Source organism: Babylonia areolata, chromosome 2 (assembly GCF_041734735.1).
Source record: "Babylonia areolata isolate BAREFJ2019XMU chromosome 2, ASM4173473v1, whole genome shotgun sequence".
In the NCBI taxonomy this organism is placed as follows: domain Eukaryota; kingdom Metazoa; phylum Mollusca; class Gastropoda; order Neogastropoda; family Buccinidae; genus Babylonia; species Babylonia areolata.
The window spans coordinates 58,005,584-58,077,672 of record NC_134877.1 but is presented as its reverse complement, the minus strand read 5'-3'; the positions used below and the strand labels follow the sequence as shown (position 1 = coordinate 58,077,672).

Sequence of the window (72,089 nt, the reverse complement as noted above, 5' to 3'; positions counted from 1 at the left end):
TGAGCTGTGGTGGGTCAGCAGCAAGGGAAAGAATGTGTGATGTAAGTTCAAGAGGCATTTAATGTGGATTTTTCAGAACTTTGTCACCAGGGCACTGTTCCCAGCTGTGTGTTTCTCAGAATTTTTTAGTTGGCAGCATTATCTTCATTCAAGTGATGCTTGAAATTGTGTTGGAGGGTGTTTGTTTCCTGTCCATGTGTTTCTAGCATTTGTTTAGGAGGGTACTGTTTCTATCTGTTTGTTTCTAGCAGTTGTTTAGGAGGGTACTGTTTCTACCCTTGTGTTTCCAGCAGTTGTTTAGGAGGGTACTGTTTCTATCCTTGTGTTTCCAGCAGTTGTTTAGGAGGGTACTGTTTCTATCCGTTTGTTTCCAGCAGTTGTTTAGGAGGGTACTGTTTCTACCCTTGTGTTTCCAGCAGTTGTTTAGGAGGGTACTGTTTCTATCCTTGTGTTTCTAGCAGTTGTTTAGGATGGTACTCTTTCCATCTGTGTGTTTCTAGCAGTTGTTTAGGAGGGTAGTGTTTCTATCCGTGTGTTTCTAGTAGTTGATTAGGAGGGTACTGTTTCCATCCGTGTGTTTCTAGCAGTTGATTAGGAGGGTACTGTTCCCATCCATGTGTTTCTGACAGTTGATTAGGAGGGTACTGTTTCCATCCGTTTGTTTCTAGCAGTTGATTAGGAGGGTACTGTTTCCATCCATGTGTTTCTGACAGTTGATTAGGAGGGTACTGTTTCTATCCATGTGTTTCTGACAGTTGTTTAGGAGGGTACTGTTTCTATCCGTGTGTTTCTGACAGTTGTTTAGAATGGTACTCTTTCCTTCCGTATGTTTCTAGCAGTTGTTTAGGAGGGTATTGAGTTTCTAGAACTTGTTCAGTGGGGTTCCGGTTCTCATTGGCTTCTTTCCAGACGTCGTTTGTTGGGGCACTTTCCTCATCAGCATGACAGTATGCCATAGCTTCTGGTGGTCTGCAGAACTGGAGCACCAGGGTAGTTTGCAGCAAGGTGTGTGGTTTGTCATTTTTCTTGTTCTCCACGTGGTTCCCAAAAGCAACAAGTACACTAATTTTTCAGGTGAGAGGGGTTGGGAGAGGGGGAGCGAGAAACTATGTCAAATTGCATCATTTGAATTGGGCTTTTTTGTTTGTTTGTTTTTTATGTTTGTTATTTTTTCATTTGTTTGATGCTGATCTAAGGCCAAAATCTGTCTTTTACATCTGAAATTGATTTGTGACTCATGTGTTATGTGTGTGTGTTGAGAGGAAGGGGATGGGGGGAGGAGAAAAGGGGGGGGGGAGCGAGGGTTGCCTTGTCAAAAAAACAAATACAGCTCCCCCCAAAAAAACAACAACAACAACCCCCCCCCCCCCCCCCCCAAAAAAAGGGGGGGTTCTCCATCGCATTGTGTTGTTTTACAATGCCCCGGCAATCACTGGAGAGTCAGTGTGGCTAATGGACATTATAGCCATATGCGGAATAAGCACTATAACACTATTTACAGTGAATTGAATAGAACACCATTTTATGTTCTCAGCTTTTGACTTTTTTTTTTTTTTTTTTCTTTGAATTCTGACAGCATCCATTGCTGTCAGCATTCGAGTTTTGATTTCAGTAAGTGCAGTGTAGTGTGAAGTACAGCTCTGAGGAACATTTTTGCATGTTCATTCACAATGAAGAATGTAGGCAGCATGAAATGCAGACTGTCTGCATGATTATTATGCTTCCTGTTCCCTACCTGTCACTGACACTGTGTCCATCAGTAAAAGGCGTGGGACCCTCCAGACAAGTGCATTCTGTCGTGCTTTGCGGCAAACCTTAGTAATAGAAACTTGCAGACTACAGTCACTATGATTTTTGTTTTGGTCTCAGCTGCTCACTCATTCTCTCTGTCTCTCTGTCTCTCTCTCTGTCTCTCTCTCTGTCTCTCTCTCTGTCTCTCTCTCTCTCTCTCTCTCTCTTTCCTCTTTCCTCTTTCTCCTCCTCCTCTTTCATCTCACTCCGTGTGTGTGAGGTGATCTGTCAGCCAGAGATTTATTTGTTCTCAAGTATGGATGTTTGTGTTTCACTTTTATAAAATATTGAGATAAGTGCATCTTTCTGTCTGTCTCTCTCTCCCCACCCTCCCCCTCTCTCTCCCCCCCTTTCTCTGTACATGTCTGTTTCTCAGACTGTTTTTCAGTGAACTTTAAGCTTATTAGTATGTAAAAATATGTCCCCTGTGTATGAAGGTGACCCTCATGGCTACAAGCCATGCCTTGAATGAAGCCATGGACTGCTGTATAATTTTGAGCAAAGTTACCACAAAAGTGTATTAACTATCACCATTGAACGAAAGAGAGAATGTGTTCAGCAGAAAAACTTCTATCATACTTTTCCCATGCAAGATATCGTCTCTTTAATCCATCTGTTCTTCAAAAAACAATCGAGAAAGCACACACACACACACACACACACACACACACACACACACACACACACAATTAAGGTTCTTTACCACTCAGATCTGTGCTGGTTACAATATTAAGTCTGTATTCAGCTATGTGTCAGTACCGACAATGTTTAAAAGTAGGAATGTTAAAAGTATGGAACAAATGTTTTTAAGTTTCCTCCTGCTTCTGTGAGGGTTTGCTTAAAGCTGTCTGTCCGTCACCGACTACAGGTAAATAAAAGATACCAAAGAGCAAATGTGAAGAAAGTTATAGGATTATTCAGTCATAATTGTGAGATGCTTCCTTTTTTCTTTTTCTTTTTTAAACTGTCCGACTTGTCAAGGGATGTGCTCATACTGTTAAGTGCTGGAGTCTTTTCTTGTGCACATACATGCAAGTAATATTTTCTTACTCTTTTTAACAATATTTTTGTCACTTCCAGATTGTCTTGTACTGCCTTCAGTATATCATTCAACCATCATTCAAAACTGTTTTTGTAGTAAACTGCAAACGTTGTCACTGATCTCAGCGTAATTCCATGGAGGCTCAGCAGTCAGACAGTGAGCGCATTTCTGACCGCTGTACACAGGCTTGACAATCGACATGCCTTAGCTGGGTACAGGTGGTTAAGCAGTCAAACTGGTGAAGTGTATATTGTTCATATCCGTGCACAAGGTACCTGCTAGCCATTCCTCAATAATTAGAACAAGACACAGAACAGGTTATTGTTATGGGTTGAAACATGTATTGTTTGACATCTTTTATGGGTACACATTTTCGCAGATTTATTAAACACCAACCGCATCATGATGACGATGATGAAAATAATTTATATTATGATAATGCTCTGTGTGTGTGTGTGTGTGTGTGTGAACTTTAAGTTTTCATTTTTCACTGCTGGTCATTGGTCTAGCTACATTTGACAGTCCTTCATCAAAAACTGTGGTAAATTATTAAAAATGAAATACCACGACGGCTGATGAAAAGGTGAAAATACAGTTTGAAATACAAAGAATAAATGCCAACACATATAGCTGACCGGAAATGAAAACTCAGTCACACTAATGTCATATCATTGAAAAGATTTTTCCACAATGAACCTCATGATTGACTTAACTGCATCATTAACAAAAAGTCAAAAGGTTACCCCTCAGCATAGAAGGAAATATCCCGTTTCCATAGGATTTTATTCTTAAAGATTGATTGGCCTATAAGTGAGATGCTGGTATGTTTAACCCCATGGATTTCAAAAGGATCTTCAAAACAAGATGTTGGCCTTGATTTTGGTTTTCCAGTTGGTATGTCAGAAGAAGCTTACAATGAAAAGGCTGTGTCGCACGTGTCTGTCTGTCCATCTGTGAGGGTGTGTGTGGGGAGGGGTTCTTTTTTTTGGGAGGGAGGGGGGGGGGGTCATGATTGAGGCAGACTGGCTGTTAATGATTTTTTCTTCTTTTTTTTTTAGGTTTTAAAAATCCAGGTAATAATTGTTTTTGCAAAAAGAGTATGGACCAGTTTTAATAAGGTTTATATTTGAATTTATCTGACGTGGGCTGAGCAAGATGTTGAATTGGTCCATTTTGATTTATTTGACATTTTTAGCATTGTTTTGGCTTTGCTTTGACTGGTTTTAAAAAAAGTAACAGGTTTACAGCCCTGAGATGGCTGTCAGCTGGACCATGAGCAACTTGATTTGATTTGATTTAGGTTTATGACGTGAGAGTAAATAGTTTGTTTTCACTCCCACCCCCCCACCCCCACCCCCAACTCCTGCGCGCCCCCTCCCTTCCCATGAACTGGGATTTATGCGTGGCTTGACCATACTGTTAATACTCTATATACAAATATGGTAATTCGGAATGTATATGTATGTGTATGTCTCTATATACAAATATGGTCATCAGGAATATTTATGTGCATGTCTCTGTCTACCTGCCCATCTGTCCGTCTGTCTGTCTCCCCCACCCACTCTGTGTGTGTGTGCATCTCTCTCTCTCTCTCTCTCTGTCTCTCTTCAAGTCTAGATGTCTTCATTTTCCCGGAAGAAGTGTTTTAAAAAACGCACACAAAACACAAGAACAGTCTTAGTTTAACTTGTATAAGGGGTGTGGGGGGGAATGGATAAAGTTTTTGAATATTTGAGTGATTTTCCACGCAGTGTGAACGATCATTGAGTTGCATCAGCATATTGAGATCAAGTTCACGGGGGGCCATAACAAACAATCGTGAGCACAATTCTAGAAACTAGCACACACACATCTCTCAACACCATCTCACCTGTCCAACTCACCAAACACAAACACGCATTTACCTGCAAGCAAAACAAGCCTGCACTCATTAGCACAACATACATATACCCAAGAGCAAAACATGCACGTACCCACAAGCAAAAACATGCACGAAACCACAAGCACGTACAACACACGCACGCTCACAGTGGTTGCTGGGTGAAGAGACAGCAATCATCCCATGGCTTATACAATCCTGTCAGTGATTTTTAGCGTCCAGTGACCAACTTGTGGAGCTGACTGCAGTTGTTGCTCTTGTCATTTTGTTACAAAGAAGACCACCACTTTCATCGGAAAGGAGAGGGGGGTGGGAGGGGGGGGGTGAAGGTTTGCACTGGTAATGTCTTAATTTATACTTCTGTAAAAAAAAGGCAGTATAACAGAACAAGAGAAAATGTTGTTAGTTTCATTTGCATTGAATGCACAAGTCAAGAAGGACAAACATGTTTTGTTTTATTTTATTTTTTGTTTGCTTGTTTGTTTTAAATTGTTCTACTTTGAATGAGTAGGCAGAGCTGGAGGGGGGGGGGATTTTTTTGCAAAAAGGTAATCAGTGATGTTGAAGAGAATGTCTTGGTCAGTGGAAAATGTCGCCATCTGGCAGTCTCCCTCCCTCATTGCTTCCTATACACTGTTTATATGTCACCTGACATCTTTCTGTTAATGGTGAACAATTATTGCTTTGTGAACTTTTTTTTTTTTTTTTTTTTACTGAATTAATTGTCATTGTTTTTTTGGGTTTTTTGTTGTTGTTGTTTTTTTACAGTTACACATTGGTTAATGCATAATAGTTACTGGTGTCTTGCTGTCTTGAAGGCTTTTTTGTTGTTGTCGTTGTTGGAGAAGGTGTGTTGGGGGGAGGTGTTTTGAAGACTCCCATTTTATCTTGATTGTAGACGTGTTGTATGTGGTATTCTTTACAAGCAGGTATTCATTCCTTGTCTATTTTTTTTTATAGCAGGCCTATCATGTGTAGTGCACTTTGATGGCAAGTATTTACTCACATTGAAAAGTGTTGTGTGTATGCTATATATATACTTTCATAAAATGTAATCTGAATATACTTATATAAACGGAAATACCAGTTTCACGAATTAAAGATAGCATGCATAATGGTATAGCATTGAACTATTGCTTGCATATATTTTTTTATAATTCATATATATATATATATTTTTTTTTAATCACAAATGATTATATAACATATTTAACATATCCACCACCTCTATGTGTGGATATGTGGCGTGAGTGTGTGTGTGTGGTTCTTTGATGTTTTTCCTCGCAAGTGTTCCACATTTTCCTAGCCATTTAATGATGAACAAAGTGGCCTGTCTTGTCTTGGGGGGTGGGGGAGTGTGTGTGGGGGGGGGGAGGGAAGGGGGTGTAGGGTGGAGGGAAATCATTGCTGTGAATGAATGAGATGTAGACTATGTGGTGCTATATTTTGATATGAATTTAGGTGGGTTTTCTTTCTAGATATGGAAAATGTTCCTTTTTTTCCCCCCGAAAACAAGAACAAAGTTTTTTGTGCATTTTGTTGTTTTTGGCAAGGTAGATGTGCAAGTTTTTTGGGTTTTTTTTTGTTGTTGTTGTTGTTGTTGAGCCAAGACAGCAATTTTCCACACGGGTGTATGTAGACAAAGAAAAAACCCTTGAGAGGCTTGATGGTTTGACTGGGGGTTTTGTTTGCAAAACGCGTATATAATGAGCCAGTGTTGTGCTTGCCACTGACCCTTCACCCTGCCACCACCCTGACTAACCCCCATCCCAGCCTTCCAGGAACGAATGTTTTATTTCATTTGTGGTTGTTTTTTTGGGTTTTTTAAATCCTATTATTCTCTTTCATTTTATTGTAAATTTTGCCAGGCTAATGTGTAGCAGACTGTGCCCTCTGTCCATGAAACCATGAGTTTCCCTTCAACTTACTTTTTAATTTAAAAATATAAATCTATGTAAAGATGAAAAGATCAGTCAGTGATTCTCCCTTCAACTTCTTTTGTTTTTCACTATACATAATAATCTAGGTAAAGGCGAAAACATCAATCAGATGTTGTAAACAAGTAAAACAGTGCAGTTTTAGAACAAATCACAGGCAGTATAGTTACCTCATCAGTCAAGAATCAGTGACATTTTGCCATGTGTGACACAAAACGAAAGGGAAATAACTACCTCTGAAACTTCATGAATTGCCATACAGATTTAAGAAGTCCTCTTAATCGTAATAATTGAAATAGAAACACATAACAGTCATCAGGTTTATCACCACTCATAGTATTATAGCATTATCATTGAACTTAACATTATTGTTATGCATCATAACTTTTAACCCTTTTTAATGGGCTGTTTTCAATGAGTTTAATATGTGAATACCACTTTCTGGGAAAGACTAACATTTCCAATTAATCCATATATCTTTCTACTAATGATTCTGAAATCATGTCCAGGGCATTGTCTTTTTTTTTTTTTTTTTGTCTTTTTTTTTAATCTGCATTTATAGGCATAATGTTCCAGACACAAAGAAAGCCATATGATCGAAAATTTCATCTTTTTAATGGTTTTTATTTATTTATTTTATTTTATTTTATTTTTTTATAGATACCATCATTTCCAAATATCATGAATTCTATGCTTACCTTTTTACTTACCTCCAGCTTTTTGCTGAGGTGTTGCATGCTTGATTATGTCTGCTTCTGAACATGAGGAAGAGGTGTTGGCACAAAAACATTCATCACTGTGTTTGATTTAAGAGCATTCATCTCTGGCCTGAAGAGCATTCACCTGTGAGTTTTAGAGCGTCCATCAGTGGGCATAAAGTAGGGCTTCTGCTGGCATGAAAAGCATTCACCTGTGGGTTTTAGAGCGTCCATCAGTGGGCATAAAGTAGGGCTTCTGCTGGCATGAAAAGCATTCACCTGTGGGTTTTAGAGCGTCCATCAGTGGGCATAAAGTAGGGCTTCTGCTGGCATGAAAAGCATTCACCCGTGGGTTTTAGAGCATCCATCAGTGGGCATAAAGTAGGCTTCTGCTGGCATGAAAAGCATTCACCTGTGGGTTTTGGAGCGTTTGTCAATGAGTCGCGAAGGCATCTGTTGGCATAAAAAAAAACCCAAAAAAAACATTCATTTGTGGGATTTAGAGTGTTTGTCAATGAGCCATAAGGGCATCTGTTGGCTTAAAAAAAAAGACATGCATCTGTAAACTGAGGGGGAATGTATTCACCTCTGGGTTTAAGAGAAGAAGAGAATCCATTCAACGCCGGGCCTCAAGTCATTGTGTCTGTGGATCTGAAGGCTTTGTGTGCGAGGGATGTTCTCAGGAGAAGGATTCCTGCACACACTGATTCCGCTTCTGCTCACCCTTCTAGCGTTTGCATTGATACATAATACTTATCTGTAAGAAGCACCGTTTTGCAGACAAGGGTAATATTTATTGGGGCTTTTATCATTTATTTATTGTTCAGTTCTTACAATTTTTGGTGGTGGCTATGTTTTGTCCCAGATGTTGAGAATACGCAGGGTTATATCTTCTTGAGAAGCGCACAGAGCTCGAAACTATATTTAGAAAAGCGCGCTGTACATGTTTCAGTATTTTAATACAAGAATTTTGACACATCATCTCTGTTAGCTGTTCTCTTTCAGAAACTATTCTGTCTGTTCTTGTGCTGTCATATTGAATTTGTGCATGATTTAGTGATCAAACTCCCTCAGTGGAAATCGAGATCACGGGCAAAGACACCAACCCTTCCAACATGGATGAGAACACCCTTGTCTGTTACCATGCATGGTATAGCAGAGTTTGCTCTGAGGTCTGATCAAGGTAGATGTATCCATGTTTGTGGTTTGCTAAGCAGACTTGCTTATGATGTGTTTCTGGACTTTGATGTTGATTATTCTTGTCATGCTTGCATTTCCTCAGTGCCTACTTTGAATAGATTGAATCATGGTGATGTTCAGCTGATGAATAGAATTCTAGCATGCATTAGTGTTGTGTGATGTAAATGAATTGAAGCTTAAGTTGTTGTGTTTGATTTTTGTTCTCTTTAGCTCAGACCATAACCTGTTGTAGAAATAACATGATCGAAGCTGGTGTTTGGTATCACATAATGAAAGCTTAACTTGGTGCTTGATGAGAGAACTAATTTGGTATACACACAGAATCAACCTTCTTGCGGTGCTTGATAGAAAAGGCTGCATATTTTCTTTTCTCCATTTCTTGACTTGTTTGTAAAGTGGGGACTCTAGCAGACCTGAAGCATTTTCTTGGTCTTTCACTGGTTGAGTATCTGGAAGGTGTACACATCAGAGTGCCTGCAAAAGTACTGCGAATATATCAATATAATTATGTGTATGTACATGAATATTTACATATCAGTGAATTCAGATGATAATATTTTGGAGAGAAAATAGGGGAGTGGTTAACATTAAAAGATGTCCCGCTATAAATAATAGACTATCACACAGAAGGGAAGTCCAGTAATTTGAAGCGGCCAGTTTGTGTGAAGTTCTCCAATAAGTGCCTCCTTGTGTATATATGTTAAAAAAAAAAATTTTTAAGCAGAAGTGGAGGAAAACAGGTGGAGGTAAACAAGTCATCCCTCATCAGAAAATGACTTTGAGAAGGTGCTGTACATTTTGATTTTTGAAGTGGAGAGGGGGGAAGGATTTAAACTCTTGGAAGGACAGCCAGTGGGTGCCATTTGAGTTATGTGTTAGTGACAGAGCTGCCTGTACGCCTGATATTAAGCAGTTTTGTCCTCAGAGGACACAACAGTATCTTGGGAGTGGCAATGGTCCGTTCCCTATTGGTGAGTGCTCCTGAGACACCATTGTACATGTTGCGGTGCTCACAATCTCAACGGGAGGAAAATCTCTCCATTGACTCTCCAAAGCTGCCCGTGGAGGATTTGATAAGAAATAGGAAGGAAATAACATTTATTACACCCAGTAAGCTCAGCTGACTCGACCTCTGGACTACATACGTTCATCAGAACCCAGTCTAAGCCAAGGAAGAAGAAGAGGAGGACAATGAAACACAACATTGTTATCAAAAAGAAATGCAGTTAGTAACTTAAAAGTAACTGGTAGGTACTTTGTCTTTGCATATTTTTGCCTGGGGGTCCAAAATGATGTGATCAAGTTTAGAATGAATGCACAGCATGACTGGTCAGCTCACCTGTGTCATGACCCAACAAGCACTGTCAGGCAAAAGAGCGCTAGCACAGAAGAAGTGTTGTATACATATACATATATATATATATACACACACACACACACACACACACACAATAGCCTGTACTTGATCTACAAGAAATTCTACCCATCACTGTTGACCAAATTGTTATATTGAAAAACACAACACTGGAGAAAAACAGTTGCAGGTTAACATAAGTAAATACACACATATATATATATAAATATATATATATATATATATATATATTGATAGAGAGAGATGTTTTTTGTCAGCAGATATAACCTTGTAAAGTGCAGCAAGCACCAAACGTAGCATAGAAGTGCAATGCAAGTTATTGATTATCATTGTTGTCATCGGCAGTAGCAGTAATGAATGCATGTTAGGTTGCAGTGTTTTTAGCCGTTGCATACGTATGGAATACTTTTGTTAATACAGAAAGCATATTTCCATTGTGGTCTGCAAGCTGCAGAGTGTTTGGTATGATGCCTCACTTCCAGAAATGACTCACTTTAATGCCAGTCTGGATAGTTTTATGCTTGACCTTTGCCCCGTTACCATACTTACTGCTATGATTACATCTGACTGCATGTTGATGGATTTTAGTGGTGTCTACGTTCCAACTCAGAAATCAACTGGGTACTATTGTTAATTTACAATTTCTTTTTTTTTTTTTTTTTAAACACACACACACACTCTCTCTCTCTCTCTCTCTCTCTCTCTCTCTCTCACACACACACACACACACACACACACTCACACACACACACTCACACACACACACACACACACACACACACACACACACACACACACACACATATATATATATATATATATATATATATATGTGTGTGTGTGTGTGTGTGTGTGGTAGTGTTGTTTTAAAATGACATAAATCAAACACAAACATCCTATCTTCCCTCTCCAAAAATTTGTTTCAATTTATGATACAATCTTCATCAGTCCTTTCCTTATCTTTCTCACCTATTTCCTAACATTTTCCCATATGTTTTCCACGATTGCTTTTCTCTTCCCTTTTTTTTTTCCAAGGTGTATTCCCCAGGGTTTCCACCAATTCTTAAGAGTTCTTATTGGCTACCCCTTTTTTTTCCAGTGTTTTCTTCCAAACTATATCCAAGAAGGTTGGGTTTTTTTCCCACAAGCTTTTTGCCTGCTTCATCACATATAACCAGGATTTTTTTCCGACACAGTTCTGATACTTGTCATGGTTCTTCAAGATTGCTTGCCAGTTTCCCATAGATGTCTCATCATGGTTTCCAATTTTTCTTTTTCATCTGTTTCCCAAGCCTCCATGTTTTTTTTGTTGTTGTTGTTTTTGTTTGTTTGTTTTTGTGTGTGTGTGTTGCTGTTGTTTTTTTCCAGATTGTGAGTGTCTTAGCTTCCTGTCTTCCCTTTCAGTTTACTTCACAGTGTCTTTGCTTTCAAGATTTTTTCCTCTCTCTCTCTCTCTCTCTCTCTCTCTCTCTCTCTCTCTCTAACTCTCCACATACTTATTTGTCCTTCATCTGTTTCCCAAGTGTTGAAATGAACTCAAGGTATTACCAAACTTCTCAACTGTTTCCCCAGGAATTCTCTACCGGAATAGAATAGAATGGAATAGAATAGAATGGAATAGAATATGTCTTTATTACCAAGTGTACTGGGGTCACAAGGAATATTGGAGGTGGGGAGGGGAGGGGGGCGGGGGGTGGGGGTAGTACATAAATGCAGATCCAAAGCAAATTCTGGCTTTCTGGCAGTGTTGATAGAATAAGATATGCCACAGAGGCACGGATAGAAATGCTGTCTCAGTCACTCTCTTGGTCTCTGGTTCCTCACTGTTCTGTCAGTGCCAACCGACCGAGCAAAAATAAACTGATATTATTTTTTATGCAGAACAACGTGATGCATTGATAGTAGAGGAAAATCTGTGCAGTTCAGCAACTGTTCTTTCGTAAAGTAGTTTTTGCATAGTTGCTTTCCGTGGGAGCCATTTGAATTGATCTCCAAGAGAGATAGCCATTTGTTGTGACATGACCTGAGTCTCATTATTTTTCTTTCTTTTTTTTTTCAAATACTGTTTATTGGATGAATGAATAAAAGAAATTCAGATAAAGTGTGTTCCCTAAACATAGATCCTGTAAATGTAGTTATATGTATTGACCAGGGAAAAAAACAGTTGTTACATGATTTCATTGTTAGTGTTATGCATTATTTCATCAACCTTTTTTTTAAGCACTTGTGCGCATTTTCCCCATTTTAGGGGTGATAGTATTGGTGTTTTACAGTTGTAGATGTAACACGTTTTTTTTTTCCTCGAGACAGCTTTTCTTGTTTGTTTTTACCCCTCATGATTGACTGAACCACTGTACTCCCGACAACGCGATTGTATCATTGCTGATCCCATCACAGAGAAACGGAGTCAACGTCTTTGTGCTGTGTGTTCAATGAAACGATGCTGTGAAGCGTTTGTATGCTGGTAATATACCCCGTTGCATATTATTTGGGTTGAATGTACTTAACTTCATTTCCTTGTTTTCAAAACGCTTCCAGTATATGTTGCAAATCAAAGATAAACTGTTTATTTGATATGTGAAAGCAAGAAATGTAGACAGATTATATTTTAAAATGTTTCAATTAATGGAGCTGTCATATTGACGGAACAAATTTACTTTATGCAGTTGATAGAATCCTGTATGGTATGTATTCCTGAAAAGCAAAAAAAAAAAAGGGGATTATTGTGACTGGGGAAAAGAGAAAAAAAATGAGACAGACAGACAAAGAGAGAGAGAGTTTTGTAGAGCGTAGTCAGTTAATAATATGAACTGAGAGAGAGAAATGACTGGTTTGTTCATTTGGGTTGTGCTCGGATGGCAAGTGTGGTGTCAGATGGAGAAACATAGGATGCTATGTTTACACAAAGTGGTACTGTTGTGAAAAACCTATGTGACATTTTCATGTTGGTATAAGGAAAAGAGAGAGAGAGAGAGAACTGCAGATTGTGAAACGGTAGTAGAGTGGAAAGAGATGGGATAACTGCATGTTAACAAACGTTTCCAGATACTTAGGTTGTAGTAAACTGTAGGTTTGCTAAATCTTGACAAAATGGGATGCTGTAAATCATTTCAGGGTGCTTGAGTTAGATTCAAATGGGACCACTAAACAAGGATATGTAGCTCATAAACATGGATATACCTGATGTACTGGTGGTGGAGGAGAGAGAAGGGGAGCGACCGAGAACTGCAAGAAGGGTGCTTTGAGAAAGTGAGGAGAGAGATTAAGCACTGCAAAATTTACACTTTGACACAGTGTGGAGAGAGACTGAGGACAGCAAAATATTCACTTTAACACAGTGGAAGAGAGAAAAGGCACTGCAAGAATTAATCTTTGACATAATGCTGAGACGGATTCAGTACTGTAAGATTGTTACTTTGACATAGTGGTGAGAGAGATTCAGCACTGTAAGATTGTTACTTTGACATAGTGGTGAGAGAGAGACTGAGGACAGCAAAATATTCACTTTAACACAGTGGAAGATAGAAAAAACACTGCAAGAATTAATTTTTGACATAATGGTGAGAGAGATTCAGCACTGTAAGATTGTTACTTTGACATAGTGGTGAGAGAGATTCAGCAGTGCAAGATTCACACTTTGACTAAAGCAGGGAGAGAGATCAAGCACTGCAAGATCGAGGACTTCATGATTTACACTTTAACGTAGCAGGGAGAGATATTGAGCACCATCTGAGATTTCTATTTTGACATGGATATATGATGATTAAACTGACATGGTGCACAGAGAGTGAGAGATGATTTAACTTTACCACAGAGGGGAGAGGGCAGGAGAAGGCTCAACACTGACAAAAGATAAAGAACAAACAAGAACAGAGAATGGTAACTTATGAACTGCAGAATGGTAATCAGGAACAAAGCAGCAAGAGACATTGAGAACTTGAGCAAGGTAGGCATGTGAAAGAGATGGAGAACAATACCATGGTACTGGACCTTACCAAAACAGAGAGCTGTGACATGCTAAACTCTTGGGTGGAGGCAGGGAGAGAACTGCACAGCTATAAGCTGGGGGAATGTGAAGAGATTGGGACATGGGGATGTGAGGAGATTGAGACATGGTGTGTGTGAAGAGATTCGGACATGGTGTGTGTGTGAGGAGATTGGGACATGGGGATGTGAGGAGATTGAGACATGGTGTGTGTGAAGAGATTCGGACATGGTGTGTGTGAGGAGATTGGGACATGGGGTGTGTGAGGAGATTGAGACATGGTGTGTGTGAGGAGATTGGGACATGGTGTGTGTGAAGAGATTTGGACATGGGGTGGATGTGAAGAGATTGGGACATGGGGTGTGTGAAGAGATTGGGACATGGGGTGGATGTGAAGAGATTGGGACATGGGGTGTGTGAAGAGATTGGGACATGGGGTGGATGTGAAGAGATTGAGACATGGTGTGTGTGAAGAGATTGGGACATGGGGTGGATGTGAAGAGATTGGGACATGGGGTGGATGTGAAGAGATTGGGACATGGGGATGTGAGGAGATTGAGACATGGTGTGTGTGAAGAGATTGGGACATGGGGTGGATGTGAAGAGATTGAGACATGGTGTGTGTGAAGAGATTGGGACATGGGGTGGATGTGAAGAGATTGGGACATGGGGATGTGAGGAGATTGAGACATGGTGTGTGTGAGGAGATTGGGACATGGGGATGTGAGGAGATTGGGACATGGGGATGTGAGGAGATTGGGACATGGGGATGTGAGGAGATTGGGACATGGGGCGTGTGTGAGGAGATTGGGACAGTTATAGAGCACTTGATTTTGGCCAAGTACAGAGTTAGAGAGACGCTGTAAGGCACACAGCTGTAGCATGATGAAGGAATGGGGGCAGGGAGAGGGGGGGGGGGGGGGGCAGTGACATGTTTAAAGTTCTAAACTTTAGCAAGGCAGGGTGGGGGACAAAGACGAAATGAAGAGGATCATTTGGACACTGGACCTTTGAAGGTAGATGTAGTGACCACCATGACAGTTGACATGTCAGTATGGAGGTGGTGGACATCACTGAGATGCCTGAGTGGGGACACACACTTTGGTATCTGCTTGGACTTCATTGGTGACAGTGTCCAATGGGCTTTTTTGCCTTCCTTTTTTTTTTATATTGTTGTATCTGTTCATTAAATTTCTTTCTCTCTTTCAGTCTGTCTCTGTCTTTCTCTCTCTGTCTCTCTCTCTCTCTCTCTCTCTCTCTCTCTCTCTCTCCCTCTGCTTCCATGTACATCTCCTTTTCTTCTATCTTCCTCTCCCTCCTCTCTCTCTCTCTCTCTCTCTCTCTCTCTCTCTCTCTCTCTTTGTGATCACTCCCATAACAGATTTGGAAAGTTAAAATGATGACTCATAATTAATAACTAGCACTTTGGAGATAGCGGCACTGCTTATTTTCTTTACAGTTTGGATGAAGAGAGGGAGGGAGGTGGAAAGGGAGGAGAGGAAAATGGATATGATGATGTAGAACATAACAGAATCTCCCCAGAAAAAAGGAATATTTATAAAAATCAATATTTGTTTCTTCATGTTTTTTTTACCTAAGCCAGGTAATGCTGTCTGGCATGTTCTTTCATTCCAGTGGATGTGTCCAAAAGAATGTTTAAACAGACAAGGAGCCAACACAAGGCCAACTCATCCATAAGTTTGAGAATTCTGTCCCATCTACATCTTATTGTTTCATAGCAGAAAGGGCAAGGTGAGAGTGAATAGACAAAAAGACAGTATTTTGCAGACTGTATATATCAGAAGAGAAGCAAGACAAAAAAACAAACAAAAAAAAAGAGTATGTAATAATGTATACTTTTATGTGGATAATAAGGCAACACATCTGATGGTTCCTAGTGCAAGTAAGATTCAGCCAAGCTTGAAGGCATGTCTTGTTGTGGTCACATGCACACATCTGTCTTGTCACACTTTCCTGTCTCTGCAGTTTGCCACGTATGATTTAATACAGTGGAATAAATCATCAGCATGCATGTTTTAATGAAAGTAGATTTTTTTTCCCACACACATTTTCTTCCGTAATGTGAAACTGCTGTTTGGCATTTTTCTTGCACTTTCCTGTTGATTTACCAATGGTGAGTACATTATAAAACAAGGTGTGTACATCATAGCATCAAAATGTGATGAAAAGCAGACTAGCCAGAGGCCAAGAATTATTGGGAATTTATATCAGACACTGTGCTTCAGCAGTGAGAAAATTGGAAATAGATTTCGAGAAGGTAAATTGACAGTTAGGTTTGTATTACTGGCTGTTATCTTACAGAATTTTCTTGACCGGGCATCCATTTCTGTTTGAACTTTAAGAGTGAACATGCCCAGTCAAATCTGAAACCATGTGTGAAACATTCTCAAAGCAATCCAGATCATTGGCTTGAGCCATTGGTTCGGGCATGCAGCTGAATGGTTTGAATCGTGTTGCTCCAGAACTGCCGATGTCATTGAGGATATTTGATAGCTGTGCGTTCCATTGTATCAATACTAGCAATGAATGGAAAGATGAGTTATCTCCAGTCTCAAGAGGAAGGAGTCAGTGATTTCCAGTGTAATGTTTGCCATTTTCTCAATTATGGTCTCTTTGCAGGATATAAAGGGGACATCCGTTTAATCTGTGAATGATTGCAAAAGCTCTATTGAACTAAAGTAAGGAATATTTTTCTCCAGTTTCATTGTTTGTATATTTCAGCTGGTTTTAGTCATACAAAGTGTGATAATCAGTGTACCTGGTAAGATCCTGGATCAGTGAGAAACCTGCAGTTGGAATCACCAAGTGCTAGCTTCACCCACCATTTAATTAAGTGCGTTGGACAGATGGTTCATTTTGTACCCAGTCCTATCTTGACAGTCATCTTTACTGGACTTGAGACATTGCATCTCAGAAGGAGATGTGTGTGTGTGTGTGTGTGTGTGTGCGCGTGTGTGTGTGTTTGCATGTTTAATATTAATCTTAAAGCTTGAAGCTGCCATAAACGGAGTTGGGATGGTTTATTCTTTTTTTTGCAAGTTATTGGCGTATGGTGTTGGTTATATCCACTTTTTTGTTTTTTTCCCCTTTCAAACCTGTATAAATCATCACAATGTTTTATGAAATTATTGTTTTTTGACCAGTTCTTTTCTCCACAAACACTGTAGCCGTACAGTGATTTGTTTATCAGACAGAAAATACAGAAACACTTATAGCCTGATTAATTGTGACTTGTGAATGTGCCCTACTGTATTCAGTGATGTGTATACCAAACTTAATTCAAACAGAGATCTCACTTTTTGTCTTTTTTTCCATTTTTTATTTATTCATTTGTTTTGGGGTTTTTGGGGGGTTGTTTTTTTTTTTTTTTGAAAGCTGAGTGATGTTTTGTGTCTTTTTTTTTCAATGTGAAACTGTGGTTGTTTCACAAATGGACAGATCAGGTTCTGTTTTTCATGCATGTGTCTTTTATTGTGTTTGTTCTTTTTTTTCTTTTTTTTTTTTTTTTCAATGCCAGATGATGTCTGAAATATTTAATAGGTAAGTCTTATATTGAGCTAGCATCTTATAAAGCTTCATTACTCGACACAGGAAATGTCATTGCCAATAAGTATTCATTTATGCCGACAACACTCCGTTCCTTTATGTGTAATTTTTTTACCCTTTTTTCAGGGGAACAGAGGTAGGGGTGGTGAGGACACACACAGCTTGATGAAGCGCCAGGGACATTTGGGGATGTTAACATGTACACAGTCTGGGGCACAGATTATTACCATTTCTTCTTCTTCTTCTTCTTCTTCATAGCCTGCTCTGTACCAACACCCAGTTAAAAAAAGGATAAAGATGAGTGAGGGTTTTTTTTGTGTTTTTTTTTGTTTTGCTTTTTGTTTGTTTTTTGGAATGTTAATTCATTTTGTTGTTTGTGCTTTTTGAAAAAAAAAAAAAGTTTCTTGTTTGTGTGTTTGTTTATTTTCGATGAGCGTAGATAATCAGAATGTATATTGTGTAGAAAACATGGCTGTCTTGACAAACAGTGATGTCTAATATACAAGTCTGGAACTTGAACTATGCACATTAGAAATAGCTTGTGGGTAAGTCTTTCACAGATGTTGCAGTCATTTTGGAAGCCTGATCACTGCGTTTTGTTTCAGTTTTTTTGTTTGTTTATTTGTTTGTTTTTTTAATGGTTTTTGTTTTTTTTCCCTGTAACATTGAAATGTTAGCATTTTGCAGCAACACATTTGAAATAACATTTGACCTACTTTCGACAGTATGCTTCTAGAAATGTTCCAGTTCTTGAAAAAATGTTTTGTTCCAGAACGCACACACACACACACACACACACACACACACACACACACACACACACACACACACGCACTCACTAATGCATATACACATCAAATTATACAAATTATGTGTGTGCATATGTGTGAATAATACTGGAGCAGCAAAATCAGGAAAAAAAAAAATGCCTGTGAATACCTTGTCTAGATATAACTAATGCAGAAGTGTGGTATGTGATTACTTGAAAATGTGATTGTGTTTGAAAGCACATAAACCCACGTTTAAAGAGTCTTACATATTTTATCCAAGCAGTCGTACATTGAGAGTCAAGGTGTCACTATCATGTAACTTTTCTTCAGCTGTTTGTTGATTTTTTTTATTATTATTATTTTTTTTTTTTTTTGTTTTCACAAACAAATCACAACATTAGTGTACAGAGCAAATGGATTTTAAAACAAAGAGAAAATACCTTTAGACTCATTTACCTAAATGCAAGACTATACGAATTATTTTTGGAAACTTTAATTAAACTTATATTGTCTTCAGTTTTTATTTCACTGCTTTCTTTTGAAATAGGTGACTTAAATGCGGTTTTTGTTTTATTCATATGTTCATGTCGGTTCCGTCAGTTGCTGTTGTTGGGTTTTTTTTTGTTGTTTTGTTAGTATTTAATGGGTAAGAAATGTTTGTTTGTAAGGAAGCTTTTAGTAGCAGGAAGAAACCAAATAGCCATCATGATACTTTGTGTCTCTTGACCATGGAGGCAGAGATTTGACAGCAGCCCTTAACGATGAACATGTTGTGTGACATGAGGAGTGAATGCATGCTTACCGACATGGAGTGGAGTGGGGTGGGTGGTAATGAGGATAATGCAGCAAATGTGGTGCAAAAAGCGCTGTGGACAACATTCTTTAAAATCTGGAGCACTTGTGAATGTTTTCCAAAGTCTCTGATGCTTGTCAATATGTTCAGTGTATTCATAGACAGATACACCCCCACTATGGCTCAAAAAATAAGATTGATTAGGAAAAAAAACCCAGGTATGTTTCAAAGTAACAGTTTGGAGAAATATTTTGCATACTTGTGTTGTTTTCTTGTTATATGCTTGTTTCCTTGACAAAGAAAAGAAACTGGCCTGTTGCATATCACTTCTTCATGTCATTTAGTTTACATGTTTCAGCCTCAGTACGTTGAGTTTCACAATATGGAGCAAACAGAAAGAGACGTTTTTTCTTTTCTTTTTCCAAATGGCACCACATTAAAGAAACGTCTGTTGAGGATCAAATCTGTCATGTCATTTTTTTTTTCAAACGACAAATATATATATTTATATAAACGGTTGCAATTTACTCTCTGACCTTTTTTTTTTTTTTTTTTGTGCCCCGCCCCCTGCCCCGCCCCCTTTCCCCTCATCCCCCACCCCCCAATAGCCCCTCCCCTCAGCCCTCCTAAAAGTTGAGCACTTGAAACGAAATGGTGGGTATCAGGAAATAACGGTGCTGTCTTGTCTTGTCTTCATCAAAGACACAGGTGTATGTCCAACTATACCGGTGTTTTATTTTTGTTGTGAAATAAGTGTTAACTGGCTTATGTTGGGGTTTTTTGGGTGTTTTTTTGTTTTGTTTTTGTTGTGTTTTTTTAGAGAAGAAAATTTCATGGCATTGCTGTGACAAGGAGGGGGGAGGTGATTCAGTGACTAGTATTTGTCATGATGGAAAAAACCCAGCACCACAGCTGTTTAATTTTTGACTCACTCGGTTGTCTGTGTGTGTGTGTGTCTGTGTGTCCGTGGTAAACTTTAACATTGACATTTTCTCTTTAACTACTTTGTCAGTTGACACCAAATTTGGCATAAAAATAGGAAAAATTCAGTTCTTTCCAGTCATCTTGTTTAAAACAATATTGCGCCTCTGGGATGGGCACAAAAAAATAAAGAATGAAGCCAAATTATATGCAAACTGCATTTACTGTTTATATTTTTTTGTATTCTCTAAACTTGGCACTTTGATCTGATATTCTGACCCAACAGCTAGAGCAGTCATTATTATCATTTTTTTGTTCAAACAGGAACTCCTTTTGCTAAGCATGGAATTTTTATTTATTTTGCAAACGTTTTGATGCAGATAGTAAAGAAGGGAAATTACTCTGTAATGCTAGGGGAGTTAATTTGCTTTAAACTGATCTTTCTCATCTTAAACATTACATTTTGAAATTATACTCAATATATAAAAAGCTTGAATTTTTTTTTTTTAAGTGTATCACAAGTGAGTCTTGAAGGCCTTGCCTCTCTTGTTCTTATTGTGCCAATGACTGTTCAAAAACTGCCTAAGTTTAAGTTTCTCAGTTAGGCATCACTGCATTCGGACATATCCATATAAGCTACACCACATCTGCTGGGCAGATGCCTGACCAGCAGCATAACCCAACACGCTTTCACAGGCCTTAAGCACATGCACATATGTTTGTGTGTGATTTTCTTCCACAGAATTTTGCCAGAAGAGAGCCCTTTTGTTGCAGTGGGTTCTTTTTGAGTGCACCAAGTGTGTGCTGCACACAGTGCCTTGGTTCGTCATCCCGTCTGAATGACTAGATGCTCAGTTTGAGTTGGCAGTCAGTTTGAGGAAAGGGGGAGGACCAGGAAGTGAAGCAGTGCCTTCACAGATCTGTATTGGCAAATAAGCGTCTTATCCATTCTGCCACCTAACATTTTTGATAATATGTTACACCTTTTCATTTCAGTCATTTTCACTTCTTTTGCCCCCCCCCCCCCCCCCCCCCCCCCCCGCCACTCCTCCCTCCCCTATTTTGCGAGACAGATAGTGAAACCGTTAAGTGAGACTGTGCTTGTGTTCAAATCTACACAGGCATTGTGTTCTTTCTTTTTTTTCTTTTTTTTTTTCTTTCTTTTTTTTTTTTTACCACTTTTACAGCAGATATGGGAAATTATAGAAATGCTATCAGTTGCATGTTCTGTTGTGTGCCCTTGGTGTGTATTCATAATTTTCATTGCTCAGTCAGTTTACTGGGTCCATTTGTGTACGCTAAATACACATGCACTGCAGAATCGAGAGAGACTAATGAAAACTGTAACTGATGTTACTGATGTTCATCCAAGTTATTTCTTAAGAGGGGAGATATTGTTTAGGCTTGTTCTTGTTTATTGTGTTAGATATTGGGTGTGCAACATATCAGTTTACCTGTGTATTGTCAGCAATCCTTTTATTGGTTCTACTTGTGCAGTCTGTTAGTTCATTGGCTCAATTTGTACAATCTGTTAGTTCATTGGTTCAGTGTGTGTAGTGGCTTTATTCATTGGTTCAGTTTTTGTTCAGTGGTGACGTATTCCAGAAATGGAACTGAAATATTTATGTCTTACAAAGTTATTTCACAAGGGAAAAAAGACATTTTTGGACAATGTATAGTATCAGGCCTTCACTCAGAACTCCAGTGTTTTTTGTTGTTGTTTTGTTATTGTTGTTTGATTATGTTGTTTTGCTTTTTCACTTTTGCTAATTTGAAATTTCAAACTGAACAGAAAATACTCTTTACACATAATTTGCCAATGCTTTGACATTTGCTGTTGTGTTTGTAGATTTTTTTGAAGATTTTGTTTCTTTTTCTCCTCTCACTGTCCTCAGTTTTCATTTTCATTTTCATTTCTTTGTTTGCTTTGTCCTTGTTTTGAATGAAGTTGTTCAGTTTGTGGTGATGAGTTCACCAATGAAGTCATTGCCTGTTGTATATAGTCAAACCAGCTGCAGCAGCTGTATCAGAGATGACAGCTCGTACCATACATACAATTTATAAGTTAACTATCAAGATTTATGAACATCCGCTGTCAACCATATAAACTTTTGTTTCAAATGTCTGATAAGAAAATAGTTTTGTCCAAAGGTTGCGACAGTTAAACGGAAAAGAAAGAAATAATCGCTTCATTAAACATAAATACTGTTGTTGCAAAGTAAAATTGAAGAAAATAGTTTTGTCCAAAGGTTGTAGCAGTTAAAAGAAAAAGACGGACTCATTCATTAAACATAAATACTGCAGTAGCTTTGTCCAAAGGTTGTAGCAGTTAAAAGAAAAAGACAGACTCATTCATTAAACATAAATACTGTTGTTGCAAAGTAAAATTGAAGAAAATAGTTTTGTCCAAAGGTTGTAGCAGTTAAAAGAAAAAGACAGACTCATTCGTTGAACATAAATACTGTTGTTGCAAAGTGAAGTTCAAATTTGTGCTCATTTCTTTTGAAAACGAGTGTAGTATATTCCCTTGTAGCAAAGTAGAGTTATATTTTTCTGGAAGTTTCAGTTTCAGTTTCACTTTCTCAAGGAGGCGTCACTGCGTTCGGACAAATCCATACACGCTACACCACATCTGTTGAGCAGATGCCTGACCAGCAGCATAACCCAACGCGCTTAGTCAGGCCTTGAGTGCATGCTTACATATTTGTGTACCTATGAAAGTGGATTTCATTTTACGTAATTTCGCCAGAGGACAACACTCTCGTTGCCATGGGTTCTTTTTCAGTGCGCCAAGTGCGTGCTGCACACGGGACCTCGGTTTATCGTCTCATCCGAAAGACTAGACGCTCAGTTTGATTTTCCAGTCAAACTTAGGAGAAAGGGCGAGAGCGGGATTCGAACCCACACCCTCACGGACTCTCTGTATTGGCAGCTGAGCGTCTTAACCATTCTGCCACCTTCCTCTTTTTTACTGGAAGACACTCTTCCAGAAACACTCTAGTGTTTCTTTCTCAAACATTTCCTTTTTCCTGTTGCTCACTTTGTTTCTGGTCTTCTCTTTAATCATCCAAACGTTTTGTTTGTTTGTTTAAATATGTTCACTGGGGGAAAAGAAAGTTTTGTTCAGGAAGTGTCAGAGTGATTTTTTATTGAAAAAAAAAAATGCATATTTACTTGTTGAAATGAAGTTCAAATCTACATTTCTTTCTTTAGAAAAAAAACAAACACACACACACACACACACACACACACACACACACACACACACACACACACACACACACACACACACACACACACTAAACAACAACAAAACAACCAACAACAACAAAAAACAACAACAAACAAACCAGGACAGAACAAATTATGTATATTCCCTTCTTCCTTGTAACAAAGCAGAAGGCCTGTTTTACTGTGAGAGACTCTGAAGGACAGTTGAATTGTTTTCTCCTTTAAGTGTTTCATCTTTTCCATCAGCCTCTTTGTTTCTGACCTTTTCCTTTTCTTACTGTCATCTCTTCCTTTCTGTTTGTTCTTTCTTTCTTTTTTCTTCTTTTTTTTCCCCTCTGATCTTGATATTTGGGCATCTTTTCTCAGTTGTATTATTTTTTTAAAATTTTTATTAGCATCAGGGCCCTGTGAGTGATGTGCTAGCTGGCATTTGTTGGGTTTTGTATGCTTGTCCTGGTCTATGATTTTGTGCATTACATTTGATTATGTTCATGTACTGGTTACTCCTTTTTCTTCTTCTTCTTCTTTTTTTTTTATTATGGGTTTTTAACTAGCTGAAAAGACTGGGAGATGGAATGGGCAACTGGCAAGAACTTGTTGTTTTTTTGGGGATTTTTTGTGGGGTTTTTTATGTGTTTTTTTTTATCTCTGTCTCTCTCTCCCTCTCTCTGTGTCTCTGCTTCCTCCCTCACCCCCCTCCTGTCTCTGTCTCTCTCTCTCTCTGTATCTCATCTGTCATCTCTGTGAGAGACCCGCTTAGGTCAAATGAAGTTGTATTTGCACACATTGATGCAGAAAATTCAGAATTCAGGCAGAAATACAAGCTAGGAACACATTTCTCTTGCTCTCTTGCTCTTGAACACATTAACACAACACCCTGCTCTTCCCCCTACCCAAATCTCCCCACCCCCACCCCCAGTTAAAGAGTGAGGAACACACACTCACACACAAAAAAGATACCGCTTCCGTAGGCTAATGGGATGGTGACCTTTGTTGACAATGGATCTCTGACTTGGTTGGTATAAATGATCTGTAACCTGAGCAGGACTGGAGCATATTCAGGCTTCATTGATCGAGAGGCTTGCTTGTCATGTCGCTAGCTAGCTGGAGCCCTTCTCTTTTCTTTGACAGTGGCTGGATTGAAGCATTGTGCAATCCTTTGTGGGAGGGGCTGGGGGGGTATCGTGTTACCAGGGGGAAAGAGTTGTATGCCACATTGTTTATTTGAAGGGTTTAAGGTCATGCCGCTGCCTGTGCACTTTGAAAGATGATACCTGGCTCAGCGTACTGACTAGAATTAGACAAAGGGCGGTTTCTGAATATCCGGGCTTGAAAGGGCCAATTGGTGATTGTAAAGCACCGCTGGCGTGCACATCCACTTGTAATAAACATTTTGCTTTATTGGAGAGGAATATCAGATTGGTGTCAGGTAGCTGAGATGAAGGCTGGTTCAGAAGTTTCTCTCTTTTTAATAAGGCATTTTTGTTGTTTGAAAGATGTGGGTGGCGCATCTGACCTTTTTGTCAGAAAAGAGAACACAGCTTCTAAGTATAGTTCTCTCTTCATTTTGACATAAACAGGGCAGATACGAACTATTCTTGACTCTGGAATTGTTGTGGAACGAGCTTGAATAACTGACTTTTTAGACATTTAATTGACAGTACTCCGCAGAAGTTTAGAGTATTTTTCATTTGCAGGTAAGTGAACAATTAAAGAAACACATGCACAAGGATTCAAACCTCAGTTTCTGAGACCACTGCCCCATCCCACCCTCTGCTTATAGTTTCCCCAAACATCATTTTCCATCACAGACTGGCACCACATGTCCAAACAAAAAATGTCAGGGGAACGTTGCCATGGATATAATCCTGGTTTGTCCAGAATTTTTGGCAAAGGTTGTGAAGATTGCAATACCAGTTATCCAGTCCAACTGCTAATGGTATGTCCATTGTAATATTTCCTTTTCAAAGCTGAGTTGTGCATACGTTTCCTAATCAGTAGAGAAAAAGGGAGGGTTTTGCAGCATATGAACACATTCTGAAATCTTGCAAGATATTTGCATTATAGATGGATGAGCCAGAGCTAAATAGAATCCAGGGGGCACTACTGGAGTTGACATTTCTGTGTGTAAGAGACACCTTATTCAAAGATTTTGGTTTCTTGGACTTGACATTAAGAATATGTTGTTATAAAGAAATAGTGAAAAGTGAAGAAACCCAAAACTAAAAGATGAAGTGGGATATTGGTGGAAGAAGAGGGGAAAGGGAGAATATTAATCAATTTTAACTCCCCAAAAAATTTGTTTGGTTGATGTCAGTCATATGAGTATAAGCACCACACTTCCTGTAACATCCCACTTTGCAATAAACAAGCAGCAGTTGAATATTTTGTGCTATCATTTTTTTCTTTCTTTTTTATTCGTGAGAAATAAAAACAAAACAAAAGATAATTGCCTGTTCTTCTTCCAGTAAGATATCGCACCAGCACGCACAAGAAATACATCGTTAAAACTGTTGTTTTGTGGTATTTTTTAATTGCTGAACAATGTATCTAAACTCAATATAAAAACAAATTACTGAGTTGTTCATCTTTACGTTGAAATGGAGCGGAGTAGCAGCCCCAGTGCTTGACAATTATTTTTCCAATTGACATATAAGAAAAAGATGTATTTAAAAAAAATCAGTTTATATGTTTCATTCAGCTTATATATATATATATATATATATATATATATATATATATATATCTTAAACACACACATATATATATATATAGGTGTCATTGTGGTTGATATGAATTTTATTTTTTCAAAAACAACAGATGATGCTTTCAAAGCCAGAGAAGGGTTATGCTACCGATGTTAATTTGATAACGATGCAAGCTGATTTTTGACTTTATATTAAATGCTGCTGACCGAGCAAACAAACAAAATGAAAAGAAACAAGGTTCTGATAACGAATATCTGAATAGTGGACCTCATAGGCTGTGGAAACAGAAAGACAAAACAAAACAAAAGCAAAAAAGGCAGGAAACTTGTAAAGAAACAACGCAAGGCATGATTTTGTGTGCGTGTGTTCTTCAGTTTAATGCCTACTCGCATAGTGTGATTTTAGACATGGTTGTGTATTGTGTGTGTGATTTGATGGCAAAATTGACATGCAGGCTGTAAGCAAGGGCACAAGATAGATGAGGACCTGCGCCATTGAGCAAAACCTCGATCTAGTCATTGAGTTTTGAGCAACTGAAACAATAGACCATAGAAATATTTCATTGTTATTATTATTATTATTATTATTATTATTATTATCATTTCATTACTATTATTATGATTAATGTTAGTTGTTGTTATCATTATCATTATTATTTTTATTATTAAAATTGGAAATGAAAATATGGATATTTGTTTAGGCTAATCTAGAGATGTCCACTGTGGGTTGAGTTGGTTTTGGACAGGGTAGAGGAGGAAGATGGAGGGAGGTGGAGGGGAGTAGCAGAAAAAAAGAAAGAAATTATATCAGCTTGCCTGGTGAGTTTAGTTAACTGACTTCACACTAATTGTTTTGTTTTTTTTCAAATGATAATCTTTATTTCAAAGCTGTCATGTAGAAAAGTGCAGAATTTCCACGTAAATTAGTCTGTCCCATTTCCTTTTGTTACCCCGGGTGTCTTGGAAAATGGTATCTTTCCTTCAAAACAGCACCTTTCCATCAAAGTGAAAAAGCCAAATGAGTGTGTTGTGAGTGTGTTGTATGAACATCAACAATGATTATGTAAAGAGCCTGGTGGGAACATTTAACAAAGTTTGTTTGTTTGTTTTTTGTTTTGTTTTGTTTAAGAAAATTAATATTTTCATTTTGTCTCCACCAGCCCAGTTTTCACCCCTCAGCCTGGAAACTCTTCAAAAGACATAGGCTATCTCAAAATTCACCTAGTTCTTAGAGACAGCGGTGGGGATGGGGTAGGGAGTTAAACAGAATCCACACTTTTTAGAATTTACTCTTCTTTTTTTTTTTAATTAGATTTTTCTGATGCTTTCGTTTTGTTATGATTTGTTCTGTAATTTGCATTTCTCAGAATCAGAAATCTGCTATTTTGTTTTCAGTATGTTCCTATGTGTTGTTAAATTCTTCCTCTTTTTTTTTTTTTCCTTTTTGTTTTCTTTTATGTTTGGTTTTTCTCATATTTTATTATACTTGTACTTTATAGTTAATATGTTGATGCACATACATTCGCATGAAAATATTTCGGTGATTCTTTTTCTTACCAAATTTTAGCAGTGACATTTGTTGCGCTGGTGCGATAGATTACACCATTCTTTTTTTTCTTTCTTTTTTAAATTTTTTTATTAACTATGTTTTGCTGATAGCACTGAGAACAGAATTGTCCTACGCTTAAAACCTTTGGTAGAAAACTTCTTTTTTTTTTTTTTTCCTGCTGCAGGGATCGTATGATGTTTTATAAGCTTCATACCATAACACATTTCGTTGAAAACTGCTCTCTTTGGGAAGTGTTGGTCCCTGTACTTTGTTCCCTTTTTTCTGCTAGTGTTGATTTTCTTTCTTTCTTTCTTTCTTTTTTTTTTAACTGTTCCAATGAGAAATTTCTGCAATATTTGGCTAGGGACACCTCTCCTTGCTGCCACAGGTTCTTTAACCTGTGCTATCTTCCAGGCAGACTGGCCCATAAACACATGGAAGTATGATGGTAAGATAACAATGACCTCTTGCTGTGTGACATTACTCAACAGAAAAAGGTGTCCGACTGCAACCTGAAGGTGTTTGTTTAACCGCTCGACTGCTGAACCATGGTGTTGCATGAGTTTGAAGCGCAGTTGTTTCTTTTTTTTTCTGCACTTGTCATTACTGCAGTTGATTTTGTTAAAGTAATGCAATGCCAAGGTAAAGTCATCCAAATACAAAATGGTGACTGACATCCTAACCTGTAAGCTCTGTCGAGTCTCAGTGAGACAGCCCTTCACTGATGAGCATACTAGTCAGCAGCAGTCAAGGGGTTAAAAAGCAGTTTAACATTGTTTGAGAGAAATTTTAAGCTAAAAAAAAAAAAACAACCACCAAAAAACAAACCCAACAACCTGAAAAGGATATTTATTTTGTAGTTGGATAAAAAGGTAGATGAAATAGAAAAAGGGGAGGATGAGAGTGGTAAGCTAAAGCCAGTTGAATTGCTGTGCCCTTCAGTCTCAGTGTTAGATTGCTAAGCATGAAGAGGCACAGACAGCTCTGAAAAAAAAAAAGAAAAGAAAAAGATGTTAGAATATTTACCAGTCTCAGAAGATCGTACCAACAACAGACAGCTGAGAGGGGTCCCATTAAAGCATTGCTGTGTTCGCTTCCTTTGAAATTCCTGGAGATCCTCAGTTACTACATGAACGGTGTATGAAGCAGTTCAAAAAGGTTTATGGTCATAAAATGATACAGTGTTCAAATTATTATCCCTTACCTCACTTTGTGGGCCTGAACAGATCATTTTGTGTTCCCATTCTGAAAATAAGGGGTTTGGCCATGGTAGGGATGTTTTCTTCTTTTGATAAGTACTTTTGTATGTTTTTTTTTTATAAATTTTTACATATATATATATATATATATTTTTTTTTTAAGGAAATTTATCCATTCTCGTCACAAAGGTGTCATTCAAACTTTGAGAAGATTACCTGACAAAAGTTTGATTTTGATTTGCATGGATTAATGATAAGCATCAAGGCAATTCAAATATAAAGTGGATTGGGCTGTTTATGGGAGAAACAAGCTTTTTTTTTTTTTTCTCAAATATTATCACTACATGAAGTGATAGCTAAAGCTCTTTATTATATGATTTTTTCTTTTAAATATCTAATACTAGAAAATTGAGCTAGATGATGTAGTGGATGCCTGTTAGATCTTTTTATTAATAATTTCATATCATGGGGTGTCTACATTGCAGGCACTATGATAAGATTCAGATTCTTGTTGTTTTCTTTGACCAGAGCTGTTTTATGATTTGTTAATGTCTTCAGTGTCCAAAAAAATTATGTTTTCTATTTCAGAATCAATAATAGAAAATACTTGTCAAAGAGAGACCATTACTGAAATAGCACTAATTTTTGTTCATTCTGGCTTCACAGTGCGATATTGAAAGATGATGCAAGATTTGGTTTTGTTATTTCTCTTCTTTGATCATGTTCCAGGGCACATTTATACATTTTTTGATATGTTTATGAAATATGGGTATGCTTTTTGGAAAGTGAGAGGTCATACTGGTTAACAATTTATATTTAAGTTTATCCTTTGCTTTTTGCTCAAAGTTTACATGAATGTTGTTGACATCTTTTGTTTATGGGTTGTCCAGTTGTTCTGTCTGCTTCATTTTAATCTTCCATACCTCACAAGAGACAAAATTGAAAATGTTTGAATCATGTCTGTTTTTAGTGATTTTCTCAGAATTTGTTTGGTATAGGATAATGGACATAATGCCAAGGTTTCAAACATCATCTGTTCAGCTGCTTTGAAAAATCCTGGACATACAAATTTACTACATGTGGCCCCTTGCAGAATTCACCCCAAAGTTTGCAAGTGTAATGGACCCTATATGCTATATCAAGAACTGCAAGAGGTGATTTTCTTTATCTCAGCTGTCTTGGTTTCCACAGAAATTAAGAAGGCTGTGCATTTTACAAAAATCATTTATACCTAGGCCTACAGTCAAATTTGTGAAATTGTAGTTCTTCATATTAAAAAAATTGAGAAGTTCTCAAAGAGTAGTTTTACATATATAGAAAACTGAAAATCTGCTGTCTTTTTGAAAAAAAACAACTTTTTTCTAATGAATTCAGTTGAGTGGATGACCATCAGAAAAGTAGCATTATTCCATTATGAAAATTCTCATGTGAAGAGGACTCATTCCACTGTCCACTGTATTGTCAGATGAAGCTTTTTTAGATGGAACTATGTAACTGTAGTTAGTCACACAAAAAAGACATTCCATTCAGTAAAACCATTTAAGATTAATTTATGCAGGCTACCCATTTTGATTTTTTTTCATTGCCTAGACTGTTATTGAATAAATAGCTGCCCTTCTATCAGAATGCATTCTTCTGCATTGGTTCCATCAGATGATCAGCATGTTTCAATTGTAAGTTTCCATATTGAAATATGATTTATACAGGCTATGTGTGTAATGAACATGTGTGTTTTAGACATGAAGATGAAACTTGTATTGGCTTTCAGTTGATGATTGCACAAGCTGTGGTGAGACAAGGAAATACAATGGAGAAATACTTTCTGAACATTTTGTTCATTCCTAGATTAAAATTTACAGGCTTTTATTGAATGAAGTGGATTTTTGTTTGTTTGTCTTACAGATATGTGTTAATGGATATGTGTTAATGAATAGTTGCCTACAGTGTTCTGTAAGCTGTTGTCTTCCCCCAAACACACATCCCATTTCAATGATTAGAGTTATACGGAAGCAATGTTCATTGCCAACCTTAGTGTCAAGGCAGATGCTTTGCAGAAAGGTGATGAAGATATGATATATATTACAATGAATGTCACGGTGTTCATTAATTCCACAAATACAGACTCTACTATTATGAATTTAGTGGCATTTAAGGAATGTGTTGGTATGAGTACTTTTCTAGTCAAATAACATTTTTGTCAAAGCATCAGGAAACAAGGCGCTTTGCGACAAATCACCTGCTTTCATTCACACATTGGTTATTGACTCATTTCCTACTTTTCATTAATGCATTACTCACTTTACGAACTCTTCTCTCAGATATTATGAACACATTACTCACACTTAAGACTGCTCATACTTCATGAACGTAGTTCTTACGTTTGTATTGGTTAAGACATTACTTATACATTTTTCACACACCACTCACAACTAGCATTTCAGAGTTTTCAATAGCTTGTAATGTGGTTTCATGTTGTACTACCAGTATCAGAGAAGTCAAGGAAACTATAGAATCTGATTAGAACTGTACTTAACCAGTGTCAAATGTGAATGGTCTATTTTGTCTTTTCTTTCCAGTTAGAGCTCGTCTAACCTCCCTTTGAAAGTTGCTGTCAACTTTACTGTTTAGTTTTCAGCCCCAACCTTGGAGGAAAGGAAAAAACATAACAAACCCATGCTTAAGTATAATCTTCAGTGTTCATGACAATGCTGTATGGTTTTGTATGTGCTTGATCATTTACTTTTACTGATTTTCAGGAAAGAAAAAAAATCAGTGCCATATTTTTCAGTATTCCTCCCTCCCCCCCCCCCTCCCCCACCCCCACTACTTTCTGCATGGAATATAACATAGGTAACAACAGAGCACCTTTCTGGGTTTCAAACAGCAGTGTGCAGACATGCTGTGATATTAATGGTTGCAATAATAATAATCATTATTTATGGTTCTGATGATTAAGATGGAGTCTTGCGTGTGATGGAAATATCATGGTTCATTTTAAGCCAGATAGAATGTAATAAAAAAAAATATTTTAAATGTTAATCTTACAAGGGGATGGTGAGTCGGGACAGAACTTGGAAGTCATCTTTGTTATCCATTGTTTCTGTTCACCATGTAATTTTCCTGGTGTGGGACGTCGGGTGGTTTATTATTGAGTTCTGTTTCTTGTTGTAACACATTTGGCCTCCCTTTGCGATTGAGTTCAACCCTTGTTGGCATACTTATGATTACAACATACATGCACTTGCTTTTCCACAACAAGAGAAAGGTCTGTGTGGAGCCCTTTTTTTCTTCTCTTTCTTCTTCTTCTCCACTCCTGTACAGAGATGTACAGGAATGTACAGAAATGTGCTCTCAACTCGCCCTATTCTTATTTCTCTGTCCTGCTAAACCATTTTACCTCTGCTCCCCTACTGGTTATATACTACCAGCAAGATCCAACAATGCTGACACCCAACCAACCAGGAAGTTGGCCAAGATAAGGAAGTTTTTTTGGTTGTTTTTTCCTCAGTTCAAAAATTTGCATAGGTTTTCCATTTCATTTCCACTGGTGTTTTTTTTTTTGTGTTTGTTTGTTGTTGTTTTTTTTTGGTTGTGTAAATTGGTTTATGGTAAATAGTTGGATGTCCTAGTTTTGCACCTGAAACTCAACAGTTGCCTTTTACATCCAGTGATGGTTTGTTTCAGAGCCCAGGTCACAGGTTCTGCTCTTGTGGTTCGCCAGTCCAGACTTTTTTTTTCTTCTGGATTCAGAGCTGAGATGCAAAAACTGTTGCCTGGATTCTGAAAGAAACCACTTAAGACTGAGTGCCACTTGTTAAATTTTGTCTTTCCTCCAAGTGAAAATTGATGTACGTGTCCATACGTTAACTTCCTGTTTTGTACAAGTCATCAGCACTGGTCATGATCTCTGCTTCTTGGAAAGTTGTACAGTTTGTAAATCACATGGAATCGAGTCTAGTATGCACTAGTATGCCTTTCCTCCCCCTCCCCCACACCCCCCTCTCCTGTCTCATCGTCTCTCCCGTTTTGGGGAGTTTTGATTTTTCATTTTCAGAATGATGCTCTTTGTTGACACGATTTGATGTACTGTTAAAGATGTGGAGCTGCACAAGAGCCATAATGTTGTAGACTTTGTTCATGTTGTGAACTTGGATGATGTGGAGCTAGTGGTCGTTTGTTATGTCGTATCTATTCCAACTCCCTAGGTGCCTGCCTCTTACTGGTGTGCTTTGATCTACATGGTTTAGATGGTGACCTGTTATTTCTCTGGAGTTTGTGCAATGGACAGTTTTTTGTTTGTTTTTGTTTTGTTTTTTTGGTTTGTTTGTTTTTTTGGTTTTCTTGTTGTTTTTTATTTTCATTTTGTTTTTTTGTATTGTCAACTATTTTCATGAATAAATATTTGGTATTACTTTGTTTTTGAGAAGCAATGTTGCGAAATGGTCATGTATGTGTATGAAAGAATGTCTGACAAAAATAGATTCAAACAAATTCAGGTGCTCACGAATACTCATTCCATGAAAGACACTATTGCTAAAAATTGTCACTTATTTCTATTGCCATTTCATAAGAAAAAAACAACCAGTTCTTCAAAACATACAAAATCACTCTGGACATGATCTTTACAATCAAGGCGATGTTTTTGTCACTGCCACATTCATCAATAATGATCTGTCCTTCAAAATTTAAATGCATTCTTTGATGTGGTCCCCCAACTTCTGAAATGTTTTAAAAACTGTCCCCTATCCTGTCCCTCACCTCCTAACCACTGACATTCGGTCTGAACAGCTTCCAGTTATGGACTCCAGAGTTCAAGCAAAGCAAAGCCAATACAGTGGTGGTTGGAGTGGGGAGGAGGGAGAGATTAAACATCAATTCCATTCAAATTTCTTTAACATGTACCCTGATGTTAACTGAATTGATAAAAAGGTTACCTCTTTTTAATTATGCATCTGATCTGTTCTCATGTGGACAGAATAAAAATAAACAATGAAAAAAAAAAAAAAACAAAGAGAGGGAAAGAATGGAGAAAACCCCACAGAGACAGCCAGAATTGTATAAGGAATGCTGAATCTAAAATACACAAGCACACAAACCAACCAACAAAACGATGACAAACAAAATATGCAAACTTGCAAACACTCAGTACCAAAAAACACTGCTGCTATATCTTTGTTCTTTTCTTTATTACCACTTAATTAAAACTAGTTTTTCGATACACTGTACAAAATCATTCAAGGCATGATTTTTAAAAGGGAGATTATCTTTTCTCTTTCACTACCATGTTCATCAATGCAGCATGATCCAAATTCATTATCAACATATTCTGTTTACCAAATTGTTCAATATCATAAAACCACCCCCACACTCCTATGTCCCTTTCCTTGCCCCCTATCCCCCAGACAACAGCCATTAGAACACCCATGTTCAGTGTCCGTAGAGAAGGACAGTAGATACTGAAAAGAACAGACACTTGGGCAAACTCATTCCATTACCCTAGCCCTGATTATCAGAGGTAAAATGGTTCTCCCTCTACAGTACATCCTTTATTCTTATGTTGCGGATGAAAAATAAAAACAAAAAAATCATAAAACACAATATTGAATAAAGAAAACCCACTTCAATCACTGTTAAAATACAGAACTTATGGATCCAGTGGATTTCATTCCATACATTCAGGTAGTGATGGTGGAAGAAGGGGTGTGGGGTGGGAGGGGAGGCATTGCCTGTTTTGTTTTTGTTTCTTATGCATGCATGAAATAAGTTTGCATACTGGACCTTGGTTTCTTAGCCATTACATAAAGCAAGAGAGAAATTTGAACAAGGTTCCAAATTGACACCCATGCATTTTCAATTTTTAAATCTATCTATAAATTCAAAAGTCAACATGTGCAAAACAACAACAACAACAACAAAAAACCATCCCCCACCCCTCAAAACAACAAACAAGTTAGAGTCACATTAAACAAGCTTCCAAAGATATTTCAAACATGAATTTCATAAAACATACATATCCTTAAACAATAAATACCTTTGTTGTTTTCAGCAGCTAAGAGGACTAAGTAAGGTATGTACAGTCTTCAGTTCTAAAACATAAAACGGGGGAAAGAAAGACGAGATAAAAAGGAAACTACAACAAGCTGGTATTTACAGAAAAGTATTTCATGCACTCCCTTTGTCATGTGAAGAGTATGAGATAGATTCAGATTGGGATGTCTTTGCATGTTGCTGCAGCCTGCAATCCAGTGTGGCTTCAAACAGCATAAAAAATTCTGCCCACCAAAGCCTGCCTTTTTTCAAAGCCTAATAGTGGCCAGAACTTCTGCAACTCAGTTTTCCATGTTGAAATTTACACCAAGAGTGTCAGAACCCAAGATGAAGCAGAAACCTTCAGAAATGGCCTTACAGACTCATGTAAATACTCAAACCAACACTGTGCAGTTTGTTCTGTTTGAGCTTCTGACTTGATTTTGTGTCGTACAGACTTCGTAATAGCATGACCTGATCTTTTGAGACACTTTTCCTCTCTGCTAGGTTCTGCATACAGTTTGTACTTCACATTATTTGTGATTTCAGTGGCGTAAGGCATCCACAAGGTTTCTGATTTCCTTGAAAAATATTTTCTGACTTCCGAGAAAATATTTTTCATTGTTCAAGTCTAAGTAAAACTGATCAAGTGCCTGTTCTACATTTGTCAGGACAAAACTGCTCATTTGTCATTCTGACCTTGATAATGTCATAATAACATTTCCTATAATAATAATACTGGCTTAAAAAGATGACATCATATGTTTACTTATAATTAAGCCCTCCACCCCCACCCAAATTTAAATGTTGAATATTAACTGGAAAGAAACCTTATAACATTTAGAACATCCAAAGACTACATTTTGATGATGTTCCCCTAGATGCCACAAGTTTATTTTGAGGAAAATACCCGACTCCCAGATATGGCACAAATTCTGCTACCCACCAAAGACTGTCGAATCATGTGTGACCCCCTGATGAAGGAACATTCTATGAAAAAAGCAACAAATAAGGCCTGCTAACAGTCCCCTTACAACTACTGCACACTGTTCTTTCAGTGAATCCCACAATACATGAGATCACAGTTTGCTGCGAGCAGAGTTTAGAAAACTGTCTGCCAGGATTTATCTCCTTTGGGTATATAACACAGATAAGCACACTTTTTTAATGTGAAATGCAACAGGCAATCAGGTAAGCATTTGGAACCACCAAAATCACAATTGGGATCTAGTTCCATGCTGTCTAAACAGGACAGAAGAGGACACTGGTGTCATTCAGAATTTGGAACTCTGAACCACATTTTGACACATACCGAACATACTTCTGAATTTGAATGTAAGGTGTAATGGTTGACTTTAATATAAAGAATTCCTGTCATTTTGAAAATAAACTGTCCTTCAACCATTGGTTACATTTCATCCATATAGGTAGACACATCAGTTGATTCTCTTACCACACAATTCCTTGAAATGAACAGTGAACATGGGCCAGAGACCCAACCTGTATCCTGTGCTTTGACAATCACTTTTTCAGCATATCTAACACAGTGATAATGAAGATCCATTCCATGTTCAACCAGTTTCAGTTCAAATTCATATCCATATCCCTTTGCATTCTCTAATAGCCTATGCATTATGTACTTTTCAGCTGGCAATGACCCCTTTTCACATAATCACATAAAATGCACCATAGTGTTCAACACTCTATTTCACACCCCCAGACTGTTGCAAAACAAAACCCAAAAAAGCTAAAAATTCAATACTGTACCACACTCGGTTCTTATCTAAAATCCCTATATTAAGAACATCACTTGTATATCTTCATTCACAATAATAAACCACATCTCTTTAACGCATTTAAAAAATACATACCAAGTTTTAAGTGATGAAAATAGAATTAGGAATGATCATGTAAAATAAAGAAGAAAAAAAAAACCAATCAGGAACTAACATGATGATACTTGTACTTTATACTTAAAAGTGGAAAAAAATGTGATACCAGATGACCCAGAAGAGAAATAAGACATAACAATAACACACCATGACTGCACTGACAGGGAAGATGGTCACAGAGAATAATTCAGAAACTAATAATATGGTGAGAGATCAAGACCTAAACTTACTGATGCTCTACAGCACAGCTACTATCCAAATGAGTTACAGAAAAAAGAAGAAAAATAGAACAAAAACTGAACCCCTAAATGTTCCAAATAATATCCTTTCTTAACACTGCCAAGTCAGGAACAGCTGTTCTGGAAAGATAGAGATCATAATTGGTATTGGAGATGCTAACAAGTTAACAATGATACTGTACCGAACATGAGCTTCAGAAAAAAAATGAACACAAAGGTGATAAACTCTGCTGCTGCCCAAAGTGGAGAAACCATGAAATTTTAGAAAAAACAAAAACAAAAAACCCACCAAGAATCTGACAGAGAACAGAGATTCAGGTGATGATGTCTCAACACACTCCACAAAATCTTTTACTATCTAAAAGTGACAGAAAGAAGTGAGAAACAGTGTGTGTGTTAAGATGGCAGTGGTGTTGACGACAAACATGGCAACACTGAACTAACACAGAATGAAGGCAAAGATGCACATTCTGATAAAAGCCACAGATAATGACAGTGAGTACAGCATAAAATACAAGCAATATGATGATGATGCGAGTACAAACAGTCCTCCTGTGCAGTAGCACACTGACGGCACAGCAACAGACTGCAGGATGGTAACAATGACAACGACAGGCGGGTTGGTCCCCACACACCGTGCAACACAGGTCTCTGAGCAGTTCGGCCTGACACCAGTCGCTGAGCAGTTCATTACAAGTCCTGGTCTATACTCAGGTCCGACATTTCTTTGTCAAATATTTTAAGAGTCTGAAAAGCAACAGAAAACGAATGTTGGATTAAATAAACACCAACTTTTGCAAGGGTTTTTTAGTTTTACATAAGACTGTCATTTTCATCAAGTTTGATGACACACCTTTGTTTGCAAAGCTTTTATTAAAGGTCACAAAGCCTTTTACAGCCAAAACAGCAGTGAATTCACATTCACTGTGTTTAGGGCTTGGCATAAGAAGGCGAGGCCCCATCCTCTCTTTCTGGTACGCATTCGTTCCTGAATGGAGTGAGGAAAATCAGAGTATAGCACCTTTCCCAAGGACAACACAACATGCTGAAGTAGGGCCTTAAACTCTGAACTATGGATCAGAAGCTCAACGCCTAACTGATTCTGCCACGGCAGTCTTTGTATATGGTGATGTAAACTACCTATTCCTACTGGCAATCTGAGCCTTTGTGGGCAACAATGATGTAACCTATGATTAACTCACTCCAGACGATGGAACGCTATAGAGTTCCTGACGTAATGTAGCATTCTGGATGATGGACGCTATAGCAGTTTTGACAATTAAAATTTTTTCCACGCTCATCATGGGGTAGCATAACAATCACAGCTACACCGGGCATTGCGAACGTGCCAAGGGTCGAATGGAAAGTTTCTTGATGAGATTCCATCACAACACACTCCACAGTGAGCCAGCGAGTTCAGGACCCCACACAACAAGCTAATCTGCATATGTATCGAAAATGGCGTTGCAGGCGATACAAGTAGAAATTTTTGCAGCAAAATGGATCACAACAGCGGCTTTTACCTCTGCTGAAGTGATTGAAATGCTTCAAACTGAAGGTTTTGACAGCGACTAGGATGATGAAGATGTTGAATAAAGTATCTGTAGTGAAAAAAGCTACCAGCAAGTAGGTACTGATAGCGATTCAGCTTCTGAGAGCAGTGAAGAGGGAGGGGGGTGGGCGTTCACACAACGTGAGGAGAAAGGTCAGTGGGTCAAGTATTGTGAATTTCATTCAGTTACTTTATGTTTTGTATTTTTTGTGATTTTTTTCCTAACCCTGACAAATGGGTCGTCTGTAGGGAAAAGCAGGGGAGAGAACTATTCGTCTGGAGTGAGTTAAAAGTGTTTGTGTGGAACAACAAGGAAGTAACCAACTCTACCCCTCACCTTCTCGTTGGCCAGGTGGAGGAGACAGACAAAGGCGATGGGCACACTGAGGTTCTTGGCCATGCCGGCCGACACCTGGGAGGGCAGGGACTCCAACAACGTCTGGAAGCTCCACTCCCCACACATCTTGTCCTCCTCCTCCTCCTTACCCTGCACACAGCCCCCATATAGTCCAATCAAATCATGTTGCTTAAACAACCCCAAAGTGGCCATTTCATGGCTGAATACTCATCAGTTCTTGAAGAAGAAAAAACGTCACAGAAAAAACACAAAAATCTTTAAAAAAAAAATAAAAAAAAATCTAAAAATCAATCAAAATCACGAGAGAAAACAACAACAAAACAATTCACCCACATCTCATTCAGTCATTTAAAAAAAAAAAAAAAAATTCATTTCCTTCAGAACCTTAAAAGCAATATATGAGAGAACATCAGGTCTCCATGGAACTAGCTGTGAATTTCTGAAAAAAAATATAGCACAATCTAGATAAACAAGATTTAGAAGGCATGCACAGTCTCAGCAATGCTGGTGGTAAAACCAGTGAAAATTGTTTGAAGATGAAGACCAGTTACCAAATTCATTAACATTTTCACGTCTTTTGCTGATGTTTTATGGTCCCCCCCCTCCCCCAAACTTCAGTGTATAAGGAATTTGAACAAGATAGGCAACACCTGAAAGATTCACATTCAATTTAACTTCCATCAAAAAAAAGAAATAATGAATTTTTTTAAATAGGTAAAAAAAAAAAAAAAAAAAGATCACAGCACTGTTCCAATAAGCACATCTCTCCTACCTGGGGTGGGGGTAGGTCAGCTGCCGTGGATGAAGAGGTCAGCAAGCTCCACATGGCTGTCTTCAGTTTGCGCACGTCCACTCGCTTGGCTGTTTTGGCATAGCTGATGTCAATCTTCGCCACCTGTCACAGGAACACACACACAGTCTGAATAGTCAATGACAAGCAATGGCAGGTAGGATTTATGTGGGAATGGACAAAAGCACCGTTTCAAGACGTACTCCTGAAAGATTGAGTGTGCCTCAATGCCATATTCTTAAAACTAAAACTGAATCATATCATTGGGAAGGACAGGTTTCAACAGAAAAATCACCCAAAATGCTAAAAAATATGAAAACTTACAAAAGCCAAGCAAAGGATGGAATAACTGTAAATTTTCTCAAATTCCTTTAAAAACAGGAGATTCTGAACTCTGTTCTCAGATTCGAAGGTTTCATTAGGGGGCTTGGGGGATGTCTATAACAGAGAGTATTCTTGAATTATAAAATAATTCCTTTCATATTTGATAACTGCAATTTGTTTTGATCACACCAGCTGACACATTCCTGTACTGGTTCCCTGCATCTTGACAAACCACTGTTTGTAATCATCCCTTCTTCAACAGTTTCATCAGCTTAACTGTAGCACTTCATGAGTTGCAGTCAAGTGTGAACAATGAATACAACAGTAAGGAAAAAACACATCCTTGTGGGGCATCTATGGTATGATTACAGGTGCACAAGGTGAAATTACAAAGTCTAACCACTTTAGTCTGCATCTTAGAAAATGTCAAATCCATGCACAAATCAATTCAGGTGACAATATTTTTCACTTTAAAGTTACTATTGTGTTAAAAGTAGAGCTGTAATCAATAAAAAGGAGTCTACTGCAGCAGTCAAGATTTTTTATGTGTCTAAGGTCATAAGAATGTAGTCAAGACCAGTGCTAATGGCATCTTCAACTACTACACTCGACTGGTGAACTGAAAAGGGTCAAAAGACGGGGAATACAGGATATTAAATATTTCATGACTTCTGACATCTCTCACATCACCTTGCAGAACTGGGACAAACGCTGTCCCCTGATACTTTCAATGAAGGTCCTGCATTCAAATCCTGGTGACAACCACTGGTGGGCTAAGGGCAGAGATTTTTCTGATCTTCCAGGTCAACAGATGTGCAGATCTAAAAGAGCCTGAACCCACTCCATGTGTTTTTACACAAAGAAGATCAAATGCACCGGTTAAAGATCCTCAGTCTATGTCAGTGTACAAACCCCAAAAACGGAATGTGACTGCCTACATGGTGGGATAAAAAATGGTCATGCATGTAAAAACCCACATGTACATGTAAACCAATGTGACAGTTCAAGCCAACAAACACAGAAGAAAAAGAGGAAGACGAAGAAGAAAAGAAGAAGACGAAGAAGAAGAACCAGTCAGTTTTAGTCTCTTATACATTTGTGTACCTGTCAGTGGATTTCTTTAACAGAATTTTGCCAGAGGACAACACTCTTGTTGCCATGGGTTCTTTTTCAGTGCGCCAAGTGCTTGCTGCACATGGGACCTCAATTTATCGTCTCATCCAAACGACTAGACACTCAGTTTGATTTTCAGGCCAAACTTGGGAGAAACATCAAGAGCGGAATTTGAACCCACACTCTCACAGACTCTCTATATTGGCAGCTGAGTGTCTTAACCATTCTGCCACCTTCCTCCACAAGAAGACAAAGAAGAATAAAACTTGAGATATCTGTCAGATCACCTTGTAGGGCTGTGACAGCAGCTTGTCCCCAGTAAGGCTGGTGACATTGAAGTCATTGTCGTTGTCAGGCAGAACAGGCTGAGACATCTGACTCTGGGACGCTTCGCTGAACCCTTGGGAATCATCCGTAAAGTTGAAACCCATGTCGGGGGCGTCATCATCGTCATCATTACCCTGTAACAAAATAATACACATACTGATAGCATTTTGTGGTATGGTTGTGATGTTTGAATCATAACTGACAACTCTGAAAGGCAAAACAGGGTCAATAAAGGTTTTTAATCACAAAATAAACTTTTTTTAAAACCAGCAAATCTCCCATTTTTTTTCTTTTTTACTATCACATCAGGAACCCTGATGAAGGGCATGGTATTTGAATACCAACTTATGCTCCCTGAATGAATTGACATCTGCTACAAAAATGAGAACCGCTTTTTCGGACAGAAAGATCTTTTCAGGATCGGGCTTTTGTTGCTGTTATTTTTTTGTTCAGTTTGAATACTTTGCTTCACAGCACATTCATAAAGCAAGTTTTAACAGACATCTATTCAAGCCTCTTTCACGTCTTTCACCAACAAAATCAACACACAAGCAATCACCTGCCTCCCTCAGAACTCACCCCTAAGTCAGGACAGTAGTTTTCTCTATCGTTGGCATTGTCATAGTCATAGGTGCCAATGCCGTCATCAATGCCAATGGTACCGGTGTCCTGCCGCTTGATCTGCAACAGTCAGCCTCACATGTGTGGGTGGGTAATTGTGCTGTTCCACAAGAGCAAGAAAAAGATGGACTGACAACACTGCAGAATGGACAGGAAAACCATTTGCAGAGAACCAGGCTTTGATACACAACTGACAGACCTGGAGGAATCTAGCAAACAGTTCTTCTGTGTGGCGTCCCAAAGACTCATCATTGGGTTGAGGGAGATGAAGAAGAGTAGAAGGCAAGACAAGAGCAAGCAGGTCAACACCAGCCACACTAACACAACCATTCAGCCATGACTTGCTCAATTCACATGTCCCTCAACAAGTCCATCTCAAGGAATGTTCACTCATTTATCTTGCGTGCCCGTAAGCATCTTTGTTTTTTGCAAGGCAAGTCATAAATATCACACTAGGAAAATTCCTGTTTCTAAAATCCATAATATATCAGGACAAGATATGTACGGAAAATTCCTGTTTTCAAAATGCATATACACTACACCAGCCTGGCAGGTATGCTAAACCACTAACAGACACATTCTAATTCTGACACGCTCAACGTTTTACTTTACAAAATGAAAAAACAAAAACAAAAAAACACACATCAAAATCAAGCTAAAACTTGCTGAGATATTGCTCTGAAAATGCGCCAAAGCAGTCGCCATTTGCAAGGAAGTAAGCATACTCAAGTGACTGGCTAGACTGTTGATAATGTAGTTACCCTAAAGCGTGGATATATGTGCGCTCAGAAGTGAAAGACCTAAAGGGTGATGCTGTTTGGTGTAAGAAAAGCTTGACTGCTCAGTTTCTGAGAGCATGATTGACTTTTAATCTTGACTGAACCCACATTTGTCAGTGTTGGGGCAGTTAATCACTTATATGTCTACAAGAGTTGTGAGTGTCAACATAAACATGTTGTTTTGTGGAAGTAGACAGAGACTTTTTTGAAGCACAAAAATTATCATTTTCCATTTCTGACTTTGAAATGCCTCAATAGTTATCTACAAATCAAAATAATTGGGAATAAATGATTACTATCCTTCTGTAACTTCTGTAGTTTTTGTGCTTTTTTTTCTTTTCTAATTTATTCCCCTGAAATTCTCAAAACTGCCTGGTGAGGGGAAAGCACTATCTTTTAACTACAAAATTCTCTGGCACTGAATGGGATAATATTTTCATCAATTTATTCTACACCTGTGTCTCATCACTTTGATAAAATATATATGTATATAAGTGGTAAAGATAACACACAAATACACTTAACACAAAACATTATCTCTATCCTTCATCAAAAGTGCAGACCTGCTTTGTGCTTTAACCCCCTTTATGTGACCATGCATCAAGAAGATAGAATGCACATGTTAGAGATCCAATAAACATTGAGCGTTTTTGGGGTTATGGAGAAATGATCATATCCTGCATGCACCCCCCCCCCCCCGCCCCCCCCACACCCCCAAAAGCAAAACTAACCCTAAAAAAACTGAGTATGGCAGACTATTTAGGGGGATAAAAACTACCATGCACGTAACAGTGAACAAGGGAGTTGCAGCCCACCAACGCAGAACGACAACCTGATCCAGGAACACTCCATCTGTGGGTGAAAACTCTACACACAGCACAGCCTAGTTACCATGATGTTGTGGCGGTGGAAGAGGCGGAACAGGTTGTCAGCTTGGAAGTGCAGGTCCTCGGGCAGGGTGGTCTTCTTCTTGGTGTACTTCTGCAGTGTGGCCTTGGTCAGTGCCGTGGCTTTGGAGGCCTTGAACTTGCTGTCAAGGTCACCTGCCTTCTCGTAGGTCAGCTGAAACGGCAGGGCGCTTTGGTTTGCTTTTCTGGGCGCTGCTTCCGAGAGACGTGGGATCTGACAGCAGTACACAATGTTCATGTCATTTGATGTCACAGATAAGAGTAGGTTTAATCATCTGCCAGGAAACTCCCTAAACTGCATATGTAAACCGAGACACTCACACATACAAAACCAGGGTTCGTCACTAACGGGAGCGCTGAGCGGAACGCTCTGAAAAAACAAATTGCGCTCTGGAAAATTCCTTGACTCAGAGCGCTTGCGCTCTTGATTTTGAAAAGACATAAGCATACACTACTGTATCTAAATTGTTATTCCATTGTCCATCACAAACAAGAGTCAAAAGCGCGATCGTTTTGCATTTACCGAAGTTTGAAAGCCGTCTGTTTACGTTTTGTTAGTTCAACCGGAAGTAGGCCTAGTGAATCAGGGGAGGCTATGCAAAAGAGCGCTCTTCAGACTTGATGAGTAGAAAAGTGGAGCACACGATCGATTTCGTGGCCGTGCAAAATCAAAATGAATTTATGTTTGAGACTTGTTGCTCTATGTTTTTAGTGTGCGCTCTTGGTTTTCAGTTTGCGCTCATCAAAATTCTGAAACTAGAGCACAGGCACTCATGTGAAAAAATGTTAATGACGAACCCTGAAAACAAAAGAAATTATCATCTTCAGCAGGTAAGGTCAGGTCTGATGGAGCTACCTAACAAAAATTACCTCATAATTATAAATATCTCTTCTTTTTTCTTCTTTTTTTTTTATGTTATAGTCAGTTAATCAGCAGGAGCCAAGGAGGTGTTACACTCGTTTGTCATCACTGCCCATTTTATTGTGACTGTTCTTGTGGTTGCTATGCATGTCACAGAGACAGTTCACATACCCCGAGACAAAGGTGCGGTCTTCCAGTGGGCAGGGCCTGCCCATGTGCGCATGATGACCTTGTTGAAGTAGGAGTAGTCCGACGGCTGACTGGCCAGAATCTGCATCAGTTTGCCCGTATTGCCTTGTCTGAACAAAATCCATCAGTGTCAGTAACAGAACAGCATCATACCTGTCACAGTCTTCACAATTAAAACATTCAGTCACCAGTGCCCTAGCTAGTGTTGGTGTCAATATCATGATCTTGTCATCAACATCAAAGCAATTATCAGCACCACAGTTAATGTTAGTGAGTCAAAATCACTACAAAGATTATACCACTAATATCAGTTGTTATCAATTCTATCATCATCATAATTATTCATGCATGGACATTCCTTCATGGAACACACATGTACACATGGAGCTCAATTATTCTACTCCTCTTCTAAAACTCAACAATGTTTCCACCACACAAATTCTCCTCTGAAGGACATACAACCAGCACTGGGTACTGGGGTAAAATATTAATAAACCACTTAAGGACTTCTGCCTGTGCAATCCTTCCTGCCTGGTATGTTTTGGCCTGGCTGCATCAATGGGAAGGGGTGCTTCACTTCAGGCACAAATTTATAGCAACCACTCAACCAACAGCTACCGAACCGGATAAAAAACACTAATCGTTCTATTTTTGGAGTGAAACTTTGTGTGCAAGTGAGGAAGGAAGTTAAGTTGGAGTTACTTCCCTTACATAGCAGTTAGATGCATAGTGATAAGCTGATGAACTGGTTTAGATTAACGGAGAACGGCAATCAGCAGCGCATGCCTCTCAGGCGGGTGCAGGGTTGAATGAGTTAAAGGGCTGAGAGGGTTAAGACATGTCTGATAATTTTTTTTCAAATTAAAAGCCCAACTCATTCAACACTGAAAGTGGATTTCTGGATCAAGCTTGATAGCCACAAGAGCCTCCTGGCCCTCAGGCGCTATCAGCACTAACCTAACAGACAATGTGATGACACTAACACTGAGGACAGTGTGTGGAAGGAGGGATGACTCACGTGAGGTCGTTGAAGGCATTGTGAATGAACTCCGCGGTCTGACTGTCGCCCTTCATGCCGCTCAGCTGATGGGTCAGGCTGTCTCCTCCTGCCCCCTCTGATAACACACAGCACAATGACAACATAATTATAAAACATATTTCAAACACATCATGCGCTTCAATGCAAACATTATAGCAAGCTTCACACTTCACATTCCATTCCTACCTGTACATAGTGTACCTCTATTTCACCTGTAAGACACATCATACACATCACAATCTTAATTTTCCTCAGTATGCACTAATTCCATAGACTGGGTTTCCTGTTACCAGACTCAATGCCTGTGTTGCAGAAAAAGAGAGACCTGATGTCTACCACTTCTGCTATAGTCAAGTGGGAAAACATCAAGAACAATGCTCACAAGAGACCATCACTGAAAGAGGGGGTCAAGCAAGCCAAGGATCAGCAAACTACAGAATACAGCTTTTCAAGAAAAGGCAGCAGATGAAGACCCAGGCAAATCAAAAGCTTTAACAACTTCCATGATGGGAGGGCTGCAAAACACTACCACTCCAAGACTGGACATCCCAGATGCTTCCAGCTCCATAATGTGAACACCAATCAGGACTTCTACTACCAATAAATATGCCTCCATGATACTTTGAAAATGGAAATGATGCAGTGTGTGCTCAAGTGGGTCCCTGAGACATTCTAAAAAAATTCAAGAACACATAAAAAGAACTGTTGTTTGCCTTTGCTTCTCACTGGCCAAGAAACTTGATGATTGTGATTAGAAGGTAAGCCTCCTTTGTATAGCAGTGCAGATTTGAACTGACTGAACAGCATTAGTGAACCACTGAAGGTAGTCTGGGACCCCCTAGAATTATGGTAATTTTTTTTTTACTAAAAGAATCCCTGGGACCCACAAGGTTTTTCACCTATCATGAGCCCTGAACAACAGATGCAATCCAAAGTTATGCAAGACAAGACAGAAGCTATTTCTATTTTTCTTTAAGTTAAACAAACAAAAAATTGAATGACCCATTCTGTTGAAGATTTTTTCTTTCCTTTTTCTTTCTGTCTAAACAGCAAGGCAGCATCTTTCAATAATGTGTCACCAACCACTCACCATCAGGGCCATCAGCCTCACTGTCGCTGACATCCTGAAGGTCATCTGGGTCAAGATCACCAAGGAGACTGGCCACATCATCGTCCACTGAAGCAGGCTCTATCTCACCATGAGGATCAAAGGCAAATTCAGATGCACTTTTGGGAAACACACAGCTCTGCACACAATGAAGCATGTCACTGGTTGACACAATGGTAAAAGTCAAAAAAAAAAAGACTGAGCCAAAAGTCAGGGGCAGCAGAGAATTGCTTCTCTGTGTCGCAGAGGAATCAAACATATTTACTTACCATTCTTTTAAGAAGCTTGTGGCATGATTTCAAACTTAAAGAAAAATATGAAAGCAAAAAACCCAAATGAGATCTCCTTCTCCCTTTCTTTCATTAGTTTCAAAAGTGAGTTGGAGTCTTCATAGAATTATGCACATTAACTGAATTCCTTCATCAATTCATCTGCAAATGAAGAATCTGAATCTGGTTAGTGGAATAACAAATTTATAAAATTAGTCATTACCAAGTTCTCACTATATCAAGTCCCTTTAAAAATTTCTGCAAACTTCAGTTTATAATAGTTCCTTGTCTGTTTGCTCATCTGTGATCAATGTTAAACTTACAAAGTTACATGTCTCAAACATGATGGCTGCAGTTTTCAACACACACATACAAAAAAAAAAAATCATTAAAAATAGTAATTAACAATCTGGAACATAAATCTAATGAACAAATCAAGACAAGAGAGAAGCAAGATCAGTATTCTACGTATGCGTTGTCCTAGAATAAGGTGAAGTGGCAATTGGTGGTGATCTCAACCCCTTTCCTAGGGGGGGTCATGACAATGTGTATCATGTACACTTGTAACAAACTAACATTTTATTTGTGTATATGTATCGAGTCACATGCCACATGCACATCAGCATAAATAATGTGTGTGATGAATTTGCGTTTATGTGGAGGATGGAGGAAAGGGCAGGACTGCAAGTATGAATGGGTGCAACACACATGTGTAAATGTGAATTGAAGGTGAAGCAAGGTTTGTGCAGACTGCCGACTGACCGTATCAGTGCCATCCCAGCCTGTCAGACGGAACTCGCTGAGGGCAGGGCAGATCTGTTTCTCCTCTAGGCTCATCTTCTCCATCAGATCTGCACACACCACACAGCACTAGTCACTGCATTACCGCTCACTGCTTTCTCAAGCTAACCAACACTTCCTTCTGTGCTCCTGGGTGTTTTGATGGAATATAATTCCCATTTTCTCTTCTTTAGATCTGTCAGAGGCCCATTGGTGGATGGCTTTACTACACTGGGGAAGCACTTCATCTGTACCATCAGCTGAAGACTTAGAAGCATGGCACAGGATGATAATTAAACAGCTTTCATTGTAGTCCTTGCTGCAATCTCAATGCTACTGTATTATTTGGCAGTGGCAGGAAAAAAACAAGGATGGGACAAGAAAAAAACAAGAAGTAAAAAGAGTCAAAACAAAATGTGCCACACAATCTTGCATCACCCATACCTCTGAGCTCCCCCACATCCACACTGCCTGTGCTTTTCTCCGTTGGCCCCTCCCCATCCTCCTCCTCCTTCTCCTCTACCACCGGCACCACAGCACTGGAATCCAGCACCAGCAGCTGCTTATCGTCATAGCAACGCAGGTGGTTCAGCAGCAGGCCGCTGGCACCCCCTTCATCAAAGGTGGCTGACATCACTTGGAACATGGGATCCACCTGCAGAAGAGAGATCAGAACCCAATGCCCACCACTGACTCTAAATGCTGCAGCAGCATGGAAGAGGCATAATTTCCTGTTACACACTCAATGTTGCACAACAGACTAGTGAGTAAAGCATTGGATTTTTTTAATCTAAGTGTTTTCTGTTCAAATCCCAGTCAAGGAACTGGGTGGGTTATGGGTGGAGATTTTTTTCTTCCAATTTCCTAGGTCAACTGATGTGCAGACATAGTGGTGACTGCATGGCTGAGTTAAATGGTCATGCACTTCAAAAGCCCACTCATACAAATAAGTGAATGTGGTAGTCACAGCAAATGAACACAGAAGGAGAATGCTGCTTTAATTTCTTATCACTATTACTGTATACGAAATAGTAGGCATGGTAAGGAATGATAAACAACAAAGTCTTTGTCACAATGTATCAAACTGTAAGCATGACAATTTGTCAAAAACTGCTTTACCCTTTAGTTATATAAAATTTTTAGTATGACAAAATCTGTGTTAAGTATACTTTGCAGTTGCACACTACTTCAGTCCGTCTGTCAGTGTGCATGATGTTCTTACTTCTATGTTAGAAACTGATTAAGTCTTTCTACAGTGTCAGAAAACGAAACTGATTAAGTCTTTCTACAGTGTCAGAAAACGACAAATTGAAATAATGTGTGTGTGTGTGTATACAGTATGGATGTATGTGTAATAACATATATGCGTGTATGCGTGCGTGCGCATGTGCCTACGTGTGTGTCGTTGCATATGCTAGGTGTCAGGGAGCAAACAACTAATTGAAAATGGAACAGTGCTTGCTGGTGCAGGTTGAATCTGTAGTTTTCTATAGAAAAAAAAAAGCTTGTATTTCTGTTTCTTTTGTCTGTATATATTTTTCATATAAAAAAAACTCATGGATAATTGCTTATTCATTTTGTGTGCATTATATAAATCTCCATTAGTATCAAGATAAATACCATTATATGCGCACATTTTTATTTGTAAATATACTGCAGAAGCTCTTAGTTTTTTTGGGTTTTTTTCAATCTTCAGTATGAAAGAGTTTTTTGTTTGTTTGTGTTTTTTGTGTGTGATGTTTTCTTGGATGGAAGAACAGCAAATGATCCTAAAAAAGAGGATACAAACAAGAAAATTTCACAGATTTACTTAACTATGTCAATATCACATGACATCAGCACTGAAACTGACAGAATGGGCTTTGCTGTGTCTGTGTACTGGCAATTCAGAATGGCTGGTATGAGAGTAATGCCACTGACTGAAAATGAGCAGAAAATGGGGCAGTAGGGAAAAGGGAAGCCAATCGATGTGGGAGTGGGGGGGAGGGGGTACAAAAAAAACTCACCTCAAATTCAAGGTCAAACTTGTTGACATTGATGGTTTTCAGATTGGTTCTGATAATCTTGCTTTTTGTCTGTCCAACAAAAAAAAGTCACTTTTTTTTTCATTCAAATGCTCAAGACATGGTGTTAAAAACAGACAGATAGTCTCACACACATACACATACACACAAATGCGCAGTTGCTTAGACTGGGTAAAATTAGCTCAATTTCCTTTCCACTGCTGCTGCCAAGAAACTCACTGTTTCTTTCAAACTATCCAGATTAGACGACTGTAACTCTCTCCTACTGGTCTCCCTGAAGACAAACGAAATAAACTTCAACACATTCAGAATCATGCAACCCTTAATATTGTTGATATGTGTAGATCAATTCAATGTATTCAATAATCTGCAAACAGAGTGGTTAAAGTAATGTCACCCACTCATCTCCCTCACAATGGGTGACAGTTAAGTAGACTGTGCCAGCTTAAGAGTTGGAGTATCATTCTGTGCTTTTTTTTTTTTTAGGGGGTGGGGGGAGGGTGTTCCCTCTCCTTCTTTCTTTTTGAATGTCCCTGATGTATTTTGTGTTTTTTGTTTTTTTTCATACAGCTAGTCTATTTTGGCACACTGCCACTTTAGTTTTGGTAATGTAGTTTATACTGAAAAGTATGTAAGCACTTGGACCACCAGTTCATGTTTATTTCTACCAATTCGTGCTTCAAATTTGAAAGAAAAAAAAAAAAGGCAGCAAAACGGGCGCAACAGCCAAGTGGTTTAAGCATTGGACTTTCAGTGTGAGGGTCCCGGGTTCACGGTAATGGCGCCTGGTGGGTAAAGGGTGGAGATTTTTCCGATCTCCCAGGTCAACATATGTGCAGACCTGCCAGTGCATGAACCCCCTTCAGGTGTATATGCATGCGGAAGATCAAATACACATGTTCAAGATCACGAGACACGAAAATACCCAGCATGCATGAACCATGACAGTCATCGGCAAGTCGATGTTGGTTGTGTAACAGAAAGAAAACAACAAAAACAAAAAAGCATACACTGATACAGTGCAGCTGGATTTTTACTATCTGGAGATCATATGGAATTTGCATGTACTGATGTGGTGAATACATTTTGTATTTAGAAGGAATCTGCATGGAGTAAATAAATTTGTCTTGGGAAGTTTAACAGTCAAAACTGATTGTGACTCAGAAATCAAGCTTTTTTAAACACCAACAGACATTCTCACACACACACATCACATTTGTTTTTTTCCTTCCCATTCTTTGATGTTACCAATTCCAATTAAAAATGGAGGAAAAATAACTATTCCTCTTGACCAGAGGTCTGGATACAGTAGTGTGGGGAAGCAGTCTTCAACCTTGTGACAGACCTGTCTGCACAATCTGTGACTGCATGTGTGTATTGTATCATGTTACAACCAACTTGCCTTTTTCCTCTTTTTATTTTCCTCCTCTCCTTCTCCCCCATCATCAGCTGGGGCATCATCTGGAAGGGATAACACAATTGGACTTAGAGATAACCCGTATCATTGTTTGCTTTTAATACTAAGTTTTCACATTTTGGAAATGGGGACACTGTGACAGACTACAAAATCCTGCATACAACCAATACATCCACATTAAAAAAACATTAAAAATTCTGTGACAAATTGGCTGCTGCTTTTCACACTGGCTGACAGATATCGCTTCCTTGACAAAGACCAAAATAATCATTTACCCTACTATATTTCATGAATTAACATTCATTTGTCTGCAAAAAATCAAGCTAAAAAATTTTTTTAAAGAAAAAATTCACTGTCACAACAGGCTTACCGATGCAGAATACTTTATTATCTCAAGAAGAGACATTCATGCGTGGTATATGCTACAAAAACAATGTATGGTATGAACACACAAAAGGAATAAAATGCTCAAATGCAAAGTTGATGTGGGACCTCACAATCATAAACACCCACTGATCACAGTCATTCAATATCAGCATAAATGCATAAATAAAAGAAAATATGCTTAACTGCTAAGTTAATATAAGCATCATATAAAAATTTAAATAATCAGCCACACACATGCATAAATCAATATCATACAAAAATAAAACACAGACCTGTAAACACGATCAAAACCAAGCTATCTAGCAGTATTTAAAATCTAATACAAAATATAAAGTACACACATACGTTGACATGTGTACACATACAGAAACACACACATGCACATACGCAGACTTATTATAACAATAGTTGTGCATTAAGATTAATCAATTATTTAAGAACTGAGTTGATTAGGGTATAAAACTGTTGTGGGTTCTAAGAATTTTCAGTCTGGGAAATCGGTAGTGTTTCCCTGAAGGTAAGAGTTCATAGTATTTTGATAGTGTATGGCTGTCATCGCTTATACTCTGTGTTGACTTTTGTTTCATCTGTTGTTTGTACAACTCATTCAAAGGTTCTTGTTTGACACCAACTATTTTGCTAGACAAGTTTACAATTTTACTCAATATGTTCTTGTTCTTCACGTTTAAAGTTCCACACCAGCAGATAAATGAGAAAGTTAAAACTGACTCAATGAAGCAGCGATAAAAACTCTGAAGAATTTTGGGATGAACCTAAATGTTTCTGAGCTTCTGTAAGCAGTAGATGTGAGACTGGCATTTCTTTTGGATGTGACAGGTGTTGGGTGTAAAACTGAGTTTATCATCAATTATTGTTCCTAGATCTGTACTTGTATTCCCCAACTCTTTCGACTTGTGTGCCATTGATAAAGAGATGAGGGACAGGGGTTGGATTTTTCCTGAAATCAATAACTTATAATTCTGACCTTTAGTCAGTTAGGATTTCTGGGAACTACTAATATTGCATCCACACCCACATGATCTTGAACCTTTCTTTGAAATGTATGAAATATGTCTGTGACAATTCCCATTCCCGTTCAACACCTTTTTTCAGAACCTTTTTATTTAACTGATGAACATCAGTGGAACAGAACTCTGGTGTGTTCACCACTCACCTTCCTGAGCCTCCTGCTTGTTACCAGTGCCCAGACCACTGAGGACCTTGTAGGTCTCAGAGTGGATGAAGTCCACACGGCCTGCATAGATCTTGGCACTGGCATCCAGAGTGGAGCTGGCCACCTAAAAAAAAAAGGCATACCACAAGGTGTTCAGCAGCATTATCATGGCTGTGTTGTATTTCCAGAATGTGTGTGTGTGTGTGTGTGTGTGTGTGTGTGTGCGCGTTGTGTGTGTGTGACACATGTGTGTGTGACACATGTGTGTGTTAGTGTCAGCATCAGTGATTGTGTTAGTGTGTCTCTGAGTGTGTGTGGAACTGAAGAATAGGTTAGACAAAAATCAGTAAAAAGCCTTGTAGGGAAGAGAACTGGTGGTATTTCTTGAAAGCAAACAAGGTGTTTGGAATTAACAGCTCCAATGTCATCATCATCCAAACTGTCAAGGTGAGGAGGAATGCATATCCCCATGGGTGGAATTCTGCATGCTCAGAATGTTATTTAAGGTAGAAATCCACTTATTCAATTTTCATCAGTTTGACACAATACAGTATAAGACACCAAACATTTTGGTTATTTCTCAATCTCATGTGCAAAGTCTTAGTTAAAAAATAAGAGAGACAAGATTAATGATTAAAAAAAAACCTGATCATTTATCCTACGTACTAACTAACCAGTGACTTTGTCCTTTTTTTTTTTTTTTTAATTCTCAGCATTAATTTTGCCCTGCACTGTCTTTTATATTGGGTTTATTTTCACCACTTTCAGGTTAAATAATTACAAACTTTATCCACAAAAACAGAAATAACAAACTCACCTGGAAGTTTTCCAGTTCCCTCTTTTTCAGCAGCTCAGCCATGTAGTCAATCAAATGTAAACCAAAGGCATTTTTGGAGTTGATTTTCTGCACAGACAAAATTACATCAATGTATCAGACTATCACTATCAGTTGTGCATTTAATCAAGTCATCCTCCCCGGTCTCCCTTGTCAAAGGACAACATTCGCTTTTTAATAAATGGTCAATGAAATGGATTGCTTGTAGTTGTATTAAATTCATAATTATTAAAATAGCAATCCAGCAAATGCTATGTCCTTATTTAGTTATTAACATCCCTCTCATCCCTCATTATCACTTAATCTGAAGAACAAATACTGTCCACCCTCAAGTATCTCTGGCAATGGTAGTGTAAAATGCGACTTATCAAAACAAACAATACTGTAATTTCGGGCCAGTTAAAGGCAACTGATAAATATACTCTTCTTCTTCTTCTGCGTTCATGGGCTGCAACTCACACGTTCACTTGTATGTACACGAGTGGGCTTTTACGTGTATGACCGTTTTTACCCTGCCATGTAGGCAGCCATACTCAGCTTTCTGAGGTGTGCATGCTGGGTATATTCTTGTTTCCATAACCCACCAAATGCTGACATGGATTACAGGATCTTTAACGTGCGTATTTGATCTTCTGCTTGCGTGTACACACGAAGGGGGTTCAGGCACTAGCAGGTCTGCACATATGTTGACCTATGAGATCGGAAAAATCTCCACCCTTTACCCACCAGGCGCCATCACCGATTAATAATACTCAAATTTGACGCATGCATCTTATCGCTGTATGTGCACTATCCGTGTTTAACCAAAATTCTGCCTACCACTTGGGGCCACAATTCAAAACAAACTCAATATTTGACAACATATTTCATTACATTAATCACACATGATCACATGGAATAACAACACTTGCTTACTTCAGTCTTATCACTGATTTGACATTATTGACACAAAGATTCCAACCCCTGTCAATTGTTTGTAGGAACAATCAGAAAAACTGGAAGGAACATTTTGAATTTGGTAGGAACAGTAAGACTCCCAGTCCCAGCCACATCAGCTTATTCCTTTCTTGTACTCCATTGTTTAATCCACCAGGCACAGACGCTGTTTGACAGAGATGCAACATGATTTAGCCACATTCTCTCTTGTTCAGGCAAATGATTAACCTGATTGGTCCATTCAATGCTGTTTCTATGTAAACACGCACATGATTAGCTGAGCATCATCACGTGAGACCATGGTTAGTAGTGACTGCCCTGGCCTCGTGATTGATAGGTCAAGGGCGTCTGGGTAATGTTACAACAGGAAAGCATGCGACCATGCTTTGTAGAACTCATCGGAACAATTTTGACATGCCATAACGTCAGAGTAAACTGCGACTGAGCGTAAGAAAAAATGGCGAAATCGTAACAGCTGGCATCATTGTTTGCACGGAGCTGAAAAAAAAAAAATCACATATAATGCCAAAAATAAACTGAACGTGTCATGATTCTTCTTCAGGGTGCAAAAAAGAGCTGTGTCTGAGGTGTGGATAAATCTATGGTGCGAAAATAGATAATAAATGAAAGTGAACTGATCGCCCTCAAATCTTATCAAACATGTATGCAAGTTAATCACACTTAACGTACTGGGGTTCAACAACAGTGCAAATTTGACTGAAGCCAGTGAAGGCTTCAGAATGGCAGAAACATTACCAGCTGAAGAGAAAGCCAATATAAGAACAGATTAACAGAATTACAAAGCTGAGTTGATAAACAAAGACAACGCTAATTCCAATCCAGTTTCTGACCAACAGATCCATTCCGAAATAATCAACATGGAGGCTTTTTAGTTTTCAGATTTTTAGCAGATGCCACCTATCAGATGTGTGCGCTCTGTACATGTTCAAAACAACTTTTTTCTTCAAATTCACAGGTACATCTTATGAGTTATTGCTTCAGTGGAAGGTATTTTTTTCAAGCTGGATTAACTACACCAGCAGCCATAATTTCCATCATCTATGAATTTTAATTCCCCCCATACACTGTAGACTCATTTCAAGTCAAGCAAAGAGGAGGGACTTACATTCTCAGCAGAGAGCTGGATGCAATTGGTGTAATGTTCAGCCAACTGGGAACTGGTCAGGCCATTCAGGGGTGTACCTCTCCTGAAAAGACACACAGGTGACTTCACAAACTATTCCTTCTCACTAACAACCAAACCCAAATAATACACTGTATCACACAAGTCAATCAAACTCAAAGAGTGGGTTTTTTTTTAAGTGCATGAAAAATGCCATCTTACCAGCAAGAAAATTCACAACAATAACCAAGCTAGTGAATAAGAAACCACATGAACTGATGAAGTAAATGTCTCTTGCATCTAACAGTTTAACAGTAATGCCTTTGTCCGCCTCTGAAAGGAAGGATGGTGAGATAGCTGTAGCATTTTAAGCAACAAATATATGAACTAATGGAGAGTGAATTCTTCTGGTAAATGAAATTTCTTCTAAAATTTCTAGTTATCAGTCGGCTTCCATAGCTGAATTTGATGCACTGGTGACTCAAACACAGGAGTGCATTGCTGGCCTAAAGGACTGGATGACTCTCAACAAGCTGCAACTAAATGATGATAAGGCTGAATTTATGATAACCTGTCCAAAGAAGTTTTGTCAACATCCTTCCTTTCTTGACTGTTCTGATCAATAGCACACCTGTTTCACTTTCTCCTTCTGTTCATAGTCTTGGTGTAATCCTAGACCAGTCTCTTTCCTTCCAACAGCACATTTCAGTTATCTGTAAAGTTGCCTATTTGGGACTGCGTAGAATCAGCTCTATCCGCCACTATCTCTCAGCCGATGCAACCAAGACACTTGTATGCTCTCTGGTTCTCTCAAGATTGGATTACTGCAACTCTTTTGGCCGGTCTTCCCAAATATCTGTTAGACAGACTCCAACAAATTCAGAATAACGCTGCCAGACTCATTTGCATAGATTCTAAATTTGACCATATTTCTCCTCTCCTTCACTTCAGTCTCTCCACTTGTTGCCTGTTTCTGATCGAATAGACTATAAGCTATCCACTCTGACCTTTTCTGCAGTCAACGGATCTGGCCCCAAGTATCTTTCTGAACTCCTCCTTATCTATACCCCGTCTCGCCAGCTCTGTTCTTCCTCTGATACTCGACTTCTCAGGATACCTCACATCAGAAGTAAGACTTATGGACACAGATCGTTTTCTTTTCAATCGCCAAAAGACATGGAACAAGCTCCATGATAACCTCCGTCATTCTGATTCCCTCGCATCTTTTAAATCTAGTCTCAGAACTCACCTTTTCCCTAAGCAATAAGTTCAATTGTGGCAGGTCCACTTCCTTTGCGTTAGCTGTGCTTGACTATGTGTGTATACATATGTATGTGTACAAACTACATGCATGTATATGAATGTGTATTGTGTGTGCGTGTGTTTATGTAAGTTTGTGCCTGCCTATGTGTGCGTATGTGTTAGGGTAGCTGTTAGATCCACACATGTATGTTAAAATGTATGTGTGCATTGTGTGTGTGTGTGTGTGTGTGTGTGTAGTCACATTTTGGTGTGTGTATGTAACATTGATGTAATGTTTTATGTTAACAAAAGCGTTTTTGTAAAGCACCTACAGCAGATTTCTGGATAGTGTGCTATTTAAGTATCCATTATTATTATTATCATTATTATTAATCTGCATTCTTCACATGTCCCATGTCGTGATCAAAACAAAACCTAAAATACAGTAGCAACTGACTGGCCAAGAACTTGCAGCTCAGGGAATTACAGAAAATAAACTTTATTTTCAACCCAAGAAAACCAAAGACAAACATTCTCTTAGTGTTTCAGTAAGTTAGAAAAAAATGAAGAAATATCCTGACAAAACAAACAACACAGCAACTATGCTCATCCACCCACCTATCCGGAGATGCTCCAGGGCTGGTGCCAAGGTTTCTCTGCAGCTCCATGATACGGGAGCGCCGACGGTCTCTCCTCTCCTTCTCGTCATCGTGGGTCTCTGTGAGCAGGGAGGAGGCAGAGGGTGTGACTAGGCTGGTGAGCCCTGCCTGGCGGCTGGTGGAGGGCGATACATACTTGGTGACTGGTGGCCGGCGGGAGGAGATGGGAGTGTTTGTAAGCGGCGACAACACTCCTCTGGATGTCATCTTGAAACAAGTTCTGAGGACAAACACATTAGTTGCACTAATTCAAAAACTACTCCAATCTCAGTCACAAAATATTTAGGTGTGATAGCTCTCTTGCCAATGGGAGATGGGGTGTGGGGGTGAGATTGGAGGGATGAATGCTCTTTTTCATGGTGAGAAGTGATCAATATTACTGATAATGAATAATGATAATAACACTTATTATTTCTTGTTGTACGGTGCATTTCTTTAAAAAAATATTCATTTCAAATTGTACACAATAATTTCAAATATATGGATGCATACAAAATGTGCACCCACCACTCCCACCCACAGCTACACCATCAAATAAAACCATTGGAATTAAACACTGATGCAGTGCCTATAAACAGCTCAAGTATGCACCATCAGGCTTAACTTTACTGTGCAACACTAGTGTAAGTCACTAAGTGAATCCTTTCGCTTTCAGTTTTTGTGATCCATTATTCACAGTTTGATGAAATGGTCATGATAGTGTGTGTGTGGGGGGGAGGGGGGGCGGTGCATAGAAGAAGATCTATGCAAAACTCAATCTTGACTGCGTTTTTTTTTTTCCTTTTTGATCCATCCATTGGTCACGACAGCCAGCTGAGCAAAGGAATCTTCATCAGACATTACACAGTAAATCTATCAAGCCATTCATTGATTCAATCACTGATTCATGTTATCAGTGTCCCGATACTTGGCAATCTCTGTATGTTTGTACACAAGTATGACAAATAAAAGATTATAGCATGATAAAGTATCCAGACCATCTTTCATTCTTTCCCTAGGCTTTATAAGTTATAAAACATTCTGACAGTCACACAGTCTCTGAATAGTTATTCTTTACTGTCACTAGTGTCAGGTAGCCAACTGGAGATTTTCTTCAAAAGTTCTATATTGAATACAACAGGCAAACAAAATAAGAAATGTTAAGTACTGTATTTTCATTTTCATTATATTGTGATTACATTGTTATGATTGTATCACATTCTGTCACAACAGATTTCGCTGCATGAGATTCACTGAAGTGCAGCGCCATCCTCTACCACCTGCACCCCCTTTTCTTCCCTATTAAACTGTATTTTTCTCAGAATTTTTGCCAGTGACAATAATTTTGTTGCAGTGGGTTTTTATAATTTTTATATATGCGCTTAGTGCATGTTAAATATTGGACCTTGATTTATCCTCTCATCAAAATGACTAGTATTTTGCTCAAGAAATTTTTTTTTTTTTTTTCCGTTAGTAGATTTCTAAAATAACAAAACAGGTTTTAAAACCGAAACTTGCAAAAGCAGTCATTACCCTAAATAGTAAAAATATCAACCAGTCCAAGTTAAGTGCCAAATGATATTGATAACCACCAATCATCTGAGAGAGAGCCACAATTCTTGTGGCAGAAACCAACAGACATTTGCTCTCAAAGGATGAATGTATCAATGCATAAAATTCAGTAGCATTAGCAAGCAGTGATTAAAATTCAAATTTCAATAAGTTAATCAATTTTAATGAAGTTGTGTGGTGGTAGTTGGGCTGTAGCTAAATCTCTTATATCAGATGAAGATGTAACATTGCAATCAACACATGACAACAATCTTCAAAATGTGTTCAGTTTTGGAAGGTGTGTGTGTGTGTGTGTGTGTGTGTGTGTGTGTGTGTGTGTGTGTGTGTGTGTGTGTGTTTGTGAGTCTGGTTGTGTGTGTGTGTGTCTTTGTGAGTGTCACTCTGTGTGGTGTGTGTGTATGTGGAGGTAGGGGGTGGGTGGAGGAGTGAGTGGGTGCATGCACACATGTTTTGTTTTCTGTTTGCCAATGTTCTTGGCAACCAACAGATTTTTTTTCAGATGAAAATCGATTTTTTTTTTTCAAATGAAGTTTGAATCTTAAAAAAATCTGCTTGACAACAATCACAAAATGCAGTAATGTTTTCAGGATTTTGATGACATAACAGCAACATAAGATTAAGAATCAGAGGGTTGATTGTGGTCGCTCAAGGGAAGAAGAAGAAGAAGATTTTATCCTTTTTGATGTTAACTGGAATTCACAGTGGGCATGCAAGTTTGCAAATTAGCAAACACACAAAAAACAAACAAACAAAAAAATTCATGGGATGTAAAAGGACGAGAAGTCGAAACAACTACTAGTGTACTACATGTACTAGTAAACGGCGGAGTAACATTACAAATGTCAAGATTAAAACATTACCAAATTTAAAGCACGAAATCTCATGCATAGAAATGAATGCGGGAGCTGCAGTCCACTAACGCTAAAAAAGAACAATTGACATGGTGGCTAAAAAGCATACATTTCAAAACTTAAAACGTAAAAGTGCACGAAAAAGGAAAGGCAAAGTCAACATTTTATAAAAAGGAGAATTTTACATTCACTTTTCAGTTTTATTATAAGTCTACTCTACATAACAAGCTAAAAGAAATGAATGAGTATAAAGCAGACTACTTATAATGTAATGAAAAGACACACACGGTCATTTGTCATTTCATCATGGCTTCGATTGTAAACAATCGTATCCATGCCTGAATCCGAACATTGAGCCATAAGTCTGAATGAAAATAGAAAATTAGAATCGACTCCAACAAGTGTAACATTTGCGATCCACCCTTGCTGTCAAACACAAAGAATGGGCTTACCAAATTGTTACGTTGTCACAAACAAAACAACAAATGTAATGTCATCCGTATTGACACAGATCCCTCTGAAGTCGTAGTTTCCGCAAAATACTCCTAGCACCTTAGTTCAAAGTGGCCGCCATCCGTTGACAATTACTTCTCGTTCCTTCACGCGAGTACTCGCGATACAGCTGTTGCCCGTGAAATTTTGTCGTCGCAAAGGCAGCGTCGACCGAATATCTCTTGCCCTGTCTTTTTCTTAATAAAATATTTGTATGCCGCTATACTTCTGTCCTGTCTTTTCATGGCGGGGATAATATTCGAATTTTGTGATACAGGCAAGAACTATAACAGGCCTATTCAAGAGGATAATTACTGTCAGTAAGAACTTCGAAGCAGTGTCCCAAGGGAGCTAAGCCGAGCATTCAGTTTCAGTTTGTTTCAGTTTCATTGAGGTGTCGGAGCGTGCGGACTCATCCATATGCGCGAAGCACATCTGATGTAGAGATGAATAAATAGATAGATAAATAAAAGGTAGCAGATGCCTGACTGTGACTTATGCATGCCCAAAGTGTGATCAGGCCTTGCCGACATAAGAACTTACCCCATTAATTTTTGTGTAAAGCATTAACATAAAACTGTAAGTATTGATAATTATATAAATACATTAAAACATAATGAAGAAAAAGACAGGCTGAAAGCAAATGGCTGAAATCAAACAAAAGCGAAAATAGGTCACGCTAAGTGAAATCAGCCGAAGCCGAGCGCACACTGGCATCCGGCCCGCGGCCGGCGGCACCGTGGGTGCCGTGGGCTGCACACTGACACTGTATTCATGGCACCAGTTTGAGACGCTCAATTATAAATGCACGCACACACACACACACACACACACACACACACACACAACGATATAACAGTACACGGTGATGCTGGGCTGAATTATTGCCGGCGGAAAGCCGTGAGGTATTCGACAAGACTGACGGAGAGATTTGGAGAAAGAGAGGGATTCGGAGAGAGAGAGAGAGAGAGAGAGAGAGAGAGAATCGATGGATGGACTGAGTGAGAGGAGAAAAGCGAGGACTACTTGAAATCGTCAGCACCCTTATCCTAGTCACGGTGTTACACCCCTCTCTCCCTTCTTTAACGCCCCAGTCCGTCAGAATCAAACATCTGCTGATCGACTGCTGGGATATACATGATTTATTATCTGGCACAAACATTTTAAGGTCAGCTCTACAAAGTTCTCCGGCCCAAGATGTTCCTCCAGATTAGTACTGTTTTTCAGTACTGGAGGAAATAAACTTTGAGATTAGAATTTCATTAAAAATTCACGTGGCAATGTATAGTGGGTGTTTTAAAGAATGGCGTTTGAACTTGAACCAACTCTTAAACATCCTAATTATTGGTTTCTCTTCAACAAATTTTAAGAAGTGACTGAAGTGCAGCCAATGCTTTGAGCAACACGGTTTGATTTGAACTCCAGTCCATCATACAGTCTTGATCACTGTCTTTCCACTGCTGGGGATCCCACACGCTCACCGTGGCCTCGTTCAGACGGATGACTGATGTGAAAGAGGTGTATGAGCCGGCTGTGGCTAGAGTTATTCAGTCATTCACTCATAGCCCAACTGACCAAACCATATTTTCCTGTACCAGCTGTTTTGATGAAGAGTGTGTGAAACCATCGAAACTATGATATACAAGTAAGTTCAACTTTTCGAGTCTGAGTTGGGATATTTCTTCTAATATCATTGACCTGTTTCTACAAGTGTTCCGAAGTTCTGGATGGAAGCGACGCTGTCTGGAATAGGACTACTGGAAGGACCTTTACAGCGGTTTCGCTAGGATGACTGAAATCAAACAAAAGCGAAAATAGGTCACGCTCAGCAAAATCAGCCGAAGCCGAGCGCACAAACATTTTACAGTCAGCTCTACAAAGTTCTCCGGCCCAAGATGTTCCTCCAGATTAGTACTGTTTTTCAGTACTGGAGGAAATAAACGTTGAGATTAGAATTTCATTAAAAATTCACGTGGCAATGTATAGTGCGAAATGCCAGGAAACTGAGAGAGCATGACTCCTACAAGTCTGTTGGCATTGCTGCTGACAAGACTCAGAAAGAAAGACAAGAAGATAAAGTCAAGAGAGATGAGTTCAAACAGCGGAAAGACAATGGAGAGGATGTGGTCTGGCATAAAGGTGATGTGATGTCTCGTGCTGACAGAGATGCTTTAATCAAGAGCGGAAGGGACGGGAACTTAGCGGGGAGGGAAGAAGCGGGAGGAACAGTGGCAAGTAGCCCTGCCCAAATTTGACTTCCCAGTGCCAAGGGGACAAAGAACAATGTAAATACGTGTTTTGTACATAGACCAGCAAACAATTCTTCTTTTTCTCATAAGTTTTCTTCTCTGAAATGTTATTATGCAAACGCTGACATGCTGACAAACAAACTAAATGAACTGGGACTAATGTGTAACATACACAACTTTGATATTTTTGCTTTAACTGAAGTATTACCAAAAAACTCCAAGGTTAAAATTGAAAATTTTGTACTTCCTGGTTATACAGGTTTTACAAACAACAAGAGAAGGGGTGTCAGTCTGTTTGTGCGGGAAGGGTGAGAGGTGTCCAGGATTGTAGAAATTGAAAGAATCTTTTCTCCTTCGATTTTTTGTAAAATATCATTACCTGGTAGTAACGAGCACATCATTTTTGGAGTAGTGTACAGATCCCCCAACTCGGATTATGAGGATCATGCTATTGTAATTAAACTAATAAACTATGTATTTAACAGTTTTAAAAACAAGGTTATTGTCTCTGGAGATTTTAATTATCCAGAAATTGACTGGCAAAATGTGATAAGTTGTAAAAATGAGGACCATCCAGCTACGAAATTTTTGGATTGTGTTCAACAAAATTACATTGTACAAATGGCTTCCGAACCGACTCATTATAGAGGTTTACAAAAACCTAATGTGCTAGATCTGTTGTTTACTAACTCTTATGAAAATGTCTACACTTATGATTACTGGCCCCCTCTAGGGAAGAACCACCATTCTGCCCTCTACTTTGATGTTCAGATCAAGTGGGAACATCCATCTGGTCACTCTGTGAAGTATCAACTAGATAAAGGAGATTACGAAGGCATGAAGCATTACGTAGGTGAGATTAACTGGGATGACCTTTTGACAAATGAGACATCTGTGGATGAAACCTGGGAACATATTCATGATGTAATAATAAAGTCCATGAACAAATTTATTCCCCAAAAAATCATTCAAACAAGGACCCTCCAATAAACAAAGACGTGACCCCATTCCCCAGTCACTTTTAGATAAAATTCATCAAAAGCGCAGAGCCTTTAAAAAATATAAGAAATATCCCACTAGTGAGAACTATAAAATGTATGCACGTGCTAGAAACCAGGTAACATGGGAGTCAAGAAAAAACGTGAAAGCTAAGGAAATTAAATTAGCTAAAGAATCTAAGCATAATCCAAAAGGATTCTTCCGTTATGTTGCAAGTAAAACTCTGCCAAGAGAACAAATTGCTAATCTATTAAAGGAAGATGGTACCTTAACACAAAATGACTCAGAAAAAGCAGCTTTGCTAAACAGATTTTTTGCTAGTGTTTTTACCGAGGAGAGCAACGTAAATGTTCCAGAGTTTTCATGTAAGACAGAGGTTACTGAAATATCCAACGTGGAGGTCACAGTTGAACAGATGAAAAAAGCCTAAAGAGCCTAAATCCATCGAAGTCCCCAGGACCTGATGAGATACACCCACGAGTATTAACAGAGCTTGCTGAAGTTATTGCTCACCCACTTAAGATCTTGTTTGATAGAACACAAGATAAGGGTGAAATACCAAAAGCTTGGAAAGAAGCAGAAGTACGACCTATCTTTAAGAAAGGTAACAAGAATTCTGCGGGTAACTATCGTCCAGTCAGTCTAACATCAGTTGTCTGTAAAGTTTTTGAGGGTTTTATTTGAGACGCTCTCTGCCAACATTTAACCAAACATGATCTGTTATCTAGAGAACAGTTTGGATTTACCAGAGGGCGCTCGTGTGTTACTCAAGTACTTGTTACATTACAAGATTGGTTAGTCATGCTAGATGAGAAGGTACCAGTCGATGCAGTCTACCTTGATCTAAGGAAAGCTTTCGATACAGTTCCCCATCACAGACTCATGAATAAACTAGGAGGCTATGGGATAAAAGGCAAGCTACTATTGTGGATCAGAGACTTTCTAAATGGAAGATCACAGTTTGTAAGTGTAAATAGTAGTAAATCATCAAAGGTTAAGGTAACTAGTGGTGTACCACAAGGTAGTGTTCTTGGCCCAACTTTGTTCATATACTTTATAAATGATATGCCTGGTGAGGTAGATTGTAAAGTAAAAATTTTTGCAGACGACACCAAGGCTTACTCTGCCATCCGAAATATAGAAGATAGAGATCACTTGCAAATGTGTATACATAATCTGGTTAAATGGACAAATACTTGGCTGTTGCAATTTAACAGCGAGAAATGCAAAGTTCTGCACCTTGGAAAGAATAATCCACAGTATCAGTACACGATACAGGAAAAGGGGGTAACTCGAACAATGGATAGTACAACAGCGGAAAGAGATTTAGGGATCACGATGGATCCAGAACTAAGCTTTGAGGCACATATAAATAATATAGTGAAAAAGGGAAATCAAATTTCTGGTCTTCTTGTGAGAACTATAACTAATAAATCTCCCGAAATTATGATTCCATTGTTCAAAGCTCTGGTTAGACCCATTATTGAATATGGAAACTCAGTATGGTGCCCTTACCTTAAAAAGCACATAAATATGATTGAAGGAGTTCAACGCAGATTTACCAAGTGTATAACTAGTAATACTAATAGTACTCGTGATCTTAGTTATGAGGAGCGCCTGGTTCTTTTTAATATGCCTAGCCTAGAGTTTAGAAGATTAAGAGGTGATCTCATTGAAGTATATAAGATCATGCACAATATTTATGATCCTTGCACCACCTCTTCCTTGTTTACTACGATAAAACTCGAGGGCACAACTTCAAAATAAACAAAACTAATTTCGTAACTAACCGGTTCCACAAGTTCTTTACTAACCGTATCATAAATCTGTGGAATAACCTTTCCTATGACACTATCAATGCACCATCAGTAAACGCCTTCAAAAATCACATTGACAAAAAGTTTAAGAACCATGTATTTTCCACAGAGTTAAATCTTTATTGAGCTGTAGATAAATATAGTATACACTATGCCAGATTTAAACAAGGGTCTGTTCACAACAAGTGATCCAAAAGCACATAAATGGACACTGATTATGAGGGCAAAAGGCTTTTAGCCTATAGCCAAACATTTCTGTGATTCTGTGAGTTCTGTTTGAACATGTTAACCTTGGGCTGTGGTGACAGATGAGTAACGAGCTGTTGCTGTTGACATCTTATCTCCAGTTGCTGGGGACTGATGAGGACAACGTACAGCAAAATTCACAGTGCATGTGCTGCATGTCACTGAGCAATAGAAGCAAGTTGTGGATGAGGCCTGTAAGAGTATTGGCTGGTAGTAGTTATTGGTCGTTCATTCTAATCATTTCCAGTCTTTCAGTCCACTTACATTCAACAAAGAATCACTGAAGACTCTCAGCGGAAGATCTATCAGCCGTGAGCTATTCATGGAGACTGCCGGTTTGTTCACTGGTCACCCCATAATCCCTGTCCCTTAATTGTCTGATTCTGAGATGCTGGTAAACTCTTTCGAGCGACTTAGTTCGTTTATAGCCCAGCTGACGTAGGTGTGTGGACTTGGACTGCGTGCTGAATTTGACCAGAACCTCTTCAGTGTCTTGTGACATAATGTATGACCCTGCATGATACTATTTTTTTGTTTTGTGTTTCCTTTTTTTCCTGCCTCTGCATTCTCACTGTCTCGAGGCAAAATAATGACAAGTCCATGCAGTAGGTGTGGGAAGCCGACGTCCGCAGTTCGCCTTTGTGAATGTGGAATGTGGACTCTAGCTGTGGTAAGTCTGTGTGCCACTGAGAACTGACCAAATTTCCAGGAATGAGTGTTCATTCAAGTCGGAGATCTTACCCCATTCAATCCGGCGTAGGTGTCTACAACATCGGCAGGCTTCCATGCCACAGTGATGCGGAAAAAAACGCACAAAATATGCTGTTTTCCTCCAAATTACGAATGAATACATTCAGAAGTATTGTAGAATTTAGTTCCCTTCTTTTATGCGGTTCATGCATAAATCATGTTGGAGCGACGTGAAAACCGTTGTCATAAGACGAACTATGACGCCAGACGCGCAGTGCTCTGGTGCAGGGCGCAAAGACTGAATCTAATTCAGTCCAGTCTTTCCGTGGTGATAGGAGAGAACTGTGTTGGCAATGTCCTGTGAGTGACCTGAAGATGGTGACTAGCTGGGCCAGATCCAACTGCATGTCCTCTCCAACCTCCGCTGAGGTGACGGCGTCCCTTCCATGTTGTCCTCAAGTTGCATGCGATCTGCTGTGGACTGATGCCGGCCTTTCCATTGTCCGTGATGACACAGATATTTTGTTGTGTCGGTACTGATGTGTTTGCCTGTATGTGCGCCCACGGCCCGTGTGCACTGAGTTGCCTGGGCCACGGTATGCACTAATGTGCATATATTATGCGTATGCGCGCACACGAGTCTAATTCTCCCCCTCCCTCACTCCACCCTCTCTGTCTCTCTCTCTGTGTTCTGGTATATTCATGTATGCATACGTATAATCATATATTTATACGCAAACACGGCTCGCCAGTGTGTGTGTGTGTGTGTGTGTGTGTGTGTGTGTGTGTGTGTGTGTGTGTGTGTGAACGTGTGTCAGTCTTCTTCTTCTTCCTCGTTCGCCTCCCATTAGATGAGCAGCCCGGTGTCCTCGATGAAGGCTGCCGTCCGTCGCAGCTCCTCCAGGGTGCCGTACAGTTTGGCTTCCACTGCTGTCGGTGTTGGCCAGTACTTCCTCCTGGATGCTGCATGCGTCCTACAGTCTTGAAGGATGTGGTCGGTTGTCATTGGTCCCTCACCACAAGAGCACTCTCCACTCTGTCCAATGCCAAATTTTGTGTGCATGTGGTGGAGCAGGCGGGTGTGTCCAGTCCTCAGGTGAAAGATCTTGACCTGTTCCCGTCGTTCCAGCAAATGGTATCTGTCTTCTGGGTTATATTTGGGGTGCTGGAGACGCCACTTTATTTCTTGCTGTGCCTTGATGATTGTCTTGATTTCATCGTATGACACCAGTTTGTTGGCCTGCTCCTCCTGTGCACCGTCTTTTGCCAGAATGTCCGCTTTTTCGTTGCCTCTGATGCCACAGTGTGCTGGTACCCATTGTATCACCACTTTCTCCACTCTGGCACTCAGGGCAACAAGGGCTGAAGTGAGATGGTTCTGTTCTTTGCAGCGGGAGTTCTTGAGGGCTTGGAGCACGGAGAGAGCGTCTGACAACACCACCACCTGCCCTGTTGTTCTTGTGGAGTTCTGCGAGACTGTTGTGGCTGCCTCACAGAGGGCTTCTTGCTCAGCTGTAAAGTTGATAGAGTATTTTACTGTTGGGATTGCAATTTCTTCATCTCCGTCTTTGTATCGGTGGAAGATTCCAGCTCCACCATCCCTCGTTGCTTCTGTGGCGCAGCCATCTGTAAAGACATGCGTCCAGTCTTCGTGGGGGTACTGGTTGCAGATGTACTCCATGGCCAGGGCCTTTCTTTGGGTGTCTGACTGTGTTCCTCTCTTCTCCACTCCGGGAATGCTGGTGACGACTGTTGGGAACACCTGCCTCTTCCAAGATAGGTGGGTGACATTTGCCGGGGTAGGCTTTACTTCGTGTTCCATCAAGACTGTGGTTTTCAAGGCGTCTTGACTGGTGGATGAAGCTGCCTCTTTTCAGCCGGCTCTTGGTGGGTCTGCTCATTCTGTTGTTCACTGGATGATTTTCAAGGCGTTTGAATTTTGCTGCCGGGATGAGGATCTTTGTGTCCCTTCTGTCCTCCAATGACTGTAGCCCAGTGGTCTCCTCCATCTTCATGATTGGGGTGGATCTCATGGCGCCAGTTATGACACGCTGAGCTTGGTTCTGTATCTTGTTGAGATGGTCGAGGTTAGACAGCAGCCGATGCCCATGCCGATGTTCCGTACTCGACTACAGGTCGGACTCTCCCCGTATAGTCTCTTTAGGATACGTTCATCAGCCCCCCAGTCCGTCCCTGCAAGTTTCTTCATGATCGCCAGTCTCAGCTTGGCCCTGTTACAGCATCTGGTGATCTGCTGTTTCCAAGTGAGCCTGCGGTCAAATGTCACTCCCAGGTAGGTAGGTGTTGGTTCCTCTGCAAGCCTTTGGTTGTTCAGTGTCAGTTTCGCCTCTTGCTTCTTGCTGGATAGGCTGAAGACTGTGTAGGTTGTTTTGCTTGAGTTGACAGAGACAAGCCATTCCTTGGTCCAGTTGCTGATCTTGTTGAGCGCAGTCTGGAGGATTATCTGTGCTGTAGTGTTGTACTCTTCAGAGCACCAGAGTACCAGGTCATCTGCGTAGATCGTTCCTCTGACCCCTCTTGGCAGTTCTCTGACGATGTCCTCTATGAAGATGAGGAACAGCGTTGGCGAAAAGACTCCTCCTTGTTGTACTCCCTGTCTCAGCACCTTCTTCTTGCTCTTCTGGCCCTGAATCTTGACTCGGGCTTGGCGGTTGTGTTGGTACTGGCTGATCCAGGTGTACATCTCCCCAGACACACCACATCGCCGTAATTTGAGCCTGAGTCCGTCCTTCCAGACTTTGTCGAACGCCTTCTCCATGTCAGTCCAGACAGCAAGCGTGTTCTTCTTTTCTTGGAATGCGTCCTCAATGCTTTGAGCGATGAATGTGATCTGGTCTTCTGTTGATCTGTGTTGGCGGAAGCCTGCCTGTTCATGGCTCAGCAGCTGATACTTTTCAAGGTGCCAGACAAGCCTACTGTTGACAAGTCTCTCCATCAGCTTTCCTAAGCAGCTTGTAAGGCTGATGGGTCGGTAGCTGTCAGCCTTCGACTTGTCCTTTCCCTTTTTGTGAATGGGGATCATGTCTGCTTCCCTCCAACACTGTGGGACTGATCCTATCTTCCAGCTGGAGTTGAAGATTGTTAAAAGGACTGCCTTGCTCTTCATCCCAAGATGCAGAAACATTTCATTTGTGATTCTGTCTGGTCCAGGTGACTTCTTCAGGTTGATGCTCTGCAACGCTTCCTCCAGCTCTTTCTCTGTGAAAGCTGAGGTCATGACTTCCTCTTGGGGCTCTTTCTCATGAAGTTCACCTTGGGCCCTGTGCACTGCAGCTCTATGTTCAGGAGGGACTTCCAGATTGCTGATGTTTTCATAGACGTCTATTAAGTGGTCTGCTGCTTTCTTTCCAGAGAGGTAATTTCCATTCTCTTGTATTGTTATAGTGGTGTGACTTGTTGTTTCGTAGCTGAGGGTTCTAGCCAGTTTCCACAGCTTGCTGCCATCCTTGTCGAGATTTAGGCTTTCAGTTTTCTCTTGCCAGCTTTTTCTTGCAGCTTGAGCGCAGGACAGCTTGTATTTAGCAGTTACTTCCTTCAGCGCTATGCTGTTCTCCAGTGATGGCTGCTTTTCTGCTCGGTCCCTGGCTTCCGGAACAGCATCTTCCAGATTCTGGAGTTCCTCCGTCCAGTAGGGCTTGTAGCCTGTGCGTGCTCCTCTTGGGATGGATTCTATAGCAGCTTTCAAGACGGCCTTTGTGAAGTCTTGAACCATCTTGTTTGAGTCCTTCTGCCTGATGTTGATTGGCTTTGTGTATGTATCTGGGAGGGTCTCAAAGAGAGCCCAGTCCGCCTTTCTGTAATTCCAAACGTGTCAGTGAGTGATGTGTGTGTGTGTATGTGTGTCAGTGCGCGCGCGCGCGCGCGCACGTGTGTGTGTGTGTGAACATGTGTGTATGAGCGTGTGTGCCGATGTGTGTGTATGTGTGTGTGTGTGTGTGCCCGGGTGTGTGTGTGTGTGAGTGTGAACACTGTGTGTGTATGAGCGTCAGTGTCAGTGTGCCCGGCGGTGTGTGTGTGTGTGTGTGTGTGTGTGTGTGTGTGTGTGTGTGTGTGTGTGTGTGTGTGTGTGTGTGTGCCGAGAGAGAGAGAGAGAGAGAGAGAGAGAATCGGAATCAGAATCAGAATCAAAATCAAAACATTTCATTATCACGAGTTGTACAGATTTATATAAGATTTTGCAAAAATGTATGCGTGTGCAGGAAGACTGCTTCCGACTGTGTGTGTGTGTGTGTGTGTGTGTGTGTGTGTGTGTGTGTGTGTGTGTGTGTGTGTCCCAGAGAAAGGAAGGGACATGCCGCGGCCACCGTTTAATCCTCTTATTTGGCAATGACAAAATTTTGTGTGAAAGTGAAGGTAGGTGTAAACAATCTCTAATCGCCTAAATCTTTTCAGAATGTAGTGAATAGGTTTTACTTCATTCCTTGTACAAAACATTCAATTTTATTAAAAATTCCGCTGGTAAATTAATAATGTTTACTGATGGTTGTGTGTTGAACATAAGGGAGATCAACACAACCAATTGCTTTGATTGCTAAATTACGAGTAACCGCCCTTTAGTCATTGTCGTCTGGCTGTGTTGTCATGTACGAGGTCGTGACATGGTGTGTTTTATGGTTTTTGTGTTGTTTGGTTTGTGCTGTGTTGTTTTGTATTGTTGATGTTGTTGTTGACGTACGTGTTGTTGTGGTAGTGTTTGTAATTGTGGCTGTTTGTTTTGTTGAAACGCTTGATTTTGTGGCCGTGGTGTTTTTATGGTCGTTGTGAAGTCACTGTTGTGGTTGTGGCTGCCCGTTGTGGATTTCGTTATGAGGGTGGGAGGTAAAATTATGTGGTAGTGGTGGTGGTCGCTGTTGTGACCATGGTTGTAACAGCTGTGGTTGTGTCAGTTTCTGTTTGTCATTACTGTTTGTGGTAGCTGTATTGTTGTAGCATTGGTGGTGGTGGTATATTTCTGGTGGTTATCGTGGTGATGATTTGTAGTTTGTGCTGAATGTGTTAGTTGTCAGTACAATTTCTTCAGTTTCTTTTTGTGATTGGAAGTATACTGAACTTCATAAGTATTTTGCTAAAGAGAGAAATCCAGGTCCAAAATCTCTTTTCATTTTTATGCATTAATTTTTATTCAAATGTCAGCCTCGAAAATAAAGTACTGCCGCTTATGAAACACCAACATCAGTGTTACTTGTTTTTCTTTCTTTTTTTTCTTTTTTTTTTTAATACCGGCTTGATCTCTCAGTTAACCATATTAAACCATTACAAGTAAAAGAGTTGTAATGTGGCTATATAGGAGGGGTGGTAACTAGTGCGGGTCAGCTCTGACTTGTCGAAGTTTCATCCGGCCGGGATCATGGCCAGATTTGACCCCAGGGTAAAAACCGTACGAGGGTACGAATATAGACTACTACACTGCGGACACTGCATGGGATGTTAAGGTTGAACAGTCTTTAACTGTTGCTTGTGAACGACTTTTTATTGATTTTTTTGTCTGGGGCTAATCTCCAACGTTATGCGTAAGTTTGACACTAATTTAAGAGTTGTTCTCGTCAGTGTTCTCA

At 39.4% G+C, this 72,089-nt stretch overlaps 1 protein-coding gene across 1 annotated transcript; it reads right to left on the bottom strand.

Moving 5' to 3' along the window:
* Positions 1–33,811: 33,811 nt before the first annotated feature.
* Positions 33,812–60,597, bottom strand: LOC143275637 (condensin complex subunit 2-like). The gene is given in 19 exon segments (XM_076579890.1): positions 33,812–37,549; positions 38,692–38,841; positions 39,485–39,607; positions 41,227–41,400; positions 41,846–41,947; positions 43,558–43,734; positions 43,736–43,788; positions 44,608–44,735; positions 45,644–45,740; positions 46,755–46,911; positions 47,804–47,892; positions 48,266–48,476; positions 49,828–49,896; positions 51,248–51,306; positions 52,824–52,947; positions 53,641–53,727; positions 55,721–55,802; positions 57,578–57,838; positions 60,473–60,597. Coding segments are annotated over 18 exon segments (2,187 nt in total). The 5' UTR covers positions 57,826–57,838; positions 60,473–60,597; the 3' UTR covers positions 33,812–37,492.
* Between the last annotated feature and the right edge of the window lie 11,492 nt (positions 60,598–72,089).